Source organism: Nestor notabilis, unplaced genomic scaffold, assembly GCF_000696875.1.
Source record: "Nestor notabilis isolate BGI_N333 unplaced genomic scaffold, ASM69687v1 scaffold6925, whole genome shotgun sequence".
NCBI lineage: Eukaryota > Metazoa > Chordata > Aves > Psittaciformes > Psittacidae > Nestor > Nestor notabilis.
In genome coordinates, this window is record NW_009927808.1 from 14,374 (window position 1) to 75,163 (window position 60,790).

General features: G+C 47.8%; 1 protein-coding gene across 2 annotated transcripts; it reads left to right on the forward strand.

The window, feature by feature from the left end:
* Window positions 1–23,263: 23,263 nt before the first annotated feature.
* Window positions 23,264–56,453, forward strand: PLXNB1 (plexin B1). 2 transcript variants are annotated; one of them, XM_010014224.1, is made up of 36 exons: window positions 23,268–24,401; window positions 28,437–28,619; window positions 29,043–29,171; window positions 30,780–30,880; window positions 31,593–31,725; window positions 32,433–32,589; window positions 35,396–35,504; window positions 35,598–35,706; window positions 36,265–37,128; window positions 37,549–37,674; window positions 38,761–38,883; window positions 39,796–39,889; window positions 40,141–40,307; window positions 41,352–41,503; window positions 43,352–43,457; window positions 44,808–44,944; window positions 45,116–45,292; window positions 45,476–45,644; window positions 45,839–46,081; window positions 46,533–46,709; window positions 47,037–47,185; window positions 47,527–47,627; window positions 48,428–48,645; window positions 48,823–49,001; window positions 49,586–49,652; window positions 50,081–50,227; window positions 50,704–50,881; window positions 51,727–51,830; window positions 52,469–52,553; window positions 53,082–53,248; window positions 53,431–53,591; window positions 53,817–53,964; window positions 54,628–54,692; window positions 54,782–54,857; window positions 55,540–55,614; window positions 56,138–56,453. In XM_010014224.1, exons 1-36 carry the CDS (start codon window positions 23,268–23,270, stop codon window positions 56,240–56,242), a joined length of 6,615 nt encoding a protein of 2,204 aa, XP_010012526.1. In that variant the 3' UTR covers window positions 56,243–56,453. The 2 variants fall into 2 exon arrangements, with proteins under 2 accessions (XP_010012527.1, XP_010012526.1); XM_010014225.1 differs by lacking the exon at window positions 36,265–37,128 and having other exon boundaries at window positions 23,264–24,401.
* The last annotated feature ends 4,337 nt before the right edge of the window (window positions 56,454–60,790 follow it).

Sequence of the window (60,790 nt, forward strand, 5' to 3'; positions counted from 1 at the left end):
ACTTGGCTTTGGGCCACCTAAATGTTTTGCACTTGAAAGAAGCAAGTTTCAACCTCTTTGGATTTGCAGACTTCTAAACATTTTCAAACAGAGATATAGCAATGGATTTGATTTTTTAATTACCTTTGCAGACAATGAAAGCCTATGGACTGTAAGTTTAAAAATCACTGACATGAGTGTGTCTTCCCTGTCATGAGTTCCCTAGAATACCCTCATCTCTCTGTAATTTGTCCCAGCCATCTGACACACACCCTTTCTTTTCTTTTCTTTTTTCTTTTCTTTTCTTTTCTTTTCTTGCCTGGCACGCACACACAAATATGTGCTTCTGGACTTTGGTGGCTGTTGCCCCAGCGGATCTGAAACCAACACCCAGGACCATGTTGGGTGTTTGTACAAGGTAGGGGGGACACGCGGTCACTTTGTGTTGCTCAAGTATTTGGTAGCTGCAGAATAGGTTGTGTTTATTGGGGCATCAGTGCTGAGAAGGAATTTCCTTTCCTGGCTGAGGTAGAAAGACTGTCCACGTACAGCTTTCTTCCTTTGCTTTAGCATTCCTTGAGGTTGTTTCCCATTTTACAAATGCATCTTTTGAGAACTGCCAGGAAAATGTCTGTCTCGAATGGAAATGGAAATTTCTGAGCTCACGGGGTTGAAAACCTTCGGGTCTGTGCTCATGGAGTGAAAAGAGGATTACCAACCAGCCATTCTTCAGCGTGCAAAGCACTGGAGCAAAGTCTGCAGAGACTCTCCCAAAGTTATTGGCTTTCCTTGGGAAGGGTGCTTGTGAATAGAACTGAGTGAGGTTGGTCCCGTCCTTCGCTCCCCTGCTGCAAGCACAGAGAGCAGTGAAGCTTTGAACTCCGTAGATGCTTGAATAAAATGGGAAAACTGGTTTTGATGTCTTGCAAACAGGTCTAGAGCCAGTGTTCCTGTAGTACTGTAAGAGAATTAATGGGTTTGTGACTGCATTTGGGCCTGATTAAAAAGCAAGGAGGCAACGCTGATTTTTTTTCCAGCACCATTTGAAGGGTTCAGCGCTGAGGATGGTCCCCTGCAGATGGCTTATTTTCACTAGGGACTGTTAAACCTGCCAAAGTGTAAACTGCATCTTAACAGGAAGATGTGAGACAAGGCCTGCACATCTCTCCCTCCTAATTACCACAGCTCAGCTGCTGCTGTCTCTTACCCTTACACATCTGAAAGGTGACAATGACAATGTCTTGAATGGCAAAGCAATAGCAGGAAGGCTTTTTTCTTTCTTTCCCCTGCAGTCTGAACAAAGAAGTTATTCAGCCAATAATCAAGAAAATCCTCGTGAAAATCTTCCTCCTGGAAACTGTTTTCCATGAGACCACCAGTATTTCTGTAGGTCTTGACAGCTTGTCTCTTGAGTGACTACAGGGGAAGCAGCAGCCAGCTTCATCCTCCTTCCCACACCGACAGCCTTGGGAATGCCCAGCAAGGCAGCGGGACTTCCACTTCTGCTCTCCCTGCAGCTCTGCCCTGGGTTACCTTTGACCGTACTACCTTTCCAAGAGGTTGGATTTCTCTTCTCGCCTGTTCTGGCCACAATCTCCAGTAACATTTTCACAGCAGTTACTTTAGTTGTCAAAACCCAGACGTTCAGATTCTCATCGTTTGGCGCACAGAGAAGAGAAAAGGTAGTTTTGAGTATGACATCCTCTTAGAGGACCAGGGACTTCAAGGAGGAAGGACAGTGCTGTGGTTGTGATAGCATTGCAGTGGTACAGAAAGAGCAGAGGCAACAGCAGCTCCGTTAGTTTGCAGGTGACAGTGTGGATTTGGTGTTTCCCTGTGAAAACCAGATGTGGGTTGTGGTCTCTCATGGCAGTCTTGCTGGTTAGCTATTAACTTGTTCAGTCCCCCCTCACCCTTGATCTTACCCTGTTTCACTGTATCCCTGTAAATATGGTTTAAGAAACAGCTTTGTGAAAATGTCTCTTCTTGCCTCCCTGCTTGTCCTCTTTAGGCCAGGAGACCGTGCTGGTACCCAAGCCTTGAAAGGCACAGTTTTAGTGTCCCCTTTTGCTCCTGTGCCTTACGGTCTGAGGAGCCCTATGCCAGGGACAGCAGGATGGGCTCCCATTAGACACTGGGCTGATGGGACTCCTCTCAGCTGGGAAACAAAACAGCAGAGGAAAGGCAAATCAGTGCTGAAAACCACAGCTGTTTTTAGCTGAGAGGAGAACATCCTTCTTCATACCTCCCTCCTGCTCATGCCCATGCATAGCCCCTTTCTCTTCCCATCACACAGCATTTTCTCTCACTCCATCAGGGCATCCAGGCTAGCGTAGATCTGAAGAACAACCTATATTAAGAGATTATTCTGCAGTGGTATTTGCCTTGTTTCGGCAGAGGGCTCCCCTCTTTAAGTACTCAGCTGTCTATTTCTGTTTCCTCTTTAAGGTTTTTCTTTGAGTACACCGCTTGCATCTGTGTTGGCCCTCAGACCTCTCCCTTTCCCCCTTGTAATAGCCAGCTCCCTCAAGACTTTTCATGAATAGGGAATAAAAGTTGAAGTGAGGGGATGCCTGTCCATTTATATCAGCCTGGGAAATGGTGGATTTCTCTCCTGAGGCCTTTGCCTCAGGCATCTTGCCAAAAGGCATCGAGTCTTCATTCACTTCAATCACATACAGTTCCTAAGCCAGAAGAAATATGCAGAAAGCTCATGAACTGTGATCAGCTGAAGGCCAGACAGCGCGACCCGGTGCCTCTTAAAAATCAATGAATTGAAGAGCCCTCACTCCTGGATGCTTGGGAAGCACAGGCAGGATGCAGCTCAGTGTGAACCTGATGAGGACACAGGATGATCAGCTCAAACATGGATCTAACCTGTGTTTAGGGTAGGAAAATATCCGGAAACCTGTGCCAAAAGCATTAGAATTTGCGTAAATGAAGTGTTTTGGCAAACACAAGCAATTACCTTCTTCATAGACCCGTGTACAGGCTTCCTTTCTTCAAGCATGAGGAATTTCAGGCAAATTTTACTTTGGAGCTAAAAGGCATGTTTTTAGCACAGGCGGTGCAAGCAGCATCGGGATGGACTCCAGGCCTTTGGTGCTCCTGAAGAAACACAAACAACTGCAGAGAAGGCTATAGCTTGGATCCTTTTGCCAGCATGCTTAGCAGGCAGCCCTGTACCAGGTCTGTTCAGCCTTCCACAAGTGACCTCTGTCACTGAACAGGAACATAAAGAGCCTCAGTGAGCTTTGGCTGAACTGGGCTTTTGCCTGTCTGCTCCAGGGAGAGAGTAACCTCAGTGTTCCCTTCCCTCCTTCCCCACACTGTGTGTGTGAAAATACTGACTTGATTCAGCTGCCCCAAAAAGTAATTTGAAAACTATACATTGCTCTCCTGTGTCCAAACTTGTGTAAAACATGGGTTCTGGTGGGTTCCTCGGTGTGGTGCTCTTACAGGAGAGAGGACGGCACCGCTACCACTATCCACACCACACCTAACACAGTGAGGTCTTAGTCTGTCCTGGGACTCCAGAGTGCTATTCTGAGCAGTACGAACCCGATTACATTACATACAGAGTGCAGCTGGCTCAGAGCCACGCTTGGGATATTAACGGTTTCTATTAAGCTTTGCATTTGGACATCCTTCTGGCAGAGGAGGGTGATGCTGAACGAGCTGGCGTATTCCCCCAGCAAAACTCTGTCTGTACAGTTGGGAGTGTTTTGTATTTGATTTGCACAGGGGGTAACCTGAGTATCGGAGCTTGCTAACTTACAGATGCTCAGTGTAATAACCTTTTCATTATGCTGGTTCTGTAACTGCAGGTGTTGTGGAGGAGGCGCTGGTGTGGATGTGATGGAGTGCAAGGGAAACCTTATGAAGTGCTATAAATATATGATAGAGGATAAAGCCATAGGAAGTGTGTTGTTTGTCACAGAGTAGGTGATAAAATGGCATGAAATGTAGTTACTTGTCTTGACAGTTTGTTGTCCCTGAAAGAGCGTTTTTAAGACTCCCTTTAGTTTGTGGTGAAAGCAGCTTTAGGAATAGTGAAGGTCCTTCCCACTCTGTTTTGAAAAACAAAGAAGAGTTTCTCTTCATGATTTACATTTTGTGCTGTTCCAGATTTTGTAAAAACAAACTCCCTTTAAACCCAAACAACAACAATAAAATAAACCCTCTATAGAAGGCTTGGGTGACCCAAACTAAGTTGATGAGTTTCTCACCCTTTGAATACCAGTGCCAGGTGAGCATTGTGCAACTCTTCCTTCAGCACCCTTCCTTCAGGGTGGGAAGAGGTGAGAGAAATGTGTATAATCCAGCCCTGGCACTGATGGATTTGAAGCACACAAGCGGCACACAGATATGCTGAAGTTGAGCCTAAATGGCAGCTGATGGGGGAAGAGGGGGATAGACAGTATCCCTGGAATAGGGATATGAAGCACTGGGATAGGGAAGGTTACAGACTTGCTAATGAGAGAAGAGGGGGGTTGGAGATGGCAGCATGTGCTGTTGGGAAGGCAACCTCTTGTCAGTGAGGCTTTGCCTTTGCCAGGCAAACTGCCATTTGCAGCTCCTCTCTTTGTACTGGGAGAGATGGGACTGTTGAGGCAGGGACTGCCTACTGTGCAGTGAACAAGTGCTCTGCAGGAGACAGACCCGAGTGCGTGGAAGGATCCCACGTGCCGTGCGGATCCGTGCGCCGCTGGTGAGCTCGTGATTTGCTGATAGTGAGGAGCGGAGTTTGTGTGTGTTACCAATGAATACCCCCTTCCTCAGAAGGCAAATAGCTGACCTCTTTACCTTGCAATGGCTTGGCTCTCCAAACTTGAGCCCAAAGTGCAAGGAAGATGCACACGATGGCCTTGGTGCTCCTGTGCCTTCTCAGCTGAGTTCTTCTCTTAGGCTCCGTTGACCCTGAGATTTGGATGCGTTTCCCTCTGCTGCTTGGTGTTGAAAACGAAGAATGAACTGTAACAAGGGGAAGCTGTTTGTATGGTGGAACCCATCAAAATAAACATGAGGGGTTGGTGGTGGTGGTTGGAAGGGCTTGGATGAGGCATGTTATAGTGAGGGGAAGGACGAAAGCTAGGGATAAATATTGCACGAGCAGTAAGGGGGAAGGGATAAACATTCTCCTTCAAATCAGCTTCTGTAACTGAGCCTTCCTCTAGAATTTCCTGCAATTTAGACAAATGGCCAACATGAGATTTTTAAGTGGTGTTTGTGCTGAACACTTGCAGGAGCGTGTTCCCATCCAGCTGCTGAGCAGAACCCCTCATTCTTCAGCCTTAGTGGGAGCCGCTTTGCGCTCTTCTGTGGCAGCAGCTTTTGCAGTAGGAACCCCTGCTCCCCCCCCCCTCAAAGGATGGCTTTTCCCTGTGAAAGAAGCCAGCGCAGCCAGGCAGACATTATCCCTTTGCCGGAAGGAGGGATCCAGGCTCCCCAGGGAGGAGGGGACCGGGGGGAGCGGGTGATTCATTGCAGCTGGCTGCAGTTTGGCCTCCTCCTCCTCTCTTTGCCCTGGGTGCCAGGGAGTGACAGCTTGTGGGCAGCGGGCCAAGCCGTGAAAAGAGGAGTGTGTGAGGCCTTCAGCTTTCTCATGCTTTATCAAGCTGCAAAGAATAGCTCGATATTCAGCCAGCGTTGGTGCAGGTCAGGAGAATGGGAAGGCGAGCTTAACTCCTGACATGCTGGCTGATCGCTGACCGCACGGAGCCAGGGTCCCTTTGTGCGGCAGCATGCAGGGCAAGAGGAAGAACACGCACCTCGGTGCAGTGAAGAAGGTACCTTGCTGTTCAGTGGGACTTGCTGGGAGTGCGGGGAGATGGAAAGAGTGGGTGTCTGTGTGCTGGTGGAGCAGGGAAACACTGGAAGGTAGGGCAGCAGGAGCGATGGGTGTCCTGGGAAAGAATGAGGGATTGTGGCAAGCAACCAGCAGGTCTGTCCTCGGGTGTCCTCCTGCTCATGGTACACGCTGGTGGCTCTGGTGCGGCACGTCTGACCCCTGCCAGTGCGGGGAGGCAGGATGGGGTCAGTCCCGGCGCTGTAACCCCGCGCTGCCGGCAAAGCATCCCTGTGGCTGCGGTGTCTGCCGAGGGCTGCCTGCCGGCACGCAGGGAGTTAAACCTTCCTCGTGGGCTGGGGGGGAGCCTACCTCGGGGTGTTCAGCTCCATTCCCACGGCTTTTCCTTTCTGACCAGGGCTGGGGGAGGGATCCTGCCTGGAACAAGTAAAATGCCCTCAGGCTGGAAAATAGCACCCCCGGCCCCTCCAGCCTTGTGTCGGGCTGGGAGGGATTGGAGCTTCACGGCAGGCTGGGCAGGGGCTGCTGGCCAAGGCCCGGCTCTGGTGCTGCTTGGCTGGCCGCTGGGTAAGAACAGGGGTTGGTTCCCCTCCTTTGGGCACACCGAGGTGGCTTTGCAAGTGATGGAGTTCCTGCCTGGGGGACTGGAATAGATCATTTCCCAGCTGGAGGGATGTCAAGCAGAAATCGAGTCCCCGCAGCTCCATGAGCAGATCGCAGCACTGGTTGATGTATGGGGTTTGGGGGCTGAGCGGGAGCAGCAGCCTTTGAAGGAGTGTCATTCCCCACAGGAAGTTTCTCCAAGGTATAAGATAACAGGGCCTCTCTTTCCTGATGCTGACTCCACCTTCTCTTCCTGCACCGCTTTTTGCTGCTGTTTGAATCCATGAGGAGTGGGAAGAGGGGGAAGAGCAGGCGGAAGTCTAAGGAGGCAGGAAAGGGAGCTAGTGGGTGCTCGGAGCACAGCCCAGATCCCACTATTTCTCCATCAGCAATGCAGGGCGCTGGCAGAGCAAGAGGGCTCTGCCACATCCCAGTTTGCTTTGGAGCTGAGCGTATCTCTGTGAGGGGTCCTAATCCTGGCCAGCACCGATTTCCCAGCGGAGGGAGAAGGGAGTTAGAGTACCTGGAAGTACTCTCGGATATCCTCTCTGAGGCTAAGGTGTGCAATCCCTGTTCCCAACCACTTAATGGCTGCTGAGCTCTGCTTTCAAGTACGCTGCGGCTCTTTGCTCTGTCCATTTCCTCGCCCACCAATGGGAGATGTGGCCGGAGCGGGAGCTGATGTGAGCCCTGTGATGGATGCACAAAGAGAAACTCCCCCGCTGTGGCAAAGCTTGGGACCCAGGTGCAGGGAATGCACCAGCCAGAGCTGGCTTTTCCTGCAGGGACGGGGGGTGTTCCCGTTGTGCCTGTTCTGGTTTGCTCCTGTCAAGCCTCTTCTCATTATTGTTGCCTTGAGCCGTCTCGGGCCCGAAGGCAAAGTGCTCCAGAAGACTCAGTAGGCTTGCCCTTGAGAGACATGGGGTCCTTGGAGAGTGGCTCTTCAAGGGAAGCACTGCAGTGGGCTGAACTGAGGCTGTTTCAGGCTGCAGAGCTCTGAGCTAATCTCCCAGAGGCAGAGACATTACTCACCAATCAGGAATGTGTCTGTATTTTTCCTAATGAGAACAAAACATTTTATCCCTGTTCATTAGCAGAGAGTTAGCGTGGACTGTTGCTATGCCAATAGACTCCTCTCCTCTGCAGACACACTGGGGGTGTCCTCCGTGCCATGGTTAGGAGGGCGAACTGAACTGCAAGGCTCGTTCTGGCAAGAAAAAGATTCCATTGTTTTCCCAAGGCTGCCTGGACTTTGTGCAGCTGGCCAGGCCTTGCCTCCTCAGGGGGAAGGGAACCACAGTGGGAGTCAAGTGCAACAGAGATTTGATTTAGTGCAAAAATAGTCTTTTCACTTCATGTTATGTTGGTATTTTTCCCCAGGTTAAGGCACACTCTTCAGTAGGAGAAATGAAGGTGTCTCGGCGTTCCCAAGAGTCCAGATGGTAAGCAGAATGCGCCGGGAGTCAGCACTGGGACACCTCTGGACTGCTGCAGCCCGCTGGGCTCTTCCGTGTTCCTGATCAGCTCGGGGTGTGTGGCCACACAGAAATGCTGGGCAGGCTCGTGGGGCTGCTGCATAACGAGCCCACCTGATGAACTGCACCACCCGTGATTAACTGGACCAGTGGGTTCACCAGGCACGAGGTCTGCTGGCAAGAGTGAGTGGCTCTATGTGAGAGCATGCACTTGTTCCCGTCGCAAACGGCGCTTTCCCTTCATGCAGGGAAGTCCTGTGAAGGATGGAGGGCATCTCTTCAACAGGAGCTTCTGTTTGTGGAGTTCTGCTGTGAGCAGATGTATTTACTCCAAAAGTTGCCCATCTATTTTCTTGTAATTTTTGTCATTGTCTTGGTCCTCCTCAGCTCTCCCCGCTTTTCTCGAGGGACTGGTTGGGATACGTGGGTTGCAGTGGTGCCTAAGTCAAGCCACTGTGCACCTCCTGCAAGAGTCTTCTCAGCAGCTCTGGTGCTGCACTTCCATCTCTGATGCAATGTCAAAAGTAACTGTGAAACCTTGAGTTTTCTGTACAAGGGAATGAATTGATAAATTGATTAAATTCACAGGCAGAAACAAAGAAAGCAAAAAAGCTGCTCTCTGAGGGTGATCTGTGGCCAGAAATGGGCCACTGAGTGTGACCAGATCTGAAGACAACTTCCTGGAGCAGGGGTGATGTTCGTATCTGACTGTCAATCACCACGGAGTGTGATGAGCTGCTATGTGCTGGCTCAGCTCTGTGGTGTTGACAGCTACAGACCCTTGAAGGAATGTCTGCCTGAAACTGAGTTCTCCTTTCAGGCTGCTTCCTGTCAAACAGGCTAGTTACAACTCCAATTTCTGTTTGCCTGGCGAAGCACCCTGTGAGTGAACGTGTGCAACTTGAATATGGGAATTTGAATATCAAATGTGGGTGGTCCAGCAGCAGCACCAGGCTGAGCGTTTTCACTCCCAACCAGAAGTTCATGCAGATCTGCATGAACTTCTGGTTGGGAGTGAAACCCTGGCACCTGGGTAGTAGGAGCTGATTTAGATGAGTCACTGACTCTTGCACTGGGGAGATGAGTATCATGTTGGAGCATTGGGAGTACAGGAGCCCTTCCTTGGAAGGATGTCTGCTTGTTGGACTTGCAGCGATAGCAGCAGGAGGGCTCAGCAGAAATAAATCAACCCCTAGCCCAGGCTTCTCTGTGTGTGCAGCCCGTGTGGTTTCAGCTTGGTAGTAGACCTGGATTGAACTCTTGGATGGCAAAAAGCAAGTCTTTGGAAACTGTTCTGCTCTGGAGCCTCCAAGAATAAATCCTGAGTACATATAACACGAGGATTGGTGAGTCTGGCTTCCTCAGCTTTGCATTGCTCTGGGTGGTTCAAGTAAAACCACTAAATCAAAGCTGTTTGAAATAAGGAATGAGTAAGTACTTGAGATGACTTGAATTCAGGCCAGTCTCTTCTGGATCCCTGCTTTCAGGGTACATAAAAAATAAGACCGTAAGGAGGACAGAGGACTGTATGCTGTATTTCTTGAGATATCAAGCTGATTCTGTCCAGATCCTATTAAAAAGGTGCTCCAGCAGAAGTGCACTAGAGGACATGCTTTTTAGTACCTTTAAGTGCAAAAGATCATGACTGAACAAACTAACTTCTGCAATGTGAGTTACGGTTATTATCCGAGTCGTGCTCTACTTCATTCCTGCGCAGCCTGAGGAGCAATTTGGTGTTACCTAGGAGAGTGTTACTTGTTCCCTCCTCTTCTCTCCCCTCCTTTTTAAGCAGTGCAGGAGCTGGTTTTCTGCCCTATTTTCTGCCACTTTTTATAAAGATAAACATACTGCTGTGCTGTGTGCAAGGCAAGAATTCCTCAGGAGAAACCCTCGCTTTTGGGGAGTGGAGGGCACATTGCTCCAAACTGTGGTGGTGTGTTTTGGCTGTAGACATTGCTTTCTCATTGCTTCCTATGTCAGGCAAGCAGTTCTGTATAGGGCAGTCTCTGCAGAGTGGTCAAAATCGTTGGGGGTTTGGGTTTTTCAAGACCTTGGGGCCACATACTTCCTTCATATGTGTTGTGAAACCTCTGCACAGCTACCTCAGTCTCCAGCTCCAGTTCCGAATGTGCTATTTCGATCAAAGACTAGCCCAAATGGCATCTTGTCTTGCAATTCTGTTTGAGATGTCTCCCACTGCATGCCGAGCTCTTCTTCACTAGGTGTGGATACTCCATTTCTTTAATTGTTTAACCTTACAACAACTAGATTCTTGTTTTGGTAGCATCTGAGCTTCTCTCAGAGGAAGAATAATGCAGACCTACACATAATTGATTCCAAATCTGTTTCTACTTTTTGCCTCTCAAAGCAGGTGCTTTTAGAACCTTGAGAGGAGGGTTCTCCCCTTTGATCAGGGCCGGTTATGGGCCCTTTGTGTGGTGAGGTTTTCCTTCTAACCCTTAGAGAATGGTTGAGTTTTCTACAGCTTTAGAAGAACCATTGCATCTTAAGAAAGGTGTCTTCAGGAAGTCACCAGAGGTGAGGATTACCTTCCATACAAACAACTGGATAAACTGGGACTCCTCCACCTGAGAAGTGATGAGTGGTGGTTATCTTCAAATCCTGAATGCCATGGGAAGGGCAGAGGGGAAGCAGCCTTTGGGTTTTTTGCCTCTTCCGTTGAAAGTATGAAGAGGTATTGAATGGAGCCAGCATGTAGAAAGCTTAAAAACAAATAATGGCTTAGTCCTTGATGTGTGCAGTTAACCTGGGAAGCTTCTTGCCACAGGATGTTGTGAATGCCAAACATCTGTGTGTACTTGAGGATACTCCATAGAAGAAGGAGCTATTGAAGGTTACTAAACCACCTCTATCCCAAGAAATCCCTGAGCTGCGCATTGGTGAAGCCTGGGAAAGCGTTCAGGGAGATAAAGTACTACTATATGCTTACTTCATACTTATGTTTCAGGCCATCACCAGAGCCAGACAACTGCTCCTGTGGTGTGGAAGGGGATGATACAAATAAAACTTGTGAGAAGACTGGCAAAGCTTGTGTTGTAGGTTGGTTCTGTGTGTCCGTGAAGTAATGCCTGTACCTGTTGCTTGCTAAAAGCATTGCCTGTGGCCTGTTGGAGTCTGCAGACTGTTGACTTGAGTTTGGAGAGAGGTGGAGAGTGTATTTGTGGAAGCTACAGTAGGAAGGGTGGTGTGAAGTGGAATATTCTAAGCAGGGAAGCTGACTTTCTCCCTTTCTCTGTGGCAGCTACTGTTTCTGTGGCTATGAGATGGGATATGTTTTACTGAGTTACAGAGACTGCGGATAGCCTAGGTCTTATTTGTTTGAATTTCCCCCCTTTTAAAGAGTGCTTCTTGCCTTGTAATGTACTATAACTTTTGAGCTAAAATGGGTGATAAACAGATGCATGAATAGTACAATTCCTGCTCCAAAGCATTTCCAAACTAAAAATGTCATGGCTTACGTGAGGTTCATTCCCTTCAGAAGTATTCAAAGCACTGGTCTTATTTTAGGTCATTTAAAAATAACTTGGAAATAGGGCTCACTTGTGGATGTTTCACCCTTGAAAGTCTGGTCTTGCACTTGGTTTTAGATGCTTACCCACATCTGCAGGGGGCACGGTACAGAACAGCCTTTTGTTCCTTTGAACCTTTTCTTTCTCTTTCAGAAGGAAAAGAACGGTGTCAGGTCAGGCTATCTGTCTCTTTGTCCCTAGGGCCATGGTCTCTGCTGTTGGGTACTATCCTTTTTAGACCACAAATCTGTTTTTTCCTGTCTCGTGGACACTTTTGTCCGGGGGTGACCCTGGCAACGTTACATTCTCTTGAAATGCCAACAGTGAGGCAGTGCAACAGCCTGAAATGCAGGCTCGTGGAGTTTGCATTTCACACTAGCATTGCAGTTTCTGCAGCAGACCTGTTAGTGCATCTCTGTGGCCCTAGGGGGAAGGTCTGGCCTTCCCTGAAAGGCAAAGGGAAGAGCCAGTCAGTCCTGCCCAGCCAGTGGCTGTCAGACTGTTGAAGGTGGGACGGTAGCAAACCAGGTGGAGAACAGTCTCGACTGAAAAGCCTTTAAAATTCATGGCTGCCATGAGCAGGTTCTGAACCTTGGTGCCTTTAGGACCAAAGCACCAAGGAAGCTTTCTCAGCCCTAAACAGGACCAGGAGCTCAAATACTTTGGAAGGAAAAAGTGAAGATCTCAATGTGAATGTACAGTTGCAAAACCACTTGATGATATTAAAGTTTCTTATGGTGAATTTTATCTTGTAATAAAATTCCTTGTTCTGGAGAAGGTGTGACCAGGCATCTGCCTGTTAACTAAGTGACTGGAGAACTCTTGTTGGTTTATTGGATGGTTTATTCCTCCAAGTACCAAACCTTGCAGTGTCCTCGCTTCTGCTTCCTTTGCTACTTAATTTTCACATTGCTCATTTTCACTCTGCCAGATTGTGGGCCCACAGTGGTAGGAATAAAGAGCATGGCCTAATGGCCCAGGCACAGCAGTAGTCCTCCCACCTCTATCCGTATGGAGCCTGATGCTCTGAATTTTACCCTTGAAGCAAGAACTTCCAAGTGTGGGCAATGTCTAGGAAGGAGGGCTGTGATTGTAGGCTGGAAGGGTTAAGCCTGTGACAGCTTAACCACATAGAATCATAGAATGGGTTGGGCTGGAAGGGACCTTAAAGCTCATCCAGTTCCAACCCCCTGCCACGAGCAGGGACATCTTCCACTAGAGCAGGTTGCTCCAAGCCCCTGTGTCCAACTTGGCCTTGAACACTGCCAGGGATGGGGCTTTACACCTTTGCATGTGCATCTTCAGAGCCCTTCATGGATGGCTCCTGTGCCACCATTCCATGTTGGACTACATTTGGAAGCACTGGCTATCAAAGATCCTAGCCCATATGTGAAGGTCATCCATTGCTTGGGGCTGGTTGGACTGGTGCAAAGTCGATCCTGGCTCTCAGAACTGCACCAGCCTGTTCAGTCTTCTGCAGTAGTGCAGTGGGAGCTGATGTGTTTTATACATGTTTTGAGCAACTTGGGAAGCTCCTCAGGCTCTTTGAACCACATGGTGTGTTGCTATGTGTTCCTGCCCTTATGAAAGCCTTCTTCCAGGTGGAAGAAAATGTCTGGCCACCTCAACTTGGATCATTATCTAGCAGACCTGTGTAATCTAATTACCAGAATGTTGAGTTTAAGAGTTTGTAGCTGACTACTAAGAGCCTTACAGGCTTAGGCACTAATTTCTGAAAGATAAATTGATCAAAGCCTCGTTTCTGATAATGCTTTAAAATGAGTTGAGTAATACAAGATAGACCGTACCCCAGCTTGGTTTGAAGGCAAACCACAAGCAGATTGTGGTAGTGATGTGGAATTCTGTTGATTTTGCTGTCTCTTCTGGGTGGGAGGAGATAGATGCTACTCATGTGGTTGTATTGCATTAGATTTATTTGCATGTTACTGCCTGTATTCATGGCTGTAGCCAGAACTGCTGACACTGTTGGAGGGATAGGGGAAGACTGTCAAACTGCTGTCAGGCTCTATGGCTCCCCAGAAGATTACTGGGGAGGGCAGAAAAGTGAATGGTATTGGAAATGAAGGAAAACTCCCAAAAAGAAGAATTCCTTCCTGTCTAGTCCCAATTCTTTATAGAGCTGTTATGGTATTAAAATTGAAGGCTTCTGGGGTGTTGAGGAAATGCTGTTCTTTAACAGGCCAGAGCACCTTGCGCTGCTCAGTGTCTGCAGAGCAGAAGGGTTTCTTCAAGGCAGGCTCCAGTGTTTAACAGTTCTGATTTGCATCTTGACAACGGGATGGTGGAGCTCAGGTTGTGGTCCTCGTGTATCTGCCTGTGGTCTGTAACAGCTCCTGTGCTAGGTCTCCCTGTCCTCATTTCCACTGTGCAGTCCTGCCTACGATACTTAAGGACTGATGCTGGCGTGGAGACCATGGTTTTCTCTTGTGCTGCAAGTGTAGGACTGGCTTCCTTCCACAGGATGTTTGAATCTCCTTTCCTCTCTTGCTTCGAGGCCAGGCTAGATGCAGAAGGATTTGCCTTGGGAGTGTGGCCTTTGCCTCTGGGACATGAGAGCTTGGTTCGGGGTCACAGTGCTGTCCTCTGGGAAGCATGTGCTGGTAGCAGGAGGTCTCCTCCCGTCCTTCTGGAGGGCTCCCTGCCAAGGAAAATAGACTCTTAAGGCAGAAATGATTACATTGAGAAGATCGTGTGCTCTTCTGGCTGTTTCTGGATGGAGCACTTGGGCATTTCTGCTCTGCAGAAATCAAAATGGACTAGCTAAGGCGGCTCTAGTGGCCTGTGGAGCCAAAGCTGAGAGCAGGAGGATCGTGGCTGAGGCTGGGGAGAGGTGCCCGCAGCGCTAGAGAGGGCAGTGTGGTTGGAAGGCGTGCCCGGTTTGAGGTGGAGGCCGGTGAAACATGAATCACATCTGTTTGAAGTAATGGTGAAATCCCAGATGAAGGTTTTCTGTAATACCTGGCCAAATAGTCTGGTGTGCTTTAACTTTCCTTTCTCCCCGGTTAGAACAGACAGTCCTGACCTACTTTTAGCAATAGCCGTTTTGTTGAATGCTACCCATAGAATCATGGAATGGTTTGTGTTGGAAGAGACCTTAAAGCTCCTCCAGCTCCAACCCCTGCCACGGGCAGGGACATCTTCCACTAGAGCAGGTTGCTCCAAGCCCCTGTGTCCAACCTGGCCTTGAACACTGCCAGGGATGGAGCAGCCACAGATTCTCTGGGCACCCTGTGCCAGGGTCTCTTCTGCCCAAGAGCTCTTCTCAATCTCCCCTCTGGCATGTTCAAGCCATTCCCCTTGTCCTGTCCCTACATCCCTTGTCCAAAGCCCCTCTCCAGATTCCTTGTAGCCCCTTTAGGCACTGGGAGCTGCTCTAAGGTGTCCCCTCAAGGAGCCTTCTCTTCTCCAGGCTGACCCAGCCCAGCTCTCAGCAAATGCTCAGCTGTACGTACAACAAGCACATGTTGTCTGGTTTGTTCAGTTGGCATCTGAGCGAGACGTTTCCATCAGACATTTAGCAGACAGGGAAGAGCTGTTCCTAGAAGAGGGACTGTTGGTGCATTAAACTCGGTTCTGCCACTTCTGTGCACTGTGGCTGTGGCCTTTCTTTGGCTTTCCCATCTGCTTTGCTGCTGGGTTGTGCATTAACTTTTGTGCTGCGCTGTCAGGATTCAGTTAGATGGTATCTAAATATTAATATGATAGATAGTGCCTTCAGAAATAGTCATTGAGGTTAGATTTCCAGCTTCCTAAATATGCAATTAGGCCTGGCTAAAGTTACTTTCTTAATATTTAAAAATAAATAAGATCTATAAATGTAGCATAAAATAAGATGTTTAAATAGAAGTGTCATCCTGGGGCAAATTGCAAAGCTCTGCCTAGCTCAGTGTCCTGTCTTTGACAAGATCCAGAAGCAGATGCTTAATGAGGGCAGTAAGAAACAGGGCATGTATAATGTGGTGGGTTTGTTTTGTTCCTTCCTCTCCTCCCATTTAACTCCCAGTTTATCACCACCATCAGTTTAGGGCCCTCTTTGGTCAGGAGTCGTATCTAATCATCTTATCTCACCTATATCTATTCTCCATTAATTTATATAACCCCTCTTCTAACTTGCTTATGTTTCTGGTCTCCAAGACATCCTGCAGCATGAGCTCTACAATTTAATGATGCATTTAAAATGTTATTTAAAGTACTCTGCATCCAGTGACAATATCCTTGAACTGGCTTAGAACGGTTGCCTGTAACTCTCGTTTCTGCATTGTAAGACACAGTACTCGCTCAGTCCATGTTTTTCATCTTGACACTATGTCATATTTCAGATCTCTTAAATTTTCCGTATCTTCCCCCTTGTTTCTTTGTCCATCTGCAGTCCTGCTCTGCTCAGCCTCTCCTTATATGGAAGCTGCTCCGTGCTTTTGATCATCTTTGTTGTCCTTTTTGTCATTCTGTCTCCTTTTTCAGATGTGGGAATCGGAACTGCCCGCAGCATTCAACAGCATAATGGCACCGACTGTTTTCTTTCCTAATTTGAAGGTTGTATTTGCCTTTTTGCTTGATACTAAGTACTGAACTGACCTACCAAAGTTCCAAATTAGGAACAGCTAATTTGGATCCTGTTGTGTGATGTAATTAGAATTTTTTGTGTTGGTTTGGTATTTATTGACATCTAAGATACTGTGTAGTTACTGAGGAGCACATGGGTTCTCTTACTTTCTGCAGTCTTATCTGAATTTGATTGTGATTAATAATGTTAATAATAAAATTTGCCACTTCCAGACATATTCCTCTGCACAGATCTTGTGTGAGCATAGAGAATAGCACAGGTTGCAGAACACATTATTGGCAGATCTTACCGATAACTTTCCTATGACAGGGAAACTCTTGGTTTCCCGTCTTTTAACTACTTATTAAATTACAATAGGGACTGTAGCTTTAGTTTCACAATAGCTTAACTTTTTGTTCAAGAGCCTTATCTGACAGGTCTTTTAAAATCAGGTTAGTTCATATGAAACAATTAAAAACTGGCTCTTGGATCTCAGTTAACTACAAATGGGGGATATCTGCTCTTGGAATTTCCTGGGTTCTGCGTGGATTTCTCTCTGCTCCAATATGAGTCTGTATTTTCATCAACAATTGTGTTCTTGAACTTCTGCAAGCAAACTTGTTTCTAGAGGGGGTGATGGGCTTAGATTCATGTAGATTTGTGTAGAAACAGTGGAATTGCTCAGCAGGGTGAATTGGATGGGTAACTTTAGTGAGCTCTGCTTTCCCAGCAGGGTTCTATTAGAGCTGCATTAAACCTATCTATGCTCCCTGGGTGTACTTTACACAGTAAAGGCTAGAGGATGGGGTAGTTTTTCTAACTAGTTCCCTGGAAGAATATTCAAGTCACTTGATTCAACTGGATATAAACCTGACGTGATGTGGGAGCAGGAAGAGCAAGAGGTTCTTGGGCAGGTAAATGGAGGGCTGCTGGGTCAGACTGGAGTAGGTAACATGAAAGCCAAAGGGATAGCCTGTCTGGGTCAGGTGCTGTGGAAAGGTCAGGAGCCTTAAAAAAAAGATGTTGACAAACTGACAAAAAGGGCTCAGAGCTACAGGAAAAATGAGTTATTTCTGACTGAAGAAGCTCAGACCTGCTAATGTGTCCATCCAAAGGATTACACGTGGCTCCAGACTGTGACTGAGGAATGCCCGAAGGTGGCAGGATGTAGAGGGGAAGGATTGCCTTGTGCTTGTCTACCCTTATACTACTTCTTAGGCTTCTATTATTGTCTGTTGCTGGAGCCAGGGTTTCTGTGTAGGTGGGCCTCTGTCTCAGTTAGAATAGCTGTTGTTATCTTCTTCCCAAGGAGGATTAAAAAGAAGGATTAGTTTCAAACTGTTGATGCAAAAAGCAACTAGAAGCTGCTTTGATTTGGGAGACGCTGTGACAAGCAAAGTTAGACAAAATGACAAGGCATTCTACCTGGGGTAGACAACCCTTTGGTTTCTGTAATTGAGGAGCCCTATGAAAAAATTCTCCTTTCACTGGGAGACTTCAGTTAGGAGCTGGTGGGCCAGAAGAAGAGATTGCTTAGTGGTGGTCTGTGATTTGATTACGCAGGAAGTTGAAGCAGGTCATAAAGGACTCTTCAAATGTGTAACACTGGCAGAAAGTTATCCTTTGGCTATGTTATGATACTGAGAAGCTGACAGCTGACTTGGGTTTTCCCCTTTTAAAAATGTATATACACATGGTACTTGAGCTCACATTTTGTTAGTGTTTGAGGGTGGTAAAGTGAAAAGTCAACCCTCATTTACAGTGACAGAGTATCTATGAAGAAAGCTGCTTTTAACAGCAAGCAGCATGTGGTTGCTTTATAGTCCTTGTAAATGTTTGTGTAGTTTGTCTTGATTTATAAAACGTTCACTATTTAACACTGTATTAATCATTAACTCTTCATTAGCCATTTGTACTGGGAGCTTAAACTAGTGGTTATAACACATGTTCATGAGTGCAAGAGAAAAGGTCGGTTGTGCTCGAGCTGGTTAGGGGAAATACCTGTCCACTATCAGCAATTAATTCCAGTATAGCTAAAATGACTTTTCAGGTAGGCCCAAGGGTACAGAAGTAGTTTCTACTGTTTTTTTCTAAAGAACCTTAAGCATCATTCATAGTATCACAAAGTTGACAAAATACTTTGTGCAGCATTGGTTTAGTATAACTACTTCAACCCCCACCTGGAGAAGTACATTGTGATGGTTGGTAGTAGCTATTAAGGGTTTAGAAAACATAATTTTCCCAAGTGTTAGTTTAATAATGCTGTTAATTCTGTAGCCTGAAAAGACAGGTTTTGTGCCACCTTCCCTCACTGTTTCAAGTGTCATATTTGGTCTTTAGAGGGGGTGTTTTAAAATTATTTTCACCTCATCTTTGGTGTTAATCCCATCTGGTGTAACAGAGCTCCCTTGTCTGTGCCAGTCCTGCTCCAACAGGATGGCTTGGACTTGAGATTCTCCTTGGGATGCAGAAAACAGAGGTTTGTGTTCATCTCTGCCAGAGCTGCTTGCTGCAAGTGTTCTTGAACAGCAGAGCAGGCAACTGGCCTGGTAGTGGTAAATAAGACTCCCAAGAAGATTTATTAAATGGGGATGTCATCTTTCACAGCAAACAGCAAGTCTCTGTTGAGTGTATGAAACTTAGAAGGGGGCTGTAATTCAGGGCTTTGGCACAGAAAACACAGCAGTGGTCGTCTTCCTGCTGCTGGGTGATTTGAATGTGCTGGAGCACAGGGGTCGTGGTGCAGCTGGGAGAATTCTGCTTTTAATGTTTAAATCTTGAACTGTTCTCGCTGTAGGCTGGCTCTGCAAATGACCCAGTGGGAGCTGCAGGTGCAAATTCCAGGGACCTACTTTTTCCAAGGATAATTCTGCTGGATTTGGTGTTGAGTATGAAATCTAGCTTGGAAGTTGGAACATTATATGACCTCTTCATGTCTGGGGGGTTGGATGTTGTGTTGGGGAAATAATCTGTGAGGATTGAAATAATCTGATGTGTTGATAACGCTGCTAAAATGTGTCCAAATGAGTTCTAGGTTTGTTTCTTTAATAAATGAGTCAAGTCTGAGAGAGGGATACGTGAGGTCAGGGAGGTAAAAATAGTGCTACAGAAAACATGGTCTTATTTCAAATTCCAAGTAACAAAATAGTGCCATTGCTTCCTCGTTATTGGTGGTTGTTTTGTGGATGTGATATAAATATTCCAGGGCAGAACTGACTAATCCTCTAGCCCTTCTGTTGTGATCCAGATTAAATAAATGGAGCTCAGAAGTATCATTTGGATATTAATATTTTACAGTTCGTTAGAGGCGATGTTGAGCATATTGTCTGGAGCATTTTCCTATTTAACAGGAATTCATTAAAAAAAAAGGAATTTTTAAAGAGAATCTTCCAGCCTTGGCAATTGCCTTCAACATTAATTAAAGGCTACACACTTTTAGTGCAATCTGTCTGTACCAGCTGTGTTGTGTACTAGCAGTGAACACAGGAAACAGAATGGTTCAGTAAATCCATAAAGAGCTCAGTAGTGTAGCCTGTCATGAAACCATCAGATTTAAATGTAGGTTATCCTCCTCCTTCCTGTCCTCCCAGAGCAGTTGTGATGGGCTTAGCTGAATAGCAAGAATAATAAAGGCAGTGATGCCCATGCTTGAGAAACAACTTGGGAAATTGAATCCAAAACCACTGGCTGGCTTTTTTTCTTCTCAATTTTTAGGTAGGATATGAATGCTTCTACCCACTGATATCTACACACTCGTGCCCATTTCTAATGTATGTTTGCTTACCTAGCAATAAGTACAAGCTCATTTGCTAATGGCTTTTCAGCAAAGAGCAACAAATAGCACTATATTCAGTGTTTACCCATTGCACAGAGCGATTGGAACTTGCTTGCAGAACATCCTGTACTACCCTTTTTTTGCCATCTCAGCTGCCCTGAGTCATGAGGACTAGATAGTAGTTTCTTACCTCAAACACCTTTGAGGACTAGCTCTTAGTAAAGTGAGTTCTAGGGGGATATTGGTGACTTGAATATCTTCAGGTCAGAGCTTTGACCACAGAGCTTTTCATTATGGTCTGCTGGAATGAAGGGCTGGTTGCTCTTCCAATCCCTTTCCAGTACAGATGCTCCCACAGGTAAAATGCTTTCAGTGACACATTAGGGACAGATTCGACTACAGGTCAAAGAGCTGGTAAGATCAGTGTTGCTACCATGGTGTCATACACTGGGTTTTGAATCCACGTACTGGTGGCACGTGTAAGTGTTGTCATGATTGTGGGTGGTGGACAGAGCAGAGTCCTGCAGCTTGTAGGAATGACGTCTAGCCAGAAAGCCAATATTTCAGAATCCATATATTCTGAATTCACATGCCAATTTTACTGTGCAAGTGCTGGCACAGGAAGGTTGCATTAGCTGAAAAGATTAGAGATTCCTTTAAGTGGTGTCTTGTAATGACGTCTTGTGGTCCTCAGCTGCTTCCAGACCAAAGACTCCTTTCTTGTCAGTGTGGCTCTGTCACGCAGTCAAGCTCGTGCTGTAGGATGGTCATCAGCCTATTGTTTTGTTTGCAGGCATTTTAAGCTTTGAAACTGAGGAGGTTCTAGACAGAGTTGCACAACAGGCTATCGTGACAACTGCATGATGGCAGTGCGGAGGTGCACAGAGATTTGTGTGGTTAAGGAGTTCCTTGAATAGAGTTTTCTCCAATAAGAGTGGTGAGAACACACAAAAATAACTCACATGTTGGAGCTGGAGCAAGGTTTGTTCTGCTGACGTAGACCTCACATGATGAAGTCAAGTTAGAGCTCCATCCTTCAGTGTACATGTATCTACTTGCTGGCTTTATAAATACCTCTCATGAGGCTTCACAGATAACATCTCCCACATGATGAGGACCTCTGTCAGATGCTACAATTCACTCTCACCACCCTGGAAGGAGACTTCAAGGCGAGTTCAGCACTGTTTGCAAACCTGGCTGAAGCAGCGCACTGAGAGCAGAAAACCCCAAGTGCCCATGATCAGGGCAAACAAAAGCCCTAGTGTGCATGTAACCCAAACACGGTGCTGGTATATATGAATCAGTGGCTGTGTGCTCAGGGGGAAAAAACGTTCCTGCATCTGGGAATATCCTGACAGTACTACCTACTTACCAACAATAACCATGTGAAGTGGAGCTTTTCCAGAGCTTCACAAAGCCTATATTTAATAGTGTGTTGTGTTTATAATGCCTTCCATCCACTGGATTTCACAAGTAGACTAATCCTCTCAACTGGTCTTTTGGTAGAGCAAAGATGCCAGTTTTGCTGACAAAGGAGCTGGAAAGCAGACTTTTGTGGGGGTTTTCCCAACAGGAGTGAAATAAAAGACAGATCTAAAGTATTACAGTTACAGTTCTCACTATTGCTACTGTGTTTTCTGCATAACTCTTTTCTGCATACTGTGTGCTGGATGTTGTACAGAATGAGTGTAAGACACAGTCTGTGTGGTGAAAAGCTTGTGACCTAAATTGCCAAAGTCCTGCAGTAAATGCTGGGGTAGTCTTCTCTTGAAATGCTGTGGATCTTTTCCTACCTCTGTGCTCTTAAGCACTTCTGGGTTACTAGCACTTTGAGCTTACCAAGAAGTCCCAAGAGGGGTGATGCTGTATGGGGGAAGTGATGACAGCTTTCTGAGCTTTAACTACAACACTAATGTCACCCTGGAGGAGCTGAGTTGCCAAAATGAGCACAGCAGGTTACAGGCCAGTTCTGGAGGAGATACCGTGCCCATCGGCTCTGTTGAGCCTCTGGCCCAGCTTGGCATCTCTGTGTAGCTTTGATACCTTGTCTGCAAGAGGGAGGGAAGGGAATAGATTCACAGCTGCATCACCACCCACTTCTCCATTCAAATAAGGTGATACTCTTAGTAAATTACAAGTGCTTGCAGCTGCTGTCCTTTTTCCATGGGGAAAAGCATTCATCTAAATTGCAGGTACTTATTACCACATTTCCTCCGTACTGTGAGTTTCCTCATGCTGTTCAGGACGGTGGTTCCCATCTGTGGCATGGATTGGGTGGGTCACTGTAGATTTCAATAGATCAACCCCTGGAGAGGAGCAGAACTGGTTCCCTGGTCTGTGTAACATCTTGCCATGCCTGCACTTTGAGGGACAAGGAAGGAATGGAGCATTGCCCACAGAGCAGGCATGTTTAAATCACCTTTTAAAGTCTTGGTAGAGGAGCTGTGGAGAGATGAGTACCAGCAAGAGACTTCTCCCACAGAGATCACAGCAACAAGTAAGGAGGATAAGGTGGTCTCCCCTTTACCTGGACGTGGTCACGTAACTGCCCAAGGAGATGGGAGCCCACAGGGACTGGCTTGGCAGGGCCAGGGTCAGACTGGTCCTCAGGAGGTGGCTGGGGGCTGCTATGACTGACACCTTGGAGGCCTTATCCTGGCATCCACATCCTGCTTGGATGAGTGATGCTCAGTGGCAGAGCATCAGGAAGGTTTCTTCTGAAGCACTAGTGGAAGAGCCTTAGACCCAGAAGAGGCTGTTGATAGCCATAAGTGATAATAAAGAGAAGGATTAATTATGATATGTAGATCAAATACAGAGCAAAGGAGTTATTAGTTCGCTCAGAATTGGGTCCTAGGTACAGTTTATTTAAACAATGGTCCTGCAGGTTGTGTTTGTCTTGGACAGTGGTTTGGTTTACTGGGGTGATGCTCATCCGTACAATGTGTGCAGTGTGCTGGCTGCTATTGGAATGTGGTCCTGTCCAGGAGAGCTTCCAATATAGCATCATAGGAGAGAGTTGTGCAGGAATCTGGTTAAAAGTGGCCTTTTTTGGATGTTACAAGAACAATGATCAGCTTCAATGTTTGAAGCGTCTTCTGTCACAGAACAGATAAAGCCTTTCTCTGCAGGTTATGTCCCCAGATTGGTGCCTGGGAGTGTTTATTCAGCAAGTTTAGTACAAGTCCTGGGCTTGCAAAGAGAAGCCTTCCCCAGAACCACCCAGCAGTCTCTGGGAAAGCCTCAAGAACGTGACCTGCAGAGCTGCAGCTTCTCCTGAAGATGCTGTGCCTGTTACCCTGCTGTGGAGATGATTGAGTGAAGTCTCTGATACTCCTGCAGGCCTCTTCCTGCTGGTGTTCCTGCAAATGTCCTGTGTTGGCTCTTTTGAAAGCTCTCTGCTTTCTAGGGTTACTCATGTCCTCTTTGCCCACTTCTCATAAGAATGCTGTTGAAGGATTTGGAGTGTTAATCTTCATTTCTCATTTCCAAGGAGTTGTAACAGCCTTTCCTCTCTTGCAGAGTGTTTACCATGCCTCTGGGAACGTTCCTCCTTCCTGTTCTCTGTTTCTTGGGAGCAGCAATTCCACGGGGACTGCAGTATGTCACGTTCACACGCAACGCAACGAAATTCCTTCACCTGTCTATGGATTTGGAATCTGGGACCATTTACTTGGGAGCCACCAACTTTCTCTTTCAGCTGACATCTGACCTGCTGATGGAGAACGCGGTTCAGACTGGACCCGTTCTGGACAGTAAAGATTGTCTCCCTCCAGTCTCAAAACTGGAGTGCCCTCAGGCACACCACACTGACAATCACAACAAGCTGCTGCTAGTGAACACAGTGCAGAAGGAGCTCATTGTATGTGGCAGTGTGCACCAGGGGATCTGCGAGAAGAGGAGCCTCTTGTCCATTGACCACGTCCTCTTCCGACCAGAGAGCCCTGGGGACACTCAGTATGTTGCTGCCAATGATCCCAATATCACCACTGTGGGACTCATAGCTTACTCGAAGGATGAGGTCCCCTTGCTGTTTGTGGGACGAGGGTACACGAGCCGAGGAGTTGGAGGGGGGATTCCTCCCATCACTACCCGCAATCTCAGGGCCCACGGAGGCGATGTTCAAGCAATAGACTCTCACTCCATTTTCTCCTATGAAGAAACAGCAAAACTGGCTGTGGGCCGGCTCTCGGAGTACAACCACCACTTCATCAAATCCTTCACCTACCGCTCCAGTGTCTATTTCCTGTTCTACCGACGGGACCTCAAATCTCAGTCCCGTGAGTACAAGACCTACATCTCCCGAATCTGCCTGGATGACTCTCACTATTACTCGTATGTGGAGTTACCTCTGCTCTGCCAGAGCAAAACCAATACCTACAGCCTCCTGCAAGCAGCCTATGTCACCCGGCCAGGACAAGGCCTGGCCCATGGGCAGCTGGACACAGAGGGAGAAGTGCTGTTTGCAGCCTTCTCAGCCTGGCAGGCTGCTTCTGGCAAGCTGAGTGAGGAGTCTGCACTCTGTGTGTACGCTATGGAGGAGGTGGATCGCCTGACCAACTGGACTAGGGATGTTTGCTACATGAGAGATGGGAAGTCAGAAGAAGGGACAGAAGTGGCATATATTGAATACGATGTCAGCTCCAACTGTGTCCAGCTGCCAGCGGTAAGTGGCTTTGCCCCTTTGCTAGGGTGAAGAGTAGTCTGCAGTGTGTTCTTGTGTTGTTTCGTGTTCCTCAAGTCAGCCCGTTTCCCACAGATGGATGTTGAAATCTGTTTGGGTTAAAAGCCTTTGGGCTCAGACTGTTTCTTTGCTGCTGCAGCAGTGCAGTGCAAGAACTGTTGCATCCTGTTGAAGTACAGTCTGTCATTGCTACTGCAGCTCTCTGCCCCACATGGATGGGTTTCCTTATAGAGGGAGATGGGGGTGATGTGGCCATGGGAAGAACACCTGGTGTGATCTGGCCCCTGTGCCTGTCTCTTGGCAAATACCAGGCAAAAGCACTGAAGCTGCAGTTTAGGTTGTTGTTCATCAGTATCTTCATCTCCTGGTCTGCACTGCAGGGAAGGAAAGGAATATGTGCATGTACACTTGTGTGTTGGGAAGGGAATTTAAGGGGGGTGCTGGGTCCCTGTTGCTTATGGTGAGGCACACCTCAACAGCATCCTGCAAAGGAACCCAGGAACAAAAAAGAACATAAGCAAAACCAAGTGTCAACAAAATCCTATAGGCTCCATTCGTCCCGCAGAATTTTGTGCCCAAGGAGAACCCTCTCCTGACCTGGCTGCAATTTGTCTCCAGTGCTGTAAGAAGTGATAATCCTCCTTTAAATTCTACCGCAGAGGCATGATGGGAGGTTGCAGGATAAAAATGTGAGCTAAAGTGGCTGTGACCCTGAATCCTCGCAGTGTGTCAGCCACACTGGCTGGTGCTGTGATCCCAGGGACAGGGACACAAACACAGAGCAGCAGCAGCATGCTCTGGGGCGGTGCTGGGTGCCGTGTCTGCTATGAGGCTCTGTGGTCGTGAGCAGCCTGGTTTCACCAAGGGCGTTGCTGGTCCTTAGCATCACAGCCTGTTATCTTGTGTCTTCCTTCTTACAGAACAGGCTGTCCAGATAATTGCCTCTCCCAGCCCTGTGCTACAAAGAGCAAAGTGGTACCACAGGGCTTCGAAGTCTCTGAGGTTGGATGTGTGATCCAAAACCAGTCTTAAAATTATGGTTTTCCTTTCAAGAGCTGCAGCTGACTGTAGAATACTTGTGGGACAAGGGAAGGGTGAAGAGCAGGCTTGGAGCAGGATGAATGTAGGGTCAGGAGGAGTACAGAAGAGTTGGGAAGCAAGAGACTGCCCAGCTTGATGTCCTACTTTCACTCTATTTCTTAGCGCTGCCTCCTGTGTCCTTTTTTTTTGGGGGGGGGGGCACATGGAAGGAATTGTCACAGGTGGTTTTTAGGTCAGTTTGAGGGAGTTAAATGTCAAACTGGTGTGAATAGTTTGGAAAAATCCTTCATTCAAAGCGATGTGGAGTCCCCCTGTGGCATTGGATCCAGCGGAGAAGTGGGTACACACAGTGGGAGAAAAAGCCCAGTCTCTGCTACGCAATTCCTGGCTCACAATCCCAGGGTCCCAGCTGCACGGTTTGGCACTAGTGGGCTGACCAAAGTATAGCATCTTATTAACAAGTGTGTCCAATGATATGTAAATGTCCTCACAAACTTCATCCTTCACCATTCAGTACATGGTAGCGGTTGTCGTTAAGATTGTATCTAACAACACATAAGGGTCTGTGCCAACTCCAGCCTGCTCCATTCAGTGCTGAGCGCAAGCAGCTCTCAATGAACAGTTTATGCAGGAACAGTTTTAACTCTGTTTCGGTGGTGGCAGCTTGTGCTCTATGTAAGGATAATGCTAATTAAGTTCACATTTTTCTGCATCCGAACCAGCCTGTGCACCCTTTTCCCTAGTTAGCACTGCCTCCAGTTTTTAGCCCATCAGAAGAAGCTAAGATTAAGTTTTACAGTTCAATACAATCTCAACTGGAAAAAAACATGCTTGTTTAATAAGAGTTTCAGAATGAGTTAACTTGTTCAGTTTGCTGGAGATCCTTTAGTCTTGAGATGCAGGAGACTTCGTAGGTGCTGTTAGTGACTTGATAATTGGAAGTGTGAAACATGTCTTTGCAAGGCTTGGGAAGGCTGCATATCTTCTGTGGGTGTAGTTTTCAAGGTGTGTAACTTGTCCTTTTGCACCCAGCTTTCAGTCCCCTTCATGCACAGGTATAGATTTGTCCTAGTGTTGCTTCCTAGCTGTGCAATGTAGGAAGCATGCACCAGAATTCACAGGAACAGCTTCGTCAAACTTGCTGCATCACAGTAGGATACAGGATGATCCCTTCTGTCAACTTAAAGCCATCCCCCTTGCCCTGTCCCTACTGGCCCTTGTCCAAAGCCCCTCTCCAGCTTTCCTCTTGGTCCCTTCAGGCATTGGAAGCTGCTCTAAGGTCTCCTTGGAGCCTGCTCTTCTCCAGGCTGAACAAGCCCAGCTTTCAGTGTGTCTTCATAGGACCATGATAACTGTATAAAATGCTTGTATCAGTTTACATAGATGCTCTTTTAATTGTTTTCAGTGAAAAATATCTTGGCATGATTTCTTATGCGTAACCACTGTGTCAAGCCTTGCTCCCCTGCTAGGATAGCAATACAGCGGAGAAGTCAATAGAGCTCAACTGGTTAAATATATTTTACTGTTGGTTTTCCATAGACTTTTTCTCCAGGAAGCAGTCAAGTGTTAAAAACAAACAAACCCAACCAAAACCCCGCAAAACCCAGAGAAATGGGAGGAAAGGGGGGAAAAGGGTGAGGTTTTCCACAGCGTTGGCAAGAGGTGACAAGTAGATGCCTCAAGAATGCCATGTTGTGCCGTGTTGCTGACCTTTGTCAGGGGGCAGTTCCATTGCCTGGTGCCGGATGGTGCCGTGAGGCTCTGTGCTGCCAAATGCTAAGCCACAGACATCAGACAGAAGGAATACATAACCCTGCTCACAAGGAATCCAATTCCTGCTTGTGTGGAGTCTAAGTTCAACCACGTTGCCCAAGGCAAGAGAAATGGAGCCGGTGTGGACTGCGCAGTTAATGCCTCTGCTCCACACAAAGCTTTGTAAGAGTGATTAGTGAGGGGCTGGAGAGGGCAGTGACATGTTGTCCGTAAGGGATTTCATGATGAAAATCATTAATCTATACATGTCACATTGTTCAAAGCCAAGCCACTGACTGATTAAGAAGTGGTGGGGTTAATAGTAATTGCTGGGTGAACAATCCTGCGTTCAGTCTCTAAAAGGTTACTGTAAAGTGGACACAGAACAAGGTGTCAAGAAAGATATAAAGCAGCAAAGGAGCTATCCTAGACAAGGCTGAGTTTGTTGCTTAGGAAAATGATGAATCATAGTGGAATATCTCCTCTCTACACATACAAATGGTAAATAAATGGGCAGCTTTCATTTCTCTAGAATTCAGGAAGTGAAAGATTGGTGGGATGGGAGGGATCTAGCTGGAACAGAAGGATGACTGGTTTTGCACAGATCTCACAGACAAGAATTGAAGCAGTGTGCAGAGATGACTTGTTTTGACTTCCTGTGGGTCTGTGGTTCTATGAGCTCTGTGATTTCTAAGTGTAGTTGTTAAGCTCTTTGGAGCAGGCTGTGTTCCACCCTGTGTTTATGTACGTCCTGATGCCCTGGGATTCTACTTCGGACTTGTTACAACAAAACCATGCTAATTGTTGGAGGTGATGCTTGTGACCAGGTGGTTTTGCACTGGAAGCAGGAATTCTCCTCTTTTTGTTCTAAAAAATACAATGAATCTTCCCCAAAGCTGCATCCTGGCAGTGTACAGCCAGTCATGGGGTTTGGAGAACTTGAGAGTTTGGTAGAGTTTTGGTGCATCACATTACCGGTGGTGAATGGACCTGCTGAAATGTCTGTGAGGGTAGGAACAGACAAACCTACCTAAACTAACGATTAAAAACTGATGCTTTATTCTCTGTTGAAAAGCTTAAAGGGGTTCAAAGCTGAATTCGCTGCTGGGGCACCTGTTGAAGGAATCTGGGTGAAAAGGGATGCTGGAAGTGTTAAAGCTACTCATGTTCCTTGTGTCCGTGTCTTGGTACCAATGTCCCTGTTCTTTCCACTCCCCAAAAAAGGACACCCTGTATGCATACCCGTGTGGCTCCGACCACACTCCCAGCCCCATGGCCAGCCGGGTACCCTTGGAAGCAGCCCCCCTCCTGGAGAAGACAGACGCCCGTCTGACAGCAGTGGCAGTGAATGTGGAAGATGGGCACACCATTGCTTTCCTGGGAGACAGCAGAGGGAGACTGCACAAGGTATGATCCGGGCGCAACAGGGAGCCGAGAGGACAAAACTGATCAGGGATGCTCAGGTGGAAGGGGAAAACAGGCAATTTCTTTTGTCCCTTGGGAAGTCAGGTTCCTACTGAAGGAACTATCATTCTGTCATTGCTATCGGATGGTCTCTTCTCACAGTGTGCTCACTGTTGAGAATGTGAGTGCCCCGAAGAGTGCTGCCTTTGGTTACATCTGGACTGAGCCAGTGTCAGGACTGGTGCATCCTTCCACAGGTATAGCTAAGCACATGCCTCATGTGGCTGGAGTCACTGCATTGAGATTTTGGTGGGAGGTTGAAATCCTTGCACCCAGCAGTGGTTCTGACTTGTTCCTGATACAGGGTGGATGTCCCCAACTCCTGCTGTGGCACTTTGCCTGCATACAACTGTGACTCTCTTGCAGGTGTACTTAGGAGCAATGGGAGATGCACACGTATATGCTTCTTTATCTATCCAGTTAAACAGCATGGTGAGTGGAGACCTGCTGTTTGACCCGTTGCAGGAGCACCTCTTTGTCATGACTCAATCAATGGTAAGAGCAATAAAATCCCTTCCACAGATGAGTTGAAAGCATTTGTGGTCCAGACAAGCTACTGATGGGAGCTGGGGAGGAAGAGAAACAGTGTGTACAGCTCAGCCTGTGCTGGGCAGCAGCTTCCTCCCAGTCTGGCTTACGGGGATGGGGACTGGCCTTTTGCAAAAGCTGGAGGGAGCATGGAGGAGTCTTGTTACCCTCAACCACAGCCTGGTTTTGGGTTCACAAGTGATGTGACCTGTATTGGTTTTACAAAAGATTAAAAAGGCCAAAAGAAGGGTTTGTGTAATTAAAACTGTGGCACTTCTACTGGTTTTAGTCAATGAAGAGATTAAGCTGTTCTTCCGTAGGCAGGTAACCTACAAAAGCAGAAAGGTGTGGGAAATATCCTCAGATAGCAGAGGCGTGCTTCGGCTGGGTATGTAATAACAGTCTTGTAGACAAAATCAGGCTGTACAAGGAACCATGTGAGGCAACTTTCCCTCTTCTGCCTTCTGTAATTCTGCTTGTGCCCAGTGGCAGCTGGAGGAGAGGCATTCTGATGCCTCTGGCTATTGGGATATTGGTGTCTGCTGAGTTGGAAGTCCAGCTATGGATACCTTATTTGAGAGGATTTGTACAGCACCACTCATATCAGCTCCTTGAGCTGGAAAGAAAAGGATCCCTCTAGTAAAGGAAATAGCAGCCCTTGAGTTACTCTGAAGGAAAGAACAAACAAGAAAGGAGAGCATGCTGGAAAAGCACCGCTTGCCTTCACCCCCACCCTGTGCACTTTGGGATATTTGGAACTTCTGTAACGCTTCAAAGGAAGAGTTGAAATCTGTGAGTGAAAGATGATGAGGGAAATCTGAAATACATCCTCAGCAGTAATTGTTCTGTCAATTAAAACATGTAAATTACATCCTGTACTCAGCAAAAGTAATAGGTTGGGGATTAGAAGTTGGCAATTTGAAGTAACTGACAGGGTAGTAGCTGGAGTGTAGGAGCGGATTAAAGGGAGGGCAAGAGGCTGAAATCATCAAGGATAGTAAGTTTAAAGCAGAAGTGTTTTGCAAGTAAAAGTTACCCCCACATACCAGAAGGTTTTTGTTCCACATTGATGAAAGCTGCTTGCTCTACTTTCAGTCAAAATGATAGTTCTGCGAGATAGAATTGGGCAATAGTGCAGGTACATTCAGAGCCCTCAGAGCTGCTCTCTCCAGCTTCTGTCACCTGCATGTCAGAGAGATGATGTCCCATGACAGAGTCCAGAAAAGCAGAAGGGTGGATAGTATTCAGTCTGTTCTTTAACCTATTTTGTTAAAATACTGATTTGTCACTAAGTAAAGGCTCCTTCTTGCAAGAAGTGCCACAGAACCCATTAAAAGCAACACATATTGCTTGCCTCAGTGCCTCTGGGCAGCCTGATGTTTAGATGGCCTTCACTAATATGTGAAATGGCCATTCAGGAGGGCTCTGGGGGCTTGTTCCTGTTTTCTTTATGCAATATTGGGGATTAAGAAGTTGTTTCAGTAAGCATGGAGATGGTGGGACTCGCTAGTTAGACAGAACAAGCCATAAACCTGGGGCCTGTGCTGTGTTCTCACTGACTGCTTTCTCTGACAGGTGGTAAAGGTTCCCATACTGGAATGTTCCCTGTACTCGGACTGTGAATCCTGCCTGGCGCTGAAAGATCCCTACTGTGGCTGGTGTGCCCTGCAGGGACGGTAAGATAGATCCCTGTTGACCTGCAAGGATTTTGGGGAGGGATGGTGCATAGGGATTGTCTCTACTTACTGTCTTTCTTGCATCTGTGTGCCTGGATTTAGTTTATTTTTAGTTCCTTTATGGGATATCCTCTCTAACTTACCATTCCTCTATCTGCCTCCCTAAAACACCACTAGCAGTTGCACACAAGGATATCTTTCCACTGCTTTCTGGGTCACCATTCATCGCACGCTTGTCCAGTTGATTTCAGCCTCGTTTTAGTCTGACTGCAGCTCAAACTGTCTCATTTCAAATGTAGAGAAATTATCTCATCTCTTCTTTGTCACTCTCATTTAGTGCTCTCTTTCACTTTTTGCTCCCCTACTGATGTTGCTTAATGAAACATGGTTTATTCCGGTGTGCCTGTCTGCTTGCTGGCTCTGTCTACCTGTAGAATACCATAGGAACTAGTTGATGACCCTTGAAGTCCCAAAAGCACCTGTCATCTCTATTTTGGCAATAGTTCATCCTATTATTGGGAGGCTGAGGCTTCCATGTTTTGCGTAGCAGCTTCCCCAAGACTCTAGCAAGTGACTAGACTAGACTCTAGAAAGACTCTAGAGTAGAGAGAACTAGAGAAGACCATGGGATGTAGAAGATGGCCAGTGTCAGCGTGGAAGCTGGATGTGTCCCATTAGATGTCTCATAGAGCTTCTTGCTATTTCCCTGCAGGTGCACCCGTCGCTCTGAGTGCTTGCGGTCCAGGTTGAGTGAGCAGTGGCTCTGGAGCTTTAACTCTACGCAGCAGTGTCTGTCTATCCAGTCACTAACTCCAGCCAATATCAGCAGAGAGGAAAAGAGAAATGTGAGTGGTGTTGATCCTCTGATGATCTCAAACATGTAGAAAGCCCCCTACAAACTCTGAGGAGTCGCAAGTCGCCCCATTGCTTTCAGTTGGGGTACTGAATCACAGCCTTCAAGCACATGTCTGCTTCATATAAAGGACTTAACAGCTTGGCTGTACCAGGAGATAATTTCATTGTGTTTTCCTCCATAAAACTAAATGTCCTTGCCTGCTCAGTTACTGGGTATTCTGGAGTATTTGATAGCTGGCTGGGTGAGGTCCCTCCTTGACTTAGTATCCATAAGGTGCTTGTGTCTGTGGTTTCACAGTGTTTCAGACACTTGCTGTCAGGAAGATCTAGAAGGAGCTACCCAAAATTTCAGCTTCAGTCTGGCAGCCGAGAACTGGCAGAAAGCTAAGAAGGTGCTGCACTGTTCTGAAGCCTGATATTGTGTCAGGAGGTGGCAAGAACCTGTCTTTTGCTAGAGACTTGGGCAAAGGGGGAAGTTGCCAATTGCTTGGTGGATGCAGAGTTCAATTTGGGAATGGCAAGAGATGAACAATGGAACAGTCAGTCCTAGGAGGCATTATAGGAGTATGGATGTTTATATAGGTAACTACTTCTTGGGGCTCTTTCTTACTTGGAAAAAATAGAACCAGAAAATTAGATTAAATAAAGAAGAAAGTGTTAGAAGGCAAATTACTCACTGGATACTTTGAATTGGTAGATATTCCTGGCTATCTCGGACTTACCTTCCCTGCATGAGGAAGAATTTTACTCATGTTACTTTGAAGATTATGAAAGCCCAGCAGTGCTGACAGAGTCAGGAATCATGTGTCCTTCTCCAGATCCCAGCCAAGCGCCAGCTTTGCCAACAGGAGCAGGTCAGTGAAATGCTTTAAATGGAGCATGATAGCTGCAATACCGTTGTCGGGAGCAAGTACGTTGTAGGTCTGTCAGATTGCCAGGATTAACAGCCATGAATATATGTGGTGTGTCAGCAGGTGTTCATTTCATTCTTCATAATATCTGTTTGCTTTCTACTTGTGTGTCACACATCCTGTGCTATTTTGGGCTGTTGCCAAATTCCAATGCCAGATTCTGGTAGTTGGAAAGGAGATCCTGCTCGAAGGGTTGCGTGCAAATCTGAATATGATCTGAAATACAGTCTAGAGCGGTGGCTGGTTTGGCAGCTTTGTCAGAAATCTGGAGAGAGAATTCTCTTAAACACTGCTTTATTATTTAAATCAGACCAAATGCAAACATCCTCAAAATCCCTGTAGTAGTGGGAGAAGGATGTACTTGTAAGGAAAGGAGAGACCTGCAGTTCTTAAGTTAGAAATGAATCTGCAGTGCAGCATACCCTCAGAAAATACAGAGTCAGCTTTCTGTTACTGCAGACAATAACTGGCTGATCATTGCTAATTGGCCACTCTAAAGAACACGGGAAGTTCAGTTTATAGTCTTTGCATTGGATTTTACCCAGCCTGTGTGTGAGAGCTGCTCTATTCAAAGAGCTCATTCATCTGAAGTAAAAGGCAGGTGCTGGTTGGGAAGCATTCCACACAATTCACCTAAATGGCTAAACAGATTTTCCATGGAAGTATGCAGCTGCCTAATAGGTCTGAAGCAATCTCTATGGACATTACATGACAGCAGAACTCAGCTAACACATTCCATCTCAAACACCTTCGTTTTCAATAGTATTTACAATATTATTATATCTGGCTTTCACACTGCTTTAGTCTGGAACAGACTGACCAGGTCTCCATTCAGGGTGGTCAGGCACAGAGGGAAAGGGCTTTGTGCACTGCCATTACAGGCAGAGGGGCAGGATTGGCTTCCCTGACTAGTTCTACATATGTGGGCTTGACTTTAAGCACAGTTGTGAAAAATTAGTAAAGCCACAGTCTAGTTCTCATTATTCCAGGCTTCAGATATTCTTACTGACTCCTTTGTAAACCCGTCTTACTTTTATTTCAAGATTCCAGACATGCTTTACCTGAGCCACTTTCACACTGCATCTCTGAGGCTTAACAACTCGCTTCTGTTTTCTAGCTTGAAGTTGCTCACGGATGGTTTGTGTCCCTTTGGTCTATTCATGTTGTCCTTTTGCTTCCGCAGCTCCTCTCCCACTCAGTGAACTATGGGCAGGCATTCTAAGCACGGAGTTTTGCTGTGTTAACTTTGTGTTCTTTCATTACTCAAACTTCCTTTCTCCTTAACTGTGTTGCTAGCCCTCTTTGCACAGCTTCTGTGCTCTGCTAAGATGAATTAGAAGCTGGTAATCAGAATCAAACACTCTTTTCTACATAAGGTCTCATCAGGGCCTTAGATACTGGCACTTTCCTATTCCTACTGATAATACATTTCCCAGCTCACTAAAACATTTGCCTTTCTTTCAGCTTTGTTTCAAAGGTTGCATACCAGCTCATCTGTCACTTTAAGCTGTTGAGCTTCAAGGTGATAGCAGAAACTCTTGCTCTCAATTTGCAAGTGCTCAGCCTCATGTTCTGTACCGCTGAACTGCATCATTGGCATCATGGGAAATAATGGCCTTTTTGGAGAAAGGAATATTTATAAACATGGTGTCATAACCCTGCAATCCTGGGAGGTGTTAGCCCTGCCACCACTGCCAAGTGCAATCACCTCTGTGACAGTGATGGGAGTTGGCAGTCCTGCAGTGACTCCTGCTCCAGCTGCATATATAATACCCTGATTTTCTCCTAATCATGGGTTTCCATGCTCACCTCATCATCAGCTGATTTACTGGCACACAGCTTCACTTGCCATCCTGTCAGGAGCTGGCTTAGCCCTGACTGATCCTTCACCACACATGTTGGTTGTTCTGTGGTGAATAGAGCTTGCTTGCAAGAGGAGACCTGAATTCTGTGAGAGGAATGATGGACAAGCTTCTTGTTACTTACATTTATAGCAAACTGTCTTGGAGAAATGGCAGCTCCTGGGCTTGCGCAGAGCATGCAATATGGTCTCATTATTTGGAAAACCAATACCCAACACTGGATTAGTCTGGGACAGGATTAATCAGCTCTTTTAGTAGTCAAATGCAAAATCCTTTAGGCTCATGCTATGAGCTGCAGTAAGTTTTGATGATCTCTGCAGCTCTTTGGTATATCAGAAAACAGTGACGGTCTCTTTCCAGAGAACTGGGCTATCCTGAGGCTTCTAGTTGACATGAGACCTGGATTTAAAGCAGATAAGCTTCCAGTCATTGCAAGTGAGATTACAAGTCTTACAAGCATCTTCACTGAGTCACTTCTTAGTCTGGACATAGAACAAAGCTCTCAAGGTAAAGGGCTATGTCAGTTCTAAGAGTTTGGTTTTCCTTTGGATGAAAAAAGAAGGCAATCAGCTTTGAGCATGGAATGTTACATCTTCCTCTAATACAGAGATGACAGTGGAATTATAGCAGATGAAGATGGAAGACTAGCCTTAAGACTAGCCTTCCTTGCCATGGGTTGGCAAGAGCTGTCATAAACTACTCCTGACAAACTTGTCCAACCTGCTTTTAGTGTCCCTAGGATAAGCCAGTGATTGAGATGCTAGAAGCATGGCAAGGAATCTGTCTTCCTGTTTGGCAGTGTCTTTCCTGAAGCATGCTGAGTCTCTTAACAGTATGGCAGGCTTAGAGTGGCTCCATTTCTAAGAAACTTTTGTTTTCATTTTCAGATCATGTCACCATAAAGCTCGTAGTGCGTTTCCATGACATCTTCATTGCTTCTGTGGACTTCTCTTTCTATGACTGTGCTGCAGTGGCCCTGCTGTGGAAATCTGCACCGTGAGCACATGCTTTTTCTTCTCTGTAGTTCTAGGGAGGGTGGCTCTCCCTGCTTGGGTCATCTCAGCAGCTGCTTTTCCATCATTATTCCAGGTGCAAGAAGTGTGTGAGCAGTCTCTGGGGATGTAACTGGTGCATCCAGCAGCACCTCTGCACCCACAAAGCAGCCTGTGAGGAAGGAATCATTATCTACAATGAAAGGGTGCGTCTCCTACTCAGTCCTAGTCCTCTGTGCTAGAAGAGCCTCAGTGAGATGCAGTGGGTCAAATCTTGGGTAAAATAGCAGCTTCAGTCACAGCAAGCAAGGAGGTGAGCTGCTGGAGCAACACAGGGCTCTGTGCGCCTGGTGTTATAATCCTTCTCCTGGGGTTATCCAGCCTCTGTTTTCAAAGCAAGGGACAAAAGCAAGCTGGCAGAGAGGCTGCAAGGGGAAAAGTGGAACAGATGCCCAGTTTGTGGCTGCCACAGGTAGTCTTGCAGTTCAGTGGGAGCTGAAGGCAGGCAGACCTCCCTCTGAGTGGAGGTAAGTGCAGGAATCTGTGGGAAGAGGGAATGTTGCTGGATCTTCTGCACTGTGAGCATTCCCCAGTCCCATCCCAAGACAAGGTGGCATGAGATGTAGCTTTCACTTAAATCCAGAAGGTGAAGCAGCCCCTTGTGAACACTACTACAGGAAGTAGTATGGAGTGTTTTCCTGCTTGGGTTTTCTCCTGTTTCCTTTCTTTCTCTCTCCTCACCCCATGATGTTGTTTTTCTCTAGGCCCAGATCCCAGCCTCAGGTGTGTTCCCTTCTTCAGCAGCTCCCCTCACCAAGTCCTCTACCACAGCCCCATCCACGGCCACAAAACCCATCACTCCCCCCATCATGCGAGTGTTCCCGAGCACTGTGCCCCCCTCAGAGCCCAACCACATCACGTACTCTGCAGCCTTGGACATGACATCTGAGCCTACAGAAACCCTCAGCTATACATACTTGACTCTCTCAACTGAAGCAGCCTCTCTTCAGGCAGACACAGAATCCCCTCTACCACCACCAGCAGACAAACCTGCTGTCACTGAGCCAGAGACAACTTCTCCTTCTGCGTCTGTCCTCACCAGCCCATCCAAAAACATGGATCACGCAGCCTTGCCCACTGAAGGGCCAGCCACTGCCCAGGAGCCACAGCACACCAACCCACCCACCACGCTAGTGGGTAGCCCTCCACACACCTTTTCAGCAGCAGTAACACCTTCTCCTCACGTCACCACTTTGAAGTGGCCTCCGAGTTCTTTTCCTACCACAGAGGCACTGACGTCTGCCATCCCATCTCCCCAAACTCCCAGCCAGGTGCCAGGGGGCCCTGCTGCCTCTGAGGACTCTCCCGGATTGCTGGGGACAGAGCTACCTGCTTCAGAGCTCCCACCCTCAGCTCCCCCAGAGTGGCTGCTGGAGGAAGGCACAGAGCTGCAGGACACAGAGGACTGGATGGATTTGCTGCAGGCTGAGAATGACACATCTCCCTTCTCTGCCTCTACTCTACTGTCGGGTGATGGTGATTCTTCAGAGAGGGATGTCCCTGACTTCCCCAGGATCCTCCACCCCGACCTCGACTATCAGTATGATGCTCCTGAGTTTTGGGAGGAGGTAAGTTGCTGGGCTTTGGAATTCGCACTCTGATGGTGTGACACTTTGAAATGTGCATACAGATTGCTGGACTAGTGTTTCAGCACACACGAGAGGGGTTGTGCCCTCTGAGAGCGTAGGAGCTGACCACTGTCATGTGAGAGAAGTGGCAGCCTGAGGAAGGAAAACGTGTGAGGTTCCCAGGTCTTGTAGAGATGCTGCTGGCCTGAAGGTGGCAGTTGCTGCGACGTGCAGCATGTTCACAGCTTTCTGCTCTTCCTCTCTTTGTGCTCTTGCGTTGCTTTCTTTATAACTTCATGGTAAAGCACAGCCGTGTCTTTGCTCAGGAAGGACTTGTTTCTCTGTTGGCATGTCAGGCTTTGATTCCCTGTATCAGAGCCATGGAGGTCTCTTCTTCTAAAGACTTGTGTTTGGTTTCAGAATGAAGAGCTTAGCTGGGGTCCAGACGCATGTCCCTGCGTGCAGGGAATCCAGGGATCTTCACTGTTTCCAGTCAATGTGGCGAGGAAGATAACACTGCTGGGAAAGAACTTCCACCTCTATCAGGTAGCTCAGCACCATCAGCATTGAGAAACTATCAATGCACAGCACTCTTTGGGCAACCTGTCCACTGCATTGCTGAGAATACATGTAAGACACAGCTGTAGCTCTGCCTGGGTTTCTCCTGTTTGCAGAAACACCTTAGGGGAATGACCTAATTCTGTGAATAAAGAATTACATAGCTGGATTTATTGGTGAGTAGGAGGTCCCCCAGAGAAAGGGAGAGTTCAGGTGTGCACCAACCTGCTGGAGAAGATCTGCATGCCTTTGGATTCAGTTGCACCTGTGCTGTAGTTCTTGGAATAACTTCCTGATGAATCTTTCCTGATTGTTTGTGTCTCCATAAGCTAAAGATAAGTCATCTGTTCCCTTTCCTTTCTGGCACGTTCATGTTAATGTGGCTATTACTGTCATACCTGAAACTTCAGCAGTAAGGAAAACCACCCTTGAAAGCTATGTTTCTTGGGTGTGCCTCTGATAAAAATCATCTTTGCTTCTCAAGACAGAAGACTGATTTAGTAACTTTTTACAAACAACTGCCTCAGAACATGCAGCCCACAGACTAATCATTACTTTGTTAAACCTATTATACTGCACTGCTCAGAGGAGCAGAGCTGGTTACAGATGCATGTCCATCTATTTTACAGGGAGTATGTAAGCAGTTCAGTGGAAAAGTTACAGGAAAGAGGAAAAAACCAATCCACTTAGTGTTTTTTGAGGTGCACTGGCCTAATCTGTGTACTCCACTCCTCATTTCCAAGTTAGTGTTTCACAGACACAGGCATAACTTCACAGGCCCACTGGTTCTGCTTTAGTTCCTCTTCCTGTGCTGAGTTCTCCCTGCACTGGCAAACACATGTTCCCTTGTAGTTGTTTTGTGTTGGTTTATCTTTCATACATGGAGGCAGTGACAGCACAGAGCGTCTTGAACGTAGCATAGAGTTGGTATAATGAGGAGAATGAGAGGAGCACACTGCTTGCACAGCAAGTGGCTTTTTAAAAGGTTCAGAATTGGAGAGGGAGGAGAATGCTGTCATGTAGCAGGAAGCTCTGTGTAGCTGAGAACTGGTACCGTGTGTATCTTCTCTGCAGGACCAGCAGTGGGACTATGAGTGCGTCCTGAATTTAGAGGGGAGGACAGTGTTGATGGATGCTTATGTGGAAGGAGAAGAAACAAACAAATCCCTCTGTTATATCACCTGCCAGATGAACCAGGTGAGTGCTTGGAATATGGTGCCATTTTAGAGCTCACACTGCTGCTGGCTTTGCTCAGCAAAGCAGCAGGTTGGAAGGCAAGCTTTCTGGGGAAAAGAGTATAATTTGCAAAGATATTTGTGGAACATTTCGCACTATGGGGCCATCATCTGTGCTGCTGCTGCTGCCTGGCAGTGCTGGTATCTGCAACTGGCAGAAAGCTTGCACAGTCTGAGCCATGCGACCTGTTGCTGCATGGACTGTAGGATGGGGTGGTGCCACCTCTGAATTGTCACTCATCACAACCTGCCAGAACTGTGCCACTTCTCCTTTAGCTTGAGGCACTGTTGTTCACGGTTCTCTGGATTGCGACTTCTGTGATGATGGCTCCTTTCTGAAAAGAAAAATGCTATTAGTACCAGTTTTGTTCTTCATGGTGAGCTAGCCTGTGGGTGGTAGGATTAACATCAAAATTACAACAGCCACATGCGTTTCTGGATGATATGTGGATTTTACTTAGGGCAGGATTTGCAAGCAGAGGTGCTATTTTTGCTTCACAAACTCATATAGTTAAGGGAGAAGAACAACACAGGCTCTTGTGCACATGAGCCCCATGGACCAGTTCTAATCCTACATCTTCAACTCTACTGAAATGGCCTAAGTGCCAGATTGAGCAGTTTTCTGAGCAGGTGGCTCGTAGATAGGAATTAGCCATTAGGAATGCAGTTAGGGAGTTAGACAAGTATTGTGAGCACACTTTTGTTTCCAGTGTTCATTCTAGTTAACTGATGCCTGGCACGCTTTCTAGAGCATTCATGGGAAGCTTTATCCAGGCCAGTGCACTGTGCAGGATGGATGCTGATGCTTTTTGTCTGTTCAACTGGCTGTTTATGCCTCTCAAGTCCTTTGTCTTGATGGTCTTTGTCTTTGCAGTACAGTTACACAGCGCCTCAACTCGAGTTCAATGCTGTGGTGTTTGTGCAGAGGCGAAGACACCTTCGAGTGGACAGTGCTGCAGATCTTCACGGTAGGAGTGCAACAGCTCCCCAGCGAAGTGGGGACATGCAGGTGGGGTGGAAGAGAACTGAGAAATCCTCAAATGAGGCCTTTTCCATCTCTGGTAGTCCTGTCACAGGGAAACTAATGAATACATTCAGCCTCATTCCTGTTACTTGTCCTAGGGGAGGGAGGAGCAGAGGGTTCTGTGCAAGATGCCAGGTTGCTGGGTTATTCCCTAGGGGATGTTTGCGGATGCCTCTGAATTCTTCTCCTTTGCAGTGACTTTTTACAACTGCTCAGTGGGACATACTGACTGTAGCCGCTGCCAAACAGCTGACTCCAAGTACAGCTGTGTGTGGTGTGGAGGTGACAACCCCAGCTGTATCTTCAGGGGCTCCTGCAAGGAAGATGTAGAAGACCTGTGTCCAGCACCTCTCATTCACTCTGTGAGTAACCTGCTCGCTAGTGTACTGCACCCAGGTCAAGGAGGGCTGCATTCTCCAGTTAAAGTCAAAGGCCTGTGAACTCAAAGCATGAACAGTGCAGCTCAGTAACACATTTGCCATCTGAAGAACAAGTTAGCTCTATTCTACAGTGACCCCTTGGTGTTGAGGATGCTAGACACTTGTGCTGGGCTTCCTGTGTGCTGGTAGAGAACAATGGGGAAAGATGCATTTGTATCTCACATGAGCTGAAACTGGCACGCCAGAAGGAGCAGAATCATTCAGGAGCTGGGAAAGGGTCCACAGATCCTCCAAGTGTCCTGAGCCAGACCCTGAAACAGGTTGGCCCAACTGAGCTTGGGGAAAAGGAGGGCAAAACGTAATGATAACAGCACAGCAAGGATGGAAAAGGCATGACAGGTTACTGGAATGAACTATTTTTGTCTGTTTATTTTAAATGTTTCTTGCTAACTGCCACATGACAAGTGTCTGTAGCCATGTGTCCCTTTAGCTGTCAGCTTGTCCTCCCTCCAGTGGCACACAACATCCATGTGCTGCATCTTGTCTTAGTTTATCTTGGGTGCCGCTCGGGGACAGAGCTTTGACGTTTGTGCAGCATGCAATTCATTGTCGTACTGATGCTGAGGGGGGAATGGTGCTTGCTGCTTCAACACCGGTAACATGTATTGGCTTGTGCATTCCCACTCCTCAGCAGAAATGCCCTACAGAGTGGTCAGCATGTTGATGAGAAGGCAAAGCAGAGCAGTCCTTGCCTTTGAAGTCTGTTGTGGATTATCACCTCGGGGGGGGACTGCTGGCAACAGTGAGGTATGGGAAAGAAGGCTCCAACTGCGTGTTCTTTACGGCCTTTCTTCTGATGAAGGTGCAACCTGGTACTAGTCCAGGCCAGTGAAAGGAATCCATAACAGGGACCCAACCAGACAGTTTATAAGGGGGCAGTTGAAGGGCCCTGTGCTGTAGATCAGTTGCCAGAGTGCAGAGCTCTGAGGTACTGTGACATTGACACATGCGCGGCTGTCTTTGCAGGTGTACCCCCTGTCTGGACCAGTGGAAGGTGGCACTAGAATCACCATCACTGGCTCAAACCTCGGGCAGAAACATCAAGACATTGCAGAAACTGTCACTGTTGCAGGAATTCCCTGTGCCGTAGATGTTCAAGAGTATGAGATCTCTAGCAGGTAGAGTATCTGTGAAACCTCCTCCCAGAGGCAGGCGCTGGCTTTTCCTTTGGCTGCTGACACCAGCCTGAGATGTCATTGCCTTTGTTGTGGCAGGTATTGAGCCTTGTCCGTTCCCAGGGAGTGTCCCTGGGTAAGGGCACTGTCTGGTTAGTTACTCAGGCAGTGACCTTAGAGAGATAAGGTTGTGTACAAGGCAATGGCCAAACAGTGCTGCCGTTTACTGACCACACTATCTGAGTTTCATGGGTGTCTCTCCCAGCCACAGGGTGCTTTTAGGAAAGCAAAGGGATATGCCTTGGGCAAGCATCACTGCTAGGAAAATATCCTGACTACGTTAACACAGGGTGAGGATGGGAATGTGTGGTTGGAGGTACACACAGATTCTTGCCTCTGCTTGAGTGGGTGCACCCCTAGACTCATTCTTCACTTGCCAGCCAGACTTCCACCTCCCAGGAACAAGCCAAATGAAAGGACCCTCGCAACCAGGGATAGACCAGGGAGTCCTGGTGGGCCCAGTGCCACTCTTCTGGTGGCTGGAAGTGCCTGGCAGGTCACACAATGCTTGTAAAAGTGGTGGATAGTGGGAGAATGAGAAGCAGAAAGACCTGTCCTGCTAAATCCAGCTAATGTCAGTGACAGAGAGCTGGGGAGCTGGTGTGTCTGGTCAGGGCAGGACCATATAACAAGGCAGTGTAGTCAGATGTTGAGAGGTATGACTGGGGGTTAGCTAGGAAGCAAGGAGAAGGGAGTATTTGTGTAGTTGGCCTACAGTGGAGGGCAAGTAGGTGGGAGCCTTGGACAAGGGAGAGAGAGGAGCCAAGCACCCAGCAGAAGAGGAGAGCAATTGTGAGTAACCTCTCATCAGAGCTGTCACAAACCCATTTTTCCATTCCATGGTAGCAGTAGTTGTAGCACCTTTCCCTCTGGAAGCCAGGTAAGGTCCTGCTGGGAAATGGCCTGCTGTGTTGAGCAGTGTTGTCTTGTTTGTGCGCCTTGTTTGTCTGGATCCATCTGCTTTCTGTTTTCATCCTAGAATTGGAGCATAATCTTTCTGGGGTTAGCACTGTCTTTGTTCTGTATCTGTGTATCACTGGCATGACAAGGTCCTGGCTTGGCACTGCCTAAGTTCAAATTCCTGAGTCTTTTTGGTTGAGGGGATATAGCTGTGAACCTGGAACCCACTCCTGAGCAAGGCCCAGACAATATGAATCTCCTATTGTGTAGGAAGGCTGGGAAGTCTCCTGCAGAGTAGTTTTCCTGTGAGCAAATCAGTGCTGTAACATGGGTTTCCTTGCTGCCCTGTTCTAAGAACAACCTGACTTTTCACCTTGTCAGCATCTCCCACACCAAATTATGGCTGGAAAAAGGGCTGGGAAGAATGGGTGGTGCAGATCAGGGAACTGGCTGGTTCCAGAGGTCACTGGCTGAAGACCAGTGCCAGCTAAATCCAGAGTCTTCAGTTTTCTTCTGCATCAGACACAGTGCTAATGTGTGGTTGACCACTGCTAGCCTGGGCCACTCCAGATGTGACCGATTTGATCCCCTCTGGACAATAACAGAGTTCTTGGACTCTTCATGTATCGGTGATACAGTGGGCTTCATTCTGTCTGTCCCCAAAATAATAATCTTGGGTAGGATGATCCTGTTTGGAACCACCCTTGCTTTTTTCTGCAGCACCTAATCCAGCTTTTAAAGGTGTTTCTCCACATTTGGTTGTATATTCTGAGCATGTGACAAAGCTGAAAGAAGGGAGCTGTGGTCAATAGATGGTTTTAGGACATGATGCAATGGATACAGCTCGTCTGCTCTTCCATGGCGTGACACTGTTGTTGGATTGTCCTGCAGTATCGTGTGTGTCACTGGCGGGAGCTGGGCAGAGAGATCTGGGCACGTTGTGGTGGAAGTCCCTGGAGGAGGACGTGGAGTTTCTGGGCACATTTTCAGCTATCAGGTAATGTAACTCTTGCTTCTTTTATACCTCTCCTGTTCTTCCAGTATCTCTGCTAAATGCCTGTCTAGTGCATAAACCTGTGGAACTCTGCCAAGGACCCAACAACATTCCTTACTGATCTGGAGGCATTTTTATTGATGATTTTCCATTTATTAATGTGCAAATTGCTGCTTAACACCCTTTTATCTTCTGACCTTCAGCAGCCAGTGGCAGTGATCCAAAGTTACTGTGCATTGTATAGAGAAACATTTCCTATTGTTTATAAACATGTTTCTGATAACTCTTTGGTATCTTAAACCCAGCAACAATGCAATAGTATTTAAATAGTTTTTAGATACAATTACTCACATTTCACCCTTGCTGTTGAACTTTGGGTTATATACCTAGTTGCATGTCCCCCTTTCCCATGGGAGGGGAAAAGAGGTGCCTGAAAAGTCTTTATCTGTTCCATTTTGGGCTGTATAGAACCATTTCATATACTGGATTATCCTTGTTGCTCTTGGCTTTGGTTCTGTTATCACCATTTGAGGCAGGGTGATGAGAAGTGTGTACTGTGGTCAAGACACAAATGCAAAGGAATTTTCACTGTGGCGTGATTCCTACCATTTGGTGTATTTTTGTTGAGATCTGTGCTTACAGCTGGTAGAGTTGTTACAGGTACTAAAACATTCTTGAATGGGCAGGAGCTATTTCAAATATCAGAACTGTGCACCTATGGGTGGGTTGCTTTATTGCTGTAGTCTCCCTGCTTCTTCTCACTTCAAGTCTCTTGCCCTTCATTTATCAGCAGTGGTTACTTTTGCCACTCTGGTTCCTCTAGATTTTGCTGCAGCTCTCCAGTGGTAGGAAGTTTTTGTTGCTCTAAATAAGTTACCAAATTTCATTTCCCCTTTCCAGACCACCTACAAGTCAGTTTAATAGCACAAGTCTCAACACAGACTCTTAGGGCTCCCTGCTGGTAATCTCCTCATCTATAAGACAAACAGATAATTTATTTGCTCCCTTGTTTTTCCTAACCTGAGTTATTAATCCAGTCACTGATCTGAACAATCCCTTTGAACCGTAATCCTGGGGTTTGTGTGAGGCTCACAGCTCTGCTGTTTGCAGCTTCCATCTGCCTTTTGCAGGCTGTGGAAAGGCTGGTCCCCAGTTCTTGGTCCTTGCTGATGTGATTGATCCCTCCTCTGTTACCTCTGCTCCATAAGCTAGCTGAAGCCTGCCTGTGATTGGGATCTACAGCTTCTGTTTTCAGAGCACTGGAGGTCTCAGAACAGTTCTACTGTTTCCTTTCCTGCTTCTCTTTTGAGGTCCTTGTCTCTCATCTCTCTTGTTGTTTGTTCCCTCTCTTAGAACCCAGAGCTGAAATCCATTGTGCCAACTCAGGGCCCCAAAGCGGGAGGAACCTGCCTTACCCTTCTGGGCTCAAAGTTGCTGACTGGGCATCCTAGTGAGATCAGTGTCCTGCTTGGAGACCTCCCGTGCCACATGTAAGATAAGAGTTATTGCTTGCTTAGATAAGGCACAAGATGTTTTCACTATTAAATTTAGGAAAATACCAGAGGAGGTTTGCAGACTGTCTGCAAAGAGCAAGACATAATACTGTAAAATTTGTCTCTGCAGTGGCTGTGTTAATTCTTTGTTTCTTCTGTCCCTCCAAGCCTCTCTGAGATGACAGAGGACCAGCTGGCATGCCAGACCAGTCCCAGCAATGTGTCTGCAGAGCTCCCAGTCACCATCAAATACGGGGATCAAGAGCGGAGACTGGAAGGATCCCTCTTCAGATACACTCTGGATCCCAATGTCACCTTTGCAGAGCCACCTAAAAGCTTCCTCAGGTAGAAGGATCAAGGGCACCTTCCCCAGGGCTGGGTGCTGAGGCAGGTACTACAGCACCAAGTCATTGAGTTACACTTTGGGGTAAAGGCAGGCTTGTGGGAATGAGCATAAGCAGAAGGGTGGGAACATGAGCAAGACAGAGCTGGTCAAGGTGGTTGAGGTCAACTGCTTTTCTCTTTCAGTGGAGGGAGAGTGCTCAGAGTTCATGGCTACAACTTGGATGTTGTACAAAAACCCAAGATCCGAGTTACAGTTTCCCCATCCGAACGGCGGCGCCGAGGGCTGGGACGATGGCGCAGGATCATCCCCGACACCCAGTGCCCTGAGGGTGCTCTGTGCAGCGTCCAGCAGGTACCATGGCAAAGCCCTCAGTGGAGCTGAGGGTGCATAAGGAGCAATGTATTGCTCTGGAGAGGTGAACTTTCTGTCCCTGCAGGATTTCCCTTGGTTATCTGCTTGGATCACCCCAAAGTCTTGACCAAGTGGAAGTGTTCTCTGCCAGTCAGTGTTTCACTACTGACACTTCTTTTGCCTTTTCCACTTAGTTTGAAGAACCATGTCTGGTGAACTCCTCCTACTTGATCCTGTGCAAAACTCCAGCCATTAACCTGCTGCTGCGGAGTGTCCATATCAAACTGGAATTTATTCTGGATAACCTGAGCTTTGATTTCAACTCGCTGCATCCTATGCCCTTCTCTTACGAAGTCAACCCAATCCTAAAACCCTTGAATGCTGAAGACCCTGCCAAACCCTATCGGCACAAGCCAGGAAGCGTCATCTCTGTGGAGGTAACGCAAAATCTAGCTGGAAATAATGTTCCTTGGACAAAGTTGTTCCTAACCTGAGTGTTTTAAATTGGCGTCATGTAGCATGCAAGGTTTTAAAGCATTTGACAGGCTTACAACCTGTCACAGCACATTTACATGCTACGTGTGTGTGTATATGCATATACACACAGAGTGAATCCTGCTGTGGCTGAAGAGCCTTAAGAAGACAGGCTGTTTATAACTGTACTTAGACAGCATGGTGCAGGTCCTAAAGCTGTAATTTAAGTTGTATGCAGCTGAGTTTTTAGCTTACAAAATGAACTTCTGCAGCCAATTCTGGTGCAAGCCTAGTCAGAGAAATAAAAAGGCTGCTTTCATCTGATGGTTTTGGTCTCCTCCAACTTCTCTGGAGCCATGGAAATGCAGAGTTGTTTTTCCTCTGTTTTGATGTGCTGTTCCACATCTGTTCCAGGGGGAAAATCTAGATCTGGCTATTTCCAAGGATGAAGTGATGGCTATGATTGGGGAAGGGATCTGTGTGGTGAAGACACTGACAAGGAATCATCTCTACTGCGAGCCTCCCTCTGAGCAGCCGGCTCCGCGGCACCGCACTAAGCGGGAGGGCACAGACTTGCTCCCGGAGTTCACGGTATGGAATCAGCAGTGCCTCAACAGATCCTGTTGGTTTTGAAGCACAAGCAAGAAGCAGTGGAGGCAGGGAGTAGGATGGGAAGTGGAGGGAAGGCAGAAGCCCTGCTTGGGGGATAGGGGAGGTACCAGAGGTGGCAAGGAGCTGCTCTTGTTCTTTACTGTACTGTTACCTGCCAAACATTGCCTGAAAGCAATGATACAGCTTTGATTGTGGGACAGCTTTGCTAGAGAGCTGTGTGCCACTTGTACCCGTTCTGGAGAAGCCCTGTGGCTTTGCATTTCGTTGCTGACTGAGCTCACATTGTGGCACATCCTTTTCTTACAGGTACAGATGGGAAACCTGAACTTCCTCCTGGGCCGGGTGCAGTACGACACAGAAAGCCAGCTCACCTTCCCGCTGGAGGCACAGATTGGATTGGGTGTTGGTGCATCCTTTGTGGCACTGATTGTTCTGGTCATTGTCTTCATATACAGGTAAGAAACTCTTGCACTGTATGAGGTCTTTAAGTTGCTCATAACATTATTGAGTGACTGTGGCCAAGCATGTATATCTTGGGCCTAAACAATGTCCCAGTCGTCTTTATTTTGTGCCACATTCTTGTGCTGTTGGATGTGTGAGGCATGTTGCACCTGCACTATGGGTGTCCCTTTAGGTGTAGGCTCTGAATGAACACAGTTTGGAATTCCACAAAGATAATATTCAGTAAAAATCACCTCAACACCAATTCCCCTGGAGTCTTTGGCAGCAGCACAACAGTCAGCAAGGACAATCCCCGGGTTAGAGCCACTTGAAACAATTCTGCTTCTTATTGCAGGAGGAAGAGCAAACAGGCTCTGAGGGATTACAAGAAAGTTCAAATCCAGCTGGAAAATCTGGAAACGAGTGTTCGGGACAGATGCAAAAAGGAATTCACAGGTTGGTCACTGAGCTCCTGGGTTCCTGCAGCTTCAGGGGAGCTTGAAGACCCACTCTCTGCCCTGTCTTTCCATTCCTGCTTACTTTGGGTAGCTCAGAGCAGGCCAGTGCCAGTGCATTGAAACATATAGCCAAATTCTTCCATTTTTAATTCTTCTCTTTAATTCAGAGCACAGTCATCTGTACAGACCCCTCTGATTCTCCAGTTTATCATCCAGACTCATGAAGAGCTGAAGCTCAAGAGAGCACACTTGGAGAGATCTTAACAGCAGTTAGTCCAGTCTTTATGTAGGGCAAGTTGAATTATACCCCATGTTCTGGGCCCACAGACCTTGTACTTCAGCTGCTTAAAGCAGTGAGCCCTTGTGTGGGAGATCTGGGGCTCTGCAACTGGGATGTGACTCAGGTTGTAAATCCCTAACTAACGTGGGAAGCAGTGAGGAGCAGATCTCTAATACTCTTATCTCTAATGGAGGTAATGCCTGTAACCACAGATCTGTGCTGAATGGTGGCTTCCTCTTTATAGAACTGGAAACCAGCCCCTGGTTATAAATGAAAATAATCACTAAATTCACCTTGTAGTTCCTCCCCAAGGCTGGAAACTTCCTCCTGCAGTTTCTCCCAGTGCCTAATCTAGTTTGAAATGTTCTAGCAATGGGACCCCAATGTGCCTCTTCCTGTCGGGAAGCATCCTTCCTTTTCCTCAGTCCCATCCTGCTGGCCCTAGTTCCTGCACTCACCTCACGCTTTGCTGTTGTGTGATCACGTAGTCAACCTCATGGACATTTCCTTTCCTCCAGACCTGATGACTGAGATGATGGACCTCACAAGTGACCTTGTGGGCACAGGAATCCCCTTCTTGGACTACAAGTCCTATGCAGAACGTATTTTCTTCCCGGGCCACCGTGAGTCACCGCTGCAGAGAGACCTGGACATCCCGGAGTGCCGGCGGCAAACTGTGGAGCAGGGCTTGGTCCAGCTCTCCAACCTGCTCAACAGCAAGCTCTTCCTCACCAAGGTAGTGGCCCTCTCTCTGCTTGCAGCCTGCTGTGGAGTCAGGGCCACATGGGAAGCAGGCAGTGTCTGTTAAAGCTTATTCCTGACGAGCTGCAGCACAAGCTCTTCCAGCAGCCAGGAGCTGCGGCTGCCTCGTTTGCAGCAGATTCACACTCCGGTTTATCTCTGTCCCCACCAGTTCATCCACACTCTGGAAATCCAGCGCACTTTCTCTCCAAGAGACCGGGCCTATGTGGCTTCACTGCTCACTGTGTCACTGCATGGGAAGCTGGAGTACTTCACTGACATCCTCAAAACACTCCTGAACGACCTTGTAGAGCAGTATGTGGCCAAGAACCCGAAGCTGATGCTGCGGAGGTGAGTGAGCCAGTCATGGTCCCAGTCAGCAATAGGCAGGAAATACAGAAGAAAAGGTGTGAAAAAAGTAGGAAGCTGGTGTTCCCCTACCCCAAATTCCTCTTCTTTTGAAGCTGCTGTGCATAAACTCACTCCTTGTGATCAGGTACCAGGGCTCTGCCAAGCCTGCTAATCTCAGTTTGCTGTTTAGAGCTCCCTGGGCTTGCAGTCATGCCATGTTTGGAGGCTAAACTGAACTATCTCTGGTATTTGGATCCCCATCAGCCTCCTGTTTGGTCCATCCTTCTGATGTGAACAGTTTCCCTTGTTCGAGAACTACCAGAGGTTTTCCTCTGTCCTTTATTTGCTTGTGTCTCTCCTTCTGTAATTTGGTGCCTCCTTCAGGCTGAAAAGTGCTTCAAATAAGTGGTATCGAAAGCTGGTCTCTGAAGTCTCTTTTTGTTTTCTTCTCTTTTCCCCCCTCCTGCCCCTTGATTCTGTATCATCATCTGAGTGTGCTCTTTTCTCAAGGGGAGGGATCTTTATCTCCAGATCCCTCCTGCTCTGGACTGTATTATTGTGACCAACCTGATTCTCTGTTTCAGGACAGAAACAGTGGTAGAGAAGCTGTTAACCAACTGGATGTCCATCTGCCTGTATGCATTTGTGAGGGTGAGCTCTTTGTCCCTTTGTGGTCTAGAGAGGGCAAAAGAGGGGAAACAGCCACAGCTTTGCGTTGTGCCTGCTTGTGGCTGAAATTGTGCCAGAGCCATCTTCTGCTTCAGGGTGGGGAATGAGAGAGCTGGGCTGTTCAGTGGGGACAGGGATGCTTAAATTGGCTTTAATGCCACTTGATTTGAGGATGCCACATCACAGAGGACTTGTAGCTCCTTTATTTTGAGACACAATGGCCATAGGCTTGTGTATCTGTGTATGGGAAGGACAGAATCTGATCTAGTTCCATTCCTGGAGAGGGGATGGCAAGGAGAGTCTCTCAGATGAGTGATGTGGAGACACAGCAATGCTTTGGTCTTGTGCATCTGTGTGGTAGTTGGCCCATGCACTCTCTCTCAGGTGAAATTCCTTCCTTTCTGTGCCAGGATTCTGTTGGGGAGCCCCTTTACATGCTGTTTCGAGGAATCAAGCACCAGGTGGACAAAGGCCCAGTTGACTGGGTGACAGGGAAAGCCAAATACACCCTGAATGACAACCGCCTTCTGAGAGAGGACCTGGAGTACCGCACTCTGGTAAGCACCAAGCCTTTTCTTCCCTCCCGACTCTCCAGTGGGACAGGGCTGAATGCCTCTGCTCCCATTATTGAGGCAGAAGTGCTGCATCCTGCCATTGTCTCCTGGGAGACAGGTTTACCCCAACACAAGTCCACAGACAAGCAAGAGCTCTGCTAAATGAGGCACTTTTGTCCTAGGCTGCTAGCAGCCATCACCACAGTGATCTGGTGTATGTGCTGTGCTCTGTGTCTAGAAATAAGGGGATGAAATAGCTGATGGCACATCAAAGCTGATTTCCAACACTGTTGAACTGGCTTCTAGCTCTGGACACAAGACAGAACATGGTGTTTAACATCCGTGATGTTTTCTTTTCTGAAGCTCTTCCAGTGAAAGGACTAGCTGTTAACTGGCCTTAATGCCAACCATCAAAGGTGTAAATGGGTGGATGTAATCTTACCAGCTGAGTAGCTGTGACCTTTTCTTTTCTTTCCCAGACCTTAAATGCTTTGACACAAGCAGGAGTTGCTGCAGGAGGGGCAGAGGACTCCCAAGGGATTTCTGCAAAAGTGCTAGACTGTGACACCATCACACAGGTGAAGGAGAAAATCCTGGATCAGATCTATAAAGGGACACCCTACTGTCACCGACCAGACCCCGACACCCTGGACCTTGGTGAGCTGAGCTCCTTGGTGCCAGAAGTCAGTGAGGAAGTGGAAGAGTGGTTATTTACTACCTGTGCACAGCACCCTGGCATGCATCTCTGTCGTTCTTTGCTGAGTGTGCAGTCACTGAGCAAGATCTTGCACTCTGGCTGGACCCAACAGGGCCAGGAAAGAAGCTAACAGCAGGAGGCAAGGGTGGGAAAGGAGCAGTTTGGTCTAGCCCCTTCCATTTCATGGTGTTCTTTGCCAGACTTGGACCACGGTAATGGCTTGGTCAAGGGGACATGGGGTGAAAAAAGCATGGAGAATGTGTAGGAGGGGAGGATGAGCCCAGTGCAGCACAGAGATGCTGTAGTCCTGCCAGGGAAGTGAATGGCAGCATCTCAGTCGTGTGACAGGGAGGATTTTGGTTAATGAAAGGTGGGACTTGCACTGTGAGGGAAACCTCTCAATTTTCCATCTTCTTCATTCTTTGGCTGTTGCTGAATAGCTGTGGCATTTATACATGATTCGGTACAAGGGGAATAGTAGCTACTAAAGACTATGTCTGCATATTTGTGGTTTGAATCACCTGCTTGAAGAGCCACAATGTGACAGAATTTGTAGGAACGTGGTGAAAGCTGGGAGACCATGAGGCCACTTGTCCCTGTGCTCAGAGAGACTCTCCTGTGGCTGCAGGACTCAGCATTGTTACAGGCACTTGCTCAGGTTATGTTGCCTGTGGAACACCATAGGTAAAGGTTGATGAGAACCAGTGGGTGTGCAATGAGATGAACCAGGTTGAAGCAGAGCAGATTCTGAGCTGCCTCAAATTAACAGTTTATCTTTGCTTTGTCTGTGGTTTAATGGCTGCAGAGTGGAGATCAGGGCTGGCAGGTCATCTCATACTGTCTGATGAGGATGTGACATCCGTCGTTCAAGGAACTTGGAAACGCCTGAACACTCTTCAGCATTACAAGGTCAGAACTCAGCCTGCCACTGCCTCGCCTCCCATCTTCTGAACACTGTTATCCTCTATTTGTGACTGATTCCTGGTGGATCACTGTCAAAAGCTTGGAGCTTTCGTGCAGCAGCATATTCACATTAAGTCAGTGCTGTGGCTGGCACTCTGACTTCCATAAGCCCTGTCCTTAACCTGTGTCTTGGATATGAGCAGTGTAGAAAGAGACACACAGGTTCATACCTGGTGGCTATTACATTGAAGGTGATGCTGCTGGATCTGTTAATGCTCCAGTTCAAATCAGTTAGTAGGTGGTGGTGCACTGACCTGTAAAGTAGCTTCTAGGAATGGGAAGAGGTGGGGTTTGTTTGCACCTTGCTGCAGCATGTTCTAGGTGTGAATGACCTCAACCCCTCAGTATTATCATCTGAATCACACTTTGCACATCAGGTTTTTTAATTGGTACAAACAAGATTCTTCCACCATCAGGGAAGACAGTGATGGTGGCCCAAAATCCCTGTTTCTGTGCCCCAAAATCCCTGTTTCTGTCTCTATTTCTAGTAATGGGCTAGTCTGTTTTAGTCTACAAGCACTTGTCTGTTGTCCTGATGAGAAATGTGCTATTTGATTTGAATGTTGGTTTTTGCTTGTGTGCAGGTGCCTGATGGAGCAACAGTAGCACTGGTCCCACGCCTGACCAAGCACATCCATAGGGAGAATCAGGATTACATCCCAGGAGAGAGTGAGTTTGCTGTCCTGGTCTCATAAAACGATTTTATAGCACTTGGCAGTTAGTGGGACAGGTCTCCTGCCATAGCCCTAGCTTTATGCTGCTGTAGAAGGCTGATGCATGATTTGGACCCTCATAGGACTGTCAGGAAATGGAAAGCTTGGGCAGATGAGGTGAGAGAAAAGCAGAAGTGTGAGAGCAGAGGAAAGCCAGCCTGGGTGTGAGAAGGCAGCATAAGCACAAGTCTCTAATTAGACTTTCTAGGGCTGAGCACAGTCTGCAACTTGTAGGAATCAGTACCCTCAGGTGCTAAGCATGGCCCGATGGTGGTGCTGGGAAACACACAGCTCTGTGTGTGCTGTGGCTTGAGGAACCATAGCAACAGCTGTACTCTGTGCAGAAGGCTGGATAGAGACTTCCAGATGTTCCTTCCCATTTGTGTTTCTATCACACTGTGAAGTGTTGCTTCCTTGGGGCTCCCCTGGCCAAGCTCTGCTGTGAGAGAACTGACTCTCATCTCTAAACAATTGCTTGGTTCAGAAACACCAATGCTGGAGGATGCAGATGAAGGTGGGATCAAGCTTTGGCACCTGGTAAAACCAACGGAAGAGCCAGAGCTTCCCAAGCATCGGCGTGGGAGCTTGAGAGATCGGGAGCGAGCCAAGGCAATCCCAGAGATCTATCTGACACGTCTGCTCTCAATGAAGGTGAGAAGCAGCACGGGTTGTCTTGAGTTTGGGATCTTGCCATCCTTCATATCCTTGCAGGGATGTGCATGGACCAGTGAGAGGAGGCTGCTGAGCAGAAGGGGGGAACCCTTCATACATGAGGCGTGGGTTCTCCACTCTCCTCTGCCTTTGCTGACTCTGTCCTGCTCGGTTCCCCACAGGGCACTCTGCAGAAGTTTGTGGATGACTTGTTCCAGGTGATCCTCAGTACCAACCGCCCTGTCCCTCTGGCAGTCAAGTACTTCTTTGACCTGTTGGATGAGCAGGCCTTACACTATGGGATCGCGGACCCTGAGACCATCCATATCTGGAAGACAAACAGGTATGGTGCTCCTCTGGGCCATGGAGAAGGCACTGCTAAGCTGTCTAGAGGTGATCTAGAGCCAGCTTTGCCTGCAGAGGAGGAACAAAGTGGGAGTGCAGGATAGCAGAGCATGGTGTGAAAAGCTGGTTTTGCTGGGAGGGCAAAGCTGGGAGATGCAGTGATGTGCAGAGTACCCTTCAGCACCTTTTCTGCTACCCCGTTACACTTCTGTCTTCTCTACAGTCTGCCCCTGCGGTTCTGGATCAACATCATCAAGAATCCCCAGTTTGTTTTTGATGTGCAGACGTCAGATAATGTAGATGCTGTGCTCCTGGTCATTGCACAGACCTTCATGGACTCCTGTACAATAGCTGACCATAAGTTAGGGCGGGTAAGTACAGAGGGAGAAGGGAGCATGGTTGGCATAGACGGTTGAGCAGTGCTGCCCCAGTAAGACAATAACACTTAGGCAGCAGCACTGGGAGAGCAGGCCAGGCCCATCCTTGCTCCCATGTGCTCCTGGAGAGTGTTGGGGACTCCTGGGAAGAGAGGAGGTTTTGTTTAGTGCACAGAAGTCATTGAGGGGACAGAGCTAAACTCTAGTTGGCTGTGGCAGACAGTGACAGTCACAGGATGCTTCCTGGGAGATTCAGGTCGGATGTTAGAAAACCTTCTTACCACCACTACTTGACCCTGTGCTGAGGGTGGAACAGTCCTGCACAGGTCACAGGAGATGGGATAGGTGGATCTCTGAAGGAATTCAGGAATTAGCTATGCAAAGCCATAGTCAGTGTGATCTCACACTCATGATCATCCAGCTCCAAGTGGAAGACTGGACTAGGGATCCCAGGGGTCCCTCCAACACATCTCGTAGGTCCTCAGACTGCGTTACTAGAAGGGAGCCTGGGGTTTGAAGTGCCTCTCCATGCAGAGGACAAAAATTCCCAACCCTGAATGCATGACAGAAAATAGCTTTATGGTGTTACCTGCTAAGGTTAGTCCATAGCATGATGAAGGAGCTTTTTGTAATCAATTCTGGTTCTGGATGTTCAAGGACTCTCCGATCAATAAGCTGCTTTATGCCCGGGACATCCCTCGCTACAAGCAGATGGTGGAAAGGTAAGAATGAATGTCAGGAGTTGTAGTTTAAGCAGGAAGAGGGAGGCAGGAGCAGCTATTGCTAATTGTCTGTGTGCCACTGTGTGTAGGTATTATGCGGACATTCGTCAGACCATCTCTGCCAGTGACCAGGAGATGAACTCTGCCCTGGCTGAGCTGTCACGGGTAAACAGAATTATTTCATAGAACCCCAGCCTGGTTTGGGTTGAAGGGACCTTAAAGCTCCTCCAGCTCCAACCCCTGCCCCGGGCAGGGACACCTTCCACTAGAGCAGGTTGCTCCAAGCCCCTGTGTCCAACCTGGCCTTGAACACTGCCAGGGATGGGGCAGCCACAGCTTCTCTGGGCACCCTGTGCCAGCGCCTCAGCACCCTCACAGGGAAGAGCTTCTGCCTCAGAGCTCATCTTAGTCTCCCCTCTGGCAGGTTGAAGCCATTCCCCTTGTCCTGTCCCTACAGGCCCTTGTCCAAAGCTCCCCTCCAGCTTTCTTGTATTTCAGAAGTTACCTTGGCCCCTCTCCTGTGCATGTAAGAAAGTAATGCAAAGATGAGATATTCCAGCTGAGTGTGCAGTTCTACTCAGACATACTGAGGGTTCCCAGTGGCTGGTCTGCTTTGTGGCACCATGAGGAGGGTGACAGTCTCTCCAGCTGACACTGGAAAGTGTAGTCAAGGATTCAGAGCAAGGAATACGTGTGTTTTTTCCCTTGCTAGGAACTCCTGATGAATTCCCTTTCCTGTTGCTTTGTGCAACAGGCACGTTTCCTAAGGAGTTGTGAGGACGCAGAGCTTAGAAGAACAATTGTGAAGTGTCTCATGATTGTGTCTAACTTCCTCTCTTATATTCAGAATTACTCAGGTGACCTCAATTCCCTGGTGGCTCTACATGAACTATACAAATACATCAATAAGTACTATGACCAGGTAAGTGTGTGTTTCCAGCAGGTATAAACATGCCCTCTCCTTTTACCATCCAAACAGAAAAGCGCCAAAAATTAATAGTTAGGAGCAGCCAGACTATTACAACACTGTGTATTGTGTCATTGACATGTGTAACTTCCATGTTACGAGTTCGCTTTATTCTTATCAAAAAGGGAGGAAATCACAAAAAAGGAGTTACCTGTAACTTTGAGACTGTTGGGATTTCATGTAGGCTTCTATTTTTTCACTCTGGAATCCAAACACTGCTTAAAAATGAAATGCAGTTAGTGCAGATTCATTTACTAAAGATGCCATTTGCAGGGGAGAAGTTTAGCGTTCTTTTTGAACTACAAAGTTACTAGGACAAATCTAGAATGTGGTTCATTTGAGATGAGTTACTACATACCCACTCTAGTCTTGAGCACCCTGGTTTCCAGCTTGGAGCTCTCCACTGTGCATGGCATTGAGCTGGTTGGCAGTGCTGTGTGCTGGAGGAAAGCTGCCAGTGAGCTCTGTCTCGTTGCAGATCATTACGGCCTTGGAAGAAGACCCAACAGCACAGAAGATGCAGCTCGGATATAGACTACAACAGATTGCAGCAGCTGTGGAGAATAAAGTCACAGACTTGTGACAGGCACAGACAGACTGCTCTGCCCTGCCTGAGCGGGGACAGTGCTCGTCCTAGCTACACACAGGTTGTCCTGCTGCCATTGGAACCAGGCTCTCCAAGGAACCCGCGGTGACATGAACAGGGATGGCCAAGGCAGTACAAAGTACAAGCGTCCTTCCATCTCAGAGAGTATTTTTTTACAGTTTTTTCTTCTTAGAAACAAAACAAAACAAAACCAGACTTTGGTTTTCCCCTGGCGCTGTCAGGGGGACCGCGCAGCTCCTTCCTGCAGATGTTACGTCAATGTGCCAAGTGTCCAAACAACACTGTTGAAGAGCCAGGAGGCGACACCCAGCACCGTGTCTGTGAAGTCTTGCACGGATCAGTGCCGGGAGACTCCCCTGCTGCAGCCCTCACTTCGGCAGGGATGCAGGGAGCAGGCGGACAGCAGTGCTCACCTCTGTCCCTGGCTCCTGAGCACTCCTGCAGTATCCCACCTGAGAAACCCTTGCAGCAATGTCCCCACTGGTTCTGGACGTTGGATGTAGAAAGGAGAGTGTCCAATGGCACAGTTCTCTCACTCCCCAGTGTTCTGGTCTCTTGACGTGTTCACCAGCACACATGCTTGCCCAGGGGCCTGCTATAAACGGACAGCATCCCCTCACCCTTTCCCTCAGGACAAATTCCATGGGAGAGTCACTGCCTGGCTTGCCTCAGTGCCCACTGACCCAGCTCAGGATCAGTCTTCCTGGTTCCCTGTGGTCGGAGGTTGCCCTGCTCTTTGGAAAAGCACAACAAATGCCTTGTGCCACTCCCCCTCCCTCCGGTGTCCGGCTGTTCTGCTGCTCTGAACTGGACTTGTAAATACCCTCAGAAAGTTAATGTATTTAAATGCTAAAGGAGAATGTTTAATTTTGTGGCTTTGAGACAAAGCTTTTCTCGGAGGAGTATCTCTGTGCACTTCTACTGACCAACGTCTGTCAGCACTGGAGCAGTTTTCTCCACTGCTTTGTCTGCAGGGATAACTCGTAGATGTCTCCGTTGTCGTAACAGCAGCTCACTTTTCCCAGCAGCTTGGTTCAAGGCTTCTTCTGTTAGGCTTTGCCTCACCCCTTACTCACAGTTTCACTTCCCAGACTCTCCTGTTGCAGCACGTAAAAGGGTTATTTGGTAAGCTGTGAACTCGAGGAAGTTATGAAGCACAACAGTATTCCCAAGGAGTGTTGGGCATCCTGCAGACTGGAATGGTTTGGGCGAGGAAGGAGAGGCTGGAGCAGGCACAAGCACAGTGAGTTGCCAGCTGTCAGTGGGCAGCTCCTTGCTGCTCCCTCCTTGTATCGTGCACCTTGGGAACAGAGTGCTCTGCCCCTCTGGGAGCAGATTCCTATTTATAAGGGTGCCCTGTGCACTCTCACTCCTTCTGCTAATTCCATGCTGACGTCCTGCATGCTTGGGGCAGGTCTGAGCCTTCTGCCACCTCCCTGAGGTGGTGGCTGTGCTGGCCAGGAGGGATTAGAGCTAAACCAGGGCAGGATCACGTCCCTACCTCGCTCCATTGCATATAGCAGCAATTCCAAGCCTATCAGATCAACCCTGCGGCTTTGTGCGAGTGCTGCTCAGTTACGAAACTGTTCTCTGAGCAATGTCCAAGCTAACGCTGGCTGCTCTTCCAACAAAGCTCTCTCCTGTGACCCTCTTCCAGCAGTGTTCTCGGGTGCTGTATGTGCCCAGAGTATGACCAGCATCCCTGTGCCACCTCCTGCTGCAGGGAGCAGCGGGTGAGTGGCTGGCTGCTGCCAGGCAGAAAGAGGGGAGCAGAGTTTGCTTCTTCCCCCATGTGGGCACCACTTTTGGTTTCGCTCCTGCCTGACCACCCATTTCCACAGGAGGAAAGGAAGTTAGCATCTCTGACCTCTGTCTTGATCAAATCTGATTAAATCAGCCCCAAAACGCTGGATGGGAGGCAGCTCCTTGGTTTGAGGCAGGTGCAGGTATAGCAGCAGAGTGGCTTTGTTGCCTTGATGATGGATTTCCTGCCCCAGGCACCAAGGTGTAGTTCGTGGCTCACTGAGCGTCTGCCAGGGGCCACAGGCTCCCTGCTGCATTTATGGCTCTGCAGACTGTTCATGCCCCTATTTTTTTGCAGAATTACCCCAGAACAGGGTGTCTCGAGGTTTAATTCTGCATCCACCTCACACTGGCAAAGGGAGGAGGACTTGGCGGCTCTCCTGGAACCACAGTGACTGGAGTCCAGGTGCCCATGGGCTCCACAGCCTCTTTGCTTCCCAGTAGCGCTCCCAGATGTTGGAAGTCATCTGCTTTCTCTGAGTGTATCTGTGAAAGTCTGCTTTTATTAGAGCAATAATCAAGACTTCAAAATAGAGCTAAATGTAGGTGATTGACTTACTTAACATCAGCTTGTCCTTGTGTAGCTGGGCAGGAGGCCCCCCTGAAGGGGGGAAGCTTGTTGTGCCCATCTCTTCTATCCCTCTGTCCTTGGTATTATAGACACCAGCATCTGCCTCCCCTCTCTGGGATCATCCTGGGCGTTTGGGCATGGCCCCTCTTCTCTCCGTCCATGCCCCTTTCCTGTGGCAAAATCCGTTACTACAACAGGGTTCTGTTGCATTTAAATTTGCACAAACCAGGGTTTTTTTACTAAATCCTCTATTGCAGGGAAGACTTATTTATTTATTCCTCACAATCCTTCCAAGTTTCTTCCAATCTCTGCCTGATTCCACAACCAGCTTGTCCGACACTCTGGAGACTGGATGTTCCTCCTCGAGGATGGAGAATCCTCTGGATGTTCATGTTTTCTTTACAGGTAGGGAATTGTGTGGGCACCAGTGTGTCCTGCCGCAGTGACCGTTCCCCTTCTGCAAGAGACAAGTGCAGCAAGGGGATGGTGCTGCTTTAATGGAGCCCTCAAAGGTGATGCTGTTGAGTGGCAGGAGTCAGGTAGCAGGATATAGGAGTTACTCAGCACTGTGGTCAGAGAAAGAACCTTGCTTCCACCGTAGCCTGGATGAAACGCTGCGGACTGATCAGTATTAAAGTACCCGATTAGTGTATTTGAATGTGTCTCCTGTTGGCACGACTAAGAGTAGCCGGCACCCACGTGATGTAGATGTGTGAGTGTTGCTTTCAGCTGTCTGGTGGTGAATTTAGGCTGTACCTGGAAGTCTTTGGGGTTTTTTGGTAGAAATGGCTGTTGTTTTAATAGAGGCGCTCAGATGCTGCTGCTGCGGTGGAATGTCGTTTGTTTTCCAGGGGTGCCCCGGTTGCAGCGAGATGCTGCTTGGTTTTGGTGCCTTTCTTTGTCAGGATGATGCTTTTGGTTCCCAGAACACCCCATGTGTTTGCTTAAACCATCTTTCTCTTCTGTCTTGGTGCCTCTGCCGTGTCCCAGCCTTGTGACTTGGTGTGTGTCTGTCTGTTACGGTATGGCTTGACCTGCATTTACACCTTGAGTTCTGCCCAGAGCACCCGAGGTACTGTCTGTCTCAAATTGGAATTAATAATTAATATAAAAAGCTTGAAAAAAAACCCCACAAAAAAACCCTGAATTTTGTTACATAGTGTAATAACTGTTTGTAGATACTGTTCGGAGATGTAGGAATCTATTGGTGATATAAGAGGTTTTTGTCTGTAAATAATCAGTTTAGAGCCCAAATGATTTTAATAAAGAGAATTCTTACACAATAATTCAATAAATTTTAATATACATCCTGCCTGTCGTGCTTGTGTCTCACACGGTGACACCACTGCCCAGCACCCAGCCGCCTCCGGTCTGCCTCCCAAGTGGAAACGCTGTTCTCCTGCGGTGGAGACCCGTGAGACTGTGGTTGTGGTTCTTCGCCATAACCTTGGGCTTGGGCCCCCTTCCACTGATCCTGCTGCTTCTGCAGGTTCCAGGGATCAACCAGGGGCTGGTGGGGGCAGATGGGGCACTACAGCCCTGGCTCTGGTCTTCCACAGTGGGTAAGCCCAGAGCGGGGCTGCTAAAGGTACAGTTGATGTTGACCATTGTTCTCCATCAGCAGCACAACCTCGTCCTGCAGCTGAGCGCAGAGCTCTTCCCAGACATGGCGCTGGCTCCTGGCCCATCTCTCCCAGCTTTCCCTCCGCTCCCCATTCCTTTACTAGCACGGCTCTGGCTGCAGTTGCTTCTCTCCCCCCTTCTCCTTGCGCAGGCGTCGCTTTGGCCACATGTGCGTGTTTTGGGGGTGATGAACCGCCCGAGCTGCTCGCCCCTGGGTGCTGCCCCGTGTCTGTGGTGCCGGGGGAGGCCCTGACATAGCTGCGCCAGCAGAGCTGGCGGCTCCGGCGGCTGCCTCGGGCAGGAGCCCTGAGCTGCCTGGGCCTGCCCTGGCTGCAGAACTGCGCCGTATCGGGGGGAAAAGTCTGATTTTCACTGTTCGTGGCCGTTTTCTCCGCAGTGTGAGGTGCTGGGGGGCTCCAGTCCCACCCAGCGGGTTGGGTGCTGCTGCTGTGATGCTCTCCATGAACTGGGAAGGGAGAAGCTGCAGTGACCAGCCCCAGGCTGCGGCTGTGCGCTGAGGGAGCACA

Bases quoted from the DNA above. Each gene is read 5' to 3' on its own strand.
- PLXNB1 (XM_010014224.1), top strand. From the start codon at position 23,268: ATGCCTCTGGGAACGTTCCTCCTTCCTGTTCTCTGTTTCTTGGGAGCA. The intron at 48,646-48,822 runs GTAGTGGCCCTC...TGTCCCCACCAG, and splicing joins GCAAGCTCTTCCTCACCAAG to TTCATCCACACTCTGGAAAT. The intron at 54,858-55,539 runs GTAAACAGAATT...TCTTATATTCAG, and splicing joins CCCTGGCTGAGCTGTCACGG to AATTACTCAGGTGACCTCAA.